Source organism: Pistacia vera, unplaced genomic scaffold, assembly GCF_008641045.1.
Source record: "Pistacia vera cultivar Batoury unplaced genomic scaffold, PisVer_v2 Contig21, whole genome shotgun sequence".
NCBI classification, from domain to species: Eukaryota; Viridiplantae; Streptophyta; class Magnoliopsida; order Sapindales; family Anacardiaceae; genus Pistacia; species Pistacia vera.
This window is the reverse complement of record NW_022196013.1, coordinates 808,371-880,459: the sequence shown is the minus strand read 5'-3', so window position 1 is coordinate 880,459 and position 72,089 is coordinate 808,371. Positions and strand designations below refer to the sequence as shown.

Sequence of the window (72,089 nt, the reverse complement as noted above, 5' to 3'; positions counted from 1 at the left end):
CAAGTGACTCATTGCCTAACACTACATCCTTCCTCCTATTGATGACATTCCATATTTTCGTTTGTTTTGGCTTAGAGGGCAAAGTCTACACCTTATTCTCTTTGGGGGCCGAGATGCAATCCTTAATGGCATGGCCTAAAGTTCTACACCTACGGCACGCTCTTGGTTTCCATGCATATTCGACACCAATATCAATAGACTCACCATTAGGAAGTGCAAATTCAATTTTCTCTAGGAAGGTTAAGGAGGTGTTTAATTCAACACACACCTTAGCAAAATCAAGTCTATCCCTCGCAAGCATGATACTCTCCATGTATGGGGGTCTCCTGTAACACCCACATTGAGGTACGTAGCTTAGTTATGCTTTAATGCCCTTAGTTTTGCTTCTTTCAAGGTGAAAGATTGAGAACTTAGAAATTGCAGACTTCGCCGCAACAAAGGATTTTTGCCGCCGCAACATTGTACACATTGCCCAAATCAAGTTCTTAGAATTGCAGTCTTTGCCGTGGCAATGTATGCTCTGGAATACTTCGCCAAGGCGAAGGAAAAATTTTGCCGGGGCAAAGAACTTGTTGACATTTTTGAGAAAATTCTAGAAAACTTTCTTAAGGGAAAAATGGTCATTCCACCCATAATTAGTTGAAAATATGGGGAGTGAAAAGTAGTAGAATTTCATGGAGAATGCAATGGAAATAAGGGTATTTTTGTAATTGACTAAAGGGTAGAGATGGAATTCATAGAAAGTACAAGAGCAAAATGGGAAATTATAAGTATTAATATGAGATATTAAGGGTTCAAGAATTGAAACCCTACCATTCTCTATCCCTCACATGCCACTTTCATCCCCAATTCTCTCAATTCTCTTCACCAAATTTTCAAGGAGGTTTAAAGGATTTTGGTTGTATTTTGGTAGAATTTCAATCCTAAGCATCGAAAGGTAAGAATTCTAGTAATAAGATGTGAGATGAATTTTTTAAAGTGTTGAATTCTTATAGTTTATATGCTTAGGGTTTAAGAAGAAGAGGAAGTCTACCAAAGAGAGAGGTTCTAGTGTGAACTACCCAAGATCAAGGTAAGTAAATCCAACCCTAGCCCTTGATTTGAGCAATACTTGAGTAGAGAATTTTCTTATATGTATTTATATGCTTGAGTATTGAGAATTGATGTTAGAATGGATGATGATTCATGGTTAGAATTCCACCATGAGGAGTGATGATTGTGTTTATAGAAATTGATGGAAGTTTGGATGAGTTAAGAAAGAATTTGAGTAGAGTTATGGAGTGTATTTTCCTAGCCAGGTTTTGAAGTTGTTTCTAGTGAGCTTTGCTCCAAAATTTTGGTGGTTAGAGATTGTTATGGAAGTGTAATCACCTTAGTACTTTAGTTGTGCATATAAAGTGTTTGATGAAATTCCATAGAGAAGTGCATGTATGAGTATGTTGATTTATTATTTTGATATGAGTTTGTAGATGGTAGAGAAAGTAGAGAATGACATGGTTACATGCCATATTGTATCCTTGCATTTAATCAAGAATTGAGAAAGAACAATAAGAAGAATCCATCTACATGCATATAAGTACACTAAAGAACAAAATGAAAGAAAGAAAAGTGCTAAAGAAAAGAAATTGAATATTAATTTCTAAAAGAAAGATAAGAGAAAAGAAGGTTGTTGCGATGGGGAACCTGTGAGTGACAAGAAAAAGAATATCCCCACATGCACATCACCTTCACTGAGCGGCCTAAGAATAAGAAGAAGAATTTGTACAGTTCGTAAGAGTGCATGTGGATAAGGGCTATACCCAGAAGAATATACATACATGCACGCCGCTAGACCTGGCAAAACGGGTGGGTAGGCCGGGTACGGGGCGGGCCAAACGGGTACAGGTCCAAAATATTGGACCTGTGCCCTACCCTATACGGGTACGGTAGACCTGCGGGTGGACCCGTTTTTTCTCTCTCCAGATTTTAGTTTTTACAGTTTCACCCCTAATAGTTTTCAATTATGACAATTACACCCCCTAAATCAACTACTCTAAATTCAATTCAATTAAGAATATAAACAAATAGGAACCAAAATAAACAAATAACACATAAACAAACAATAACATATAATACAAAACTACAAATACCAACCAAAATAAACAAATACAAAATCACTAATCACATTACACATAAACAAACAAAATAAATCAATAAAAATAAATACCAACTAAAATAAACAAATCATATCCAAATTCAACAAAAAAACTTCTAAGACAACAAATGTTCATCCCACAGTGGCGTGGAAGAGTCTCTTGATTCCACAGTTCAAGATTAGTTAATGGCACATATGATCATCATCCAAATCAGCATCACCTATCATCTACAAAAAAAATGGTCAACTACAAATATTAATAAAAAGTAAATAATAAATATAAGAAATATTATGTTAACAGTTACCTTCAAACTCATATCCAATCGCCATGTCAATGCTGAGATTACAAAAATATATATTATATTATATATATCTGTGTGTTGTGTATGTCTGTGTTGGGTGTGGGTGGGTGGGTGTGTGTGTGTGTATTAATTAGGTCTCTCACACACACTCAAAGGATAATACAATAAAACAAAGAAACAAACATCAGGACACCATAACCAGAATAAAATTATTTAAACTAAACTTCTGCTTTTCTATAAGCATATTTTTAGTAATTATATGATATATCATTCTATAAGCATACTTTAGTAATTATATGATAAATCTATACACAAGCATCCAAAATCCCTGCATCAATTTCAATGGTAATAGTTGACATAAGATTTCAAAGTAAAGCTCTCAAGAGTCTCAATAATCAATATCATTGTATTTACAGTTGCCAAAGAGTCTTATCATCCACAAAACACATGAATAAACAAGTAAGGGGAAGAAGATGGTGACAACAAGCACAAAATATAAGCAAACATCTTTGTATATACTAGAACATATGTATACACATGCAGGATTACAATAGCATGGAAGATTTCCCATCCTGTTCTAAAATTAGCTATATTAAAATTAGATTATAATTGGGTTTCTTATCTTGTCTATGCATTTTTCATTGACAAGTTTTTAAATACTTGAAATTTAGGTACAAAGGGTGGGATTATTCTATGCAACCAAAAAACATTGTTACACATAAATACAATTATATCTATTTTTAAGAACTTTCAAGTTTTTTATTGCCTACTTTTATGATTATTGTCTTGAAATTTAAGAATTAGAGTGAAAATCAATCTTTTGTCTTGAAATAATATGTGGTGTCGCATACTGCAAGTGCCAACTTTATCTATCATAATTTGCAGAACTGAACTGTGAATTAGATCAACAGGTAAAACTTTGAAAATAGATCGATGGAAGAGGAAAACATGATTGTTTTTGCTATCCCCATAAACCTTCTTTGATTTTAATTGCAGATTGAAACTGATTTGTGTTTGACGATGTAATAGAATGTTTAGAACGCATAAGTTCAATAAGATTATAAATTCAAGAAAAAAGAGGAGAAAAAATAATAAATGATAATAATAATAATAATAATATAAATATCTTTATTCCACCGTATAAACATAAATAGTATAGCAAATATATATAACAAAAATGAATGAATACAAACTCAAGAATGACCTCCTCAAATCTCAAAACAAACATCCCTCACTCGATCCACCCATTACAGATAATATAATATATATAACAAATAAGTGCTCATGCCTTTATCTTGAGATTTCAAAGCCCAGAACATGGTAGCAGAATGCCACTATACCACAATTAATAAACAAAAAAGAAAACAGAAAACAATAACACTACACATAACCAGAAATGATACATCTAGTTTAGTCTCTAAACTTAGAAATTGAACATTTTTACACAAGTACATATAACCTCAATGATGGAGTCTGCGACGGAGAGAGATAAGAGATAACGAGCCGACGCCCGACGACGACAGAGAGAGGAGATGACGAGTGACGAGGATGAAGACAGCGATCGGCGACGTGAACACAAAACGAGTGATGAGATGAGAGATTGAGAGAATGAGATGAGAGATTGAGAGAATGAGAGAATGAAACGTGAACACTGACAGTGATGAGAGATTCAGAGGTGGACGAGAGAGAAGAGAAAGTTTGTTTAGAGTGGGTGGTGTTAATGGGTTAGGGACTTAGGGTTTAGTTTGAAAAAAATGGTACCTACGGGTTTACCTGTGTACCGTCAAAAAACGGTTCGAGCTGGGTATGGGTAGAAATTAAACGGGTTCAAAATATTAAACCCATGCCCTATTTTTTACCTGGATACAGGCCAACCACGGGTCTAGACCCATTTTGCCAGGTCAACACGCCGCCTTTAGTGAGCGGCCTAAGAAGAAGAAGAATTTGTACAATTCGTGTAAGAGTGATGTAGATGAGGACTGTAATCACTACATGCCAGGTTTCCGAATCCATGCCTCAACTGAGTCCGATCGGCAAAGAATAAGAATAAAAAGAAGAGAAAAGAAAGAAAAGAAAGAATAAGAAAAGAAAGAAAGAAGAGATAAGAAAAGAAAGAGAATAGAAAATAAAATAAAAGAATAGAAAGAAAAGAAAGAAAGAATAGACAGAAAGAAGAAGGACAGAACAGAAAGAAGAAGAAGATAAGAAAGAAAGAAAAGAAATATAGAAAGAGAGAGAGAAACAGAGTAAGAAATAGAAAAGCAGAATGATAAAATGCATTCCTATGCTTTGTGCATTTGCATCATATCTATGCATGATACCATGCTATTGCATGAGTAATGGAAGTTAAAAATAAGGAAAGAACAGGGAGAACTAGAATAAAGAAAGAACAAAGAAAAGACGAGGATAATAGAAAGATGTGCTGTAGGAAAGAAATTTAGAATATGAACAACGGAGATAGAAGAATAGCATAGCAGATTTACTTACTGAGCAACTAGTGCTCACCCTATTGTTTTTTAAATGTTTTTGCAGGAAGATAGTAAGAAGCGGTCGGATGGAACATCGAGAAGTGGAGGGGAAATGTCACCGATGTCCACCGTATTTGAGATATGTATATGATCTTTGTTAATGTAAAGAAATTTTTTGGGCCCACATTTTGTACTAAATACAAATATTATCTATGATATATTCAGTGGTTCATATATATTTTCCAAAGTATACTAGCTAGAAAGAGTTATTACATTCCCTATGCATTAGCCACATAACTTAACCCCATGGAGTCCAATATTCAAGAGGAAAAACATAAAGTTTAATCCACACCAGCATTTGACAAATCCTTGGCCAACCATTTTTAAATTTTTACACCACTTCTTTAAGAAAAAGGGTTGCCTTGCAAGTTGCCATGAGCCTTCCTCCAAGGTTGCATCTTTCAACATGTCATTCTCAAATTTCAAAATGTAACCTCCTACCCTGTTAGATATCAATGACCTTACCAACCTTCTCTAATTAGAATCAAAAAAATCCTTACCACCATAAACGGCATCCTCTTGCCAAGAAAAAATCCAACCAATATTCCCCCATTTCTCCACACCTAAATCACCAACTTTAGCAAGTGGTGATACCTGAACTCTTTTTCTATATATAAAAATAGAGTGTAGTATCTATTGGGGCACTAGCTCTTGTAGAAGTAAAGAGTTTTTTCCAAGGCTCCTTGCTTTGGGGATATTGTAGGGGACCAGTGCTCATTGTCACAAACTTTGAACCTTTCATTCTTTATTAGGGAGTGGTGGATATCATTAGCAATCTATCAACCTTTGCAGCCACATTTTCATAAAGTCTCCCTTTCCATTAAGCAACTCCCTAGCTTCGAATTAAACTCACCATTAGACATAGGCGCAACATTCCCTATTCTTTTCCACTACAACTACCTACTTCTTATTTCCCATAACAACACCATTAACATTTGGGTCATTGCAAGAATGATGGAGAGAAGAACACTCAAACCGTAGCTATCCCACAAACCACAGCTCCATAGGAGCATAGAAAAGCCTGCATAGACCGAAGGTAGAGAGGATGGTAGCAACGGAACAAGATTTAACAAGAGAGATCAATTTCCTTATCAGTTTAATGTAACCTAAACATTATAACTCATCATCTATTCTTCCCTAATTCCTTTGCCTACCACCATAAGCTATCATACACTCCTACGTTAGATCGATGATTCTCTCTATTCATAACTTCACTTTTATTCAAGGCTCTAGACAACTCAACCCCACCCACTGTTGCTCCCTACAACCTTTGTTGTAGCACGCAAAGCCAACCAACCAACCATACCCTCCACTCTATTGCCCCCACTTCTTATAACTTACAACTTTTGTTCTACTCTTCCCAATTTTATTTGTTTAATATTTTTTTGCTCAAATTGACAAAGAGAAGCTTTTTTAGTTTTTCTCTTTGGATATGTATAATTATTTGGGGATAGTTGAAATTAATTTGATAAACTAATTAGATCTTTGAAATAGGGACAAGGTTGTTGGTTTTTGGTCAATTGAGGTTGGGGTGGATCGTGATTTAGTTATGGTGGTGGTGGTGCAAAGTGTTCGGGGTTGCATTGTCCTGAATGGAGATGGTGTGGTGTTGCTATAAGGGTAGGAGGTCCGAGTTCCACCCAAAATTAAGGAATCGAAACGACGACTCCTTCAATTTGGAACCAGAACCAGAACCAGCCATTTAGTTCCACAGTAGTAGGAACCATGAAGCTTGTAGGGCCTGGGTGTTTTTTGTTGCAAACTCAAAATTGTCAACCATAGTTGAGAGATCACATTCTGCAACTTCCCTCATCGATGATGATTACACACTTTGCCCTACGTTGTGACCTTGTGTGAAGATATTGTTGCGAAACCATGAGTCATTGCCACAATCTCCTATATTATTCTCCTAACAACAAACAATCCCCTGGTCACCATAGACGATCTCTCCCTTACTTGACTCCTTTTACTCTTCTTCTTGTCATAGGTGGGTTCTTCATCTTCTCCCCTTTTACAGAGTAATAACTTGTCTGTTCGAACAATAGTTGCAAAGTATCTTACCATGAACATTGTAACATGCTTACCCTTATAGCTCGCTTCACTACTGCTTCACTTTATCAAAGACTTAGGGTTCCCTTTTGAAATTTGCTTTCATTCTTTTCACTACAACAATATATCACATATGATACGAATATTAGCTACGAAAAGAAAAACTATAGCAATACATATTTTACTATAAAAGTCAATATTTATAGCTAATTGAAATAATTTTAGTGATAAGAATTTCTCCCTCGAAGCTAATATTCATCTATTGCTTTAACTTACTAAAATGTGGTAATAGCTATTCATTTAGCTACCATGTATTAGCTATGGTAAAACATTGTAGCTAATTAATGTATTTAGCTATAATATTTTATTTACTGGCATATAGTATCATTATTTGCTAGAGTTTAACTATATAACTATTATTGGCACTAGCTATAAAATATTGAGATTTGTAGCTAATTAATGTATTAGCTATAAACATTTTATGTACGTGGCATATAGTTCATTTTAGCTACAATTTTAATTTATAGCTATTATTTATACATTAGCTATAAAATATTAAAATTTGTAGCTCATTAAGGTATCTAGCTATACAAATTTTATTTTCATGGTAGTGACAACATTTTAGTATCATTGTTAGCTACTAGTTTCATATATAGCTAAATGTGTGTATTAGCTATAAATTATTTGAATTGTAGCAAATAAAAAATGTGAAAATTAATTTGCTACAATCCTTATAGCATGCAGCTATAGATATTCAAATTTATCTGTGAATTAAATAGTTATAGTCAAATATAGTGTTAACACACCACTAAGGTCCTAGTAAATAGAACCTTACCAATAGCTAACTTAAAGAACTCTTCAGCGAGCTAAGAGTTTGAGCTTTTGTAAAATAAAAAGTATTTTTTAAAGGATCTCTAAGGTTTTGTCGTCTTTCTATGATTTAATAACACTTTATAAATGTAAGTGATTTTAGGTATGAGATTGAGATATTTAAAAATTGATAATCTTAATATTTTATATAGAACTTGTGTATATTTTGGATGACGTGATGACAACGTTAATAAAACTATTTTAATTATTTATACGTTTAATAAAAGAATATTTGGTTGTATGGAAGATAAGTTTTATATAAAACTTGGTGATATATCAAAATAACCAAATCACCATTAATAATTCTCAAAACCTTAATCTACATAGTAATTTTTAAAAAGAATTGTTAATGATGGGCATCCATTAAAAATGAATGCTGTCCAATATTAAGGACAACGTCCATAACCTGTGAATGGCCGTCCCTAATTTTTATTAAAAAAAAATATTTCATTTACTGATTAGGGCATCCTTTAAATGGGGACGCCCATCTGTAATAAATGGAACCCGTCTATATATATGGACGGGATGTGTACGCCCCACTTGAGGTACGTACTTAAGATTTGCTGTTTTGCTTAAATGTTTATCATGATTCAGCTTTAATTGAGTTTGGGTGTTGCGTTGGTTGAGTGTTTGCCTTGATATGGTTGAGATAGAGGAATTTTGGAATTTCAGTCTTCGCGTGGGCGAAGAGTAGTCTTCGCCACGGCGAAGTTGGCTTTGAGTAAGGCGGTGTAGGCTTGTCTTTCTTGCCGGGGCAACGGAAGTTTCTTCGCCGCGGGCCGAGCCGACTAAAATGTTATTGAGAGTTCTAGATATTTTTCCAAGGGTTAAATGACCATTCTACCCTAATTAGCCGGAAAAGTGGGGGGAAAATGTAAGAAAATTTCTTGGAGAATGAGTTAGTATGGGGGTGTGAGTGTAATGAATCAAAGGATATAGATGGAATTTTCATAGAAGATCAAGGGCAAAGTTGGGAAGTGTTGATTTTCTCATGAACTAAAAAGGGCTAAGTGTAAAACCCTCATTTCCTTCTTCTTCACCGCATATCCATTCTCTCAATTCTCTCCTTTTTGCTTTCATGTTCCAAGATTTCTAAGGGTTTTAAGAGAGCCTTTGAATAATTTTGAGTAGAGATCATCTAAGCATCCTAAGGTAAGGATTTTGCTTTAGATGTGAGTTTTCTTAAAGTATATGAAGTCTATATGGTTTATGTGTTGTTGTTGTTGTTTGTTTTGGGTTGTAGAGAGAAGACACAGACAATAAGGGAAAGGAAAAGTGCTAGAGAAGTCACTTTTCACAGTAAGTAAATTCAACCAAGTTGAGATTTGATAAGTTTTGACTAGAAATTGAGTAGAGATATATGCAGTATGAGTTTGTTTTAGTTGTTAATGATTGTAAATGAGATGAGTATTATGTTGAATGTTGGAAGTATTTCCTTTATGAGAAGTGTTAAGATTTTATGATGTTGGGTGAGTTTTGATTGAGGTTGAGGAAGATTGTGAGTAAACTTATATGAAGTGTTTTCCTTGACAGGGATTTAGAATGTATGAGGAAGTTTTTCTCCATTTTGGTATGATAAAAGAAGAGAAAAGTTATAGTTTAAGTAGAGCTTATATGCACTGAATGTATGATGAATGCTCAGAGAGAAGATGATAAGAGTAGAAAGCCTTAATTTTTTCTACATAGCATAAAGCATTTCATAAGTGCATAATGAGCATGAGTCATCTATATGCATTAATCATGCAATAGTTATGCATTAGAAAAAGAGGGTAGAGAATTGAGTTTGAGATACTCTAAGAATAGAGAGAAAGAGAAATTGAGCAATAGAGAAAAGAGAAAGTAGTGTAGATAAGAGAATAGAGTAGGTTGTGCGATGGGGAACCCGTGGGAAATGGGTAGAGTATTCCGCATGTACGCGCATTGAGAGAGCGGCATGAGTATCAGAGAGAAGTGGTGTAGCCCGTGAGAGTGCATGCGGATGAGGGCTATACCCGAGTTTACCCGAGGAGAGAGATTATGTACTCAATGGCCAAGTGTTCAGAATCCATGCATAACCGAGTCAATCACTGGAAGAGTATAAGTCATGTAGAGTGAGAGTGAGTCCCAGCCGTGCCTCTGGTTAGATGGGGCCGTGACTTACTAAGAGAGTTAGTAGAAAAGAGTTACGAGAAAGATAAATCAGAAAGATTATAAAAGGGAGAGTAAACGAGACTTGTAAGGAAAGAATCAGAGAGAGAGTTACAAGGATAGATGAGTAGATGTTTTACTTACTGAGCCTTAGTTGTGCTCACCCCGATGTTTTCTATGTTTTGCAGGATCTAGGTGAGGACACGGTCGGATGGGTGTCGTTAAGCGAAGAGAAATGGCTACATTGTCCACCCTTCTTTTAATGTTTTTGTACATGATATAACTTTTTGTGTAAAGAATGTGTATGTTTAATAAAAGAAAAAATTTGGGCCCAACTATTTATGGTATTTTACATGTATTTTACTATGCATATTTTATGATAATACAAGTAGAAAACAGTTGTTACACGGGAGTCCATGTAAGTGAACGGTCGTCCATATTTGATAAACGTTCGTTCACTAGAAAAAAATGTAATAACGTGAAACGTGTCTGATTTGCTAGTGTAAATTACGGGACACGTAGGTCAGTATAAGATTTCGGTGTAAAATACCAGTGTCCGTAGCATTATTGAGTGATTTAATTGAGCAATAATGCTACGGACACTGGTATTTTTACACAGAAATCTTATACTGACCTACGTGTCCCGTAATTTACACTAGCAAATCAGACACGTTTCACGTTATTACATTTTTTTTCTAGTGAACGAACGTTTATCAAATATGGACGACCGTTCACTTACATGGACTCCCGTCCATATTATATAGACGGGGTTCCATTTATTACGGACGGGCGTCCCCATTCAATCAATAAAATGGAATAAAATTTTTTTTATAAAAATTAGGGACGGCCATTCACAGGTTATGGATGGTTGTCTTTAAATATTGGACGAGCGTTCATATTTTAATGGACGCCCATCCATTAACAATTCTTTTTAAAAAATTACTATGTTATAATTTATTTAGAATTTATTATAAAAAAAAAATTTATTCCATTTTACTGATGGACGCCCATCCTTTAAATGGAGACACTCGTCCGTAGTAAATGGAATCTCATTCATATAATATGGACAAGAGTTCATGTAAGTGAACGACCGTCCATATTTGATAAACGTTCGTTCACTAGAAAAAAATGTAATAACGTGAAATGTGTCTAAAGAAAGAAATATAGAAAAGAGAGAGAAAACAGAGTAAGAAATAGAAAAGCAGAATGATAAAATGCATTCCTATGCATTTGTGCATTTGCATCATATCTATGCATGATACCATGCCTATTGTCATGAGTAATGAGAAGTTAAAAATAAGGAAAGAACAGGGAGAACTAGAAATAAAGAAAGAACAAAGAAAGAATCGAGGAATAATAAAGATGTGCTGTAAGAAGAAATTTAGAATATGAACAACGGAGATAGAATAGCATAGCAGATTTACTTACTGAGCAACTAGTGCTCACCCTATTGTTTTCAAATGTTTTTGCAGGAAAAGGTAAGAAGCGGTCGGATGGAACATCGAGAAGTGGAGGGAAAGTCACCGATGTCCACCGTATTTTGAGATTATGTATATGATACTTTTGTTAATGTAAAGAAATTTTTTGGCCCACTATTTTGTACTTAAATACATATATATTATCTATGATATATTCAGTGGTTTCATATATTTTCCAAAGTATACTACTAGAAAGAGTTATTACATCTCCCTATAGCTTAGCCCACATAACTTAACCCCATAGGAGTCCAATATTCAAGAGGAAAAACATAAAGTTAATCCACCAGCTTTGACAAATTCCTTGGCCAACCATTTTTAAATTTTTACACCACTTCTTTAAGAAAAAGGGTTGCCTTGCAAGTTGCCATGAGCCTTCCTCCAAGGTTGCATCTTTCAACATGTCATTCTCAAATTTCAAAATGTAACCTCCTACCCTGTTAGATATCACATGGACCTTACCAAACCTTCTCTAATTAGAATCAAAAAATTCCTTACCACCATAAACGGCATCCTCTTGCCAAAAAAAATCCAACCAAATAGTTCCCCCATTTTCCCACACCTAAATCACCAACTTTAGCAAGTGGTGATACCTGAACTCTTTTTCTATCATATATAAAAATAGAAGTGTATTATTCTATTGGGGCACTAGCTCTTGTAGAAGTAAAGAGTTTTTTCAAGGCTCCTTGCTTTGGGATTATTAGGGGACAGCTTGCCATTGTCACTAAACTTTGAACCTTTCATCTCTTTATTAGGGAGTGGTGGATATTCATTAGCAATCTCATCAACCTTTGCAGCCACATTTTCATAAAGTCTCCCTTCCATTAAAGCAACTCCCTAGCTTCGAATTAAACTCACCATTAGACATAGGCGCAACATTCCCTATCTTCTTTTCCACTACAACTACCTACTCTTATTTCCCATAACAACACCATTACATTTGGGTCATTGCAAGAATGATGAGGAAGAATCACTCAAACCGTAGCTATCCCCACAAACCACAGCTCCATAGGATGCATAGAAACCAGCCCTGAAGGTAGAAGAGGATGGTAGCAACGGAACAAGATTTAACAAGAGAGATCAATTTCCTTATCAGTTTAATGTAACCTAACCTATTCCACTCATCCTTATCTTCTTCCCTAATTCCTTTGCCTACCACCTATAAGCTATCATACACTCCCTACGTTAGATCGATTGATTCTCTCTATTCATAACTTCACTTTTATTCAAGGCTCTAGACAACTCAACCCCACCCACTGTTGCTCCCTACACCCTTTGTTGCTAGCAGCAAAGCCCAACCACCCACCATACCCGTTCCCACTCTATTGCCCCCACTTCTTATAACTTACAACTTTTGTTCTACTCTTCCCAATTTTATTTGTTTTAATATTTTTTGCTCAAATTTGACAAAGAGAAGCTTTTTTAGTTTTTCTCTTTGGATATGTATAATTATTTGGTCGATAGTTGAATTAATTTGATAAACTATTATGATCTTTGAAATAGAGGACAAGGTGTTGTTTTTGTCAATTGAGGTTGGGGTGGATCGTGATTTCAGTTATGTGTGGTGGGTGCAAAAGTGTTCGGGGTTGCATTGTCCTGAATGGAGATGGTGTGGTTGCTATAAGGCTAGGCAGGTCCGAGTTCCCACCCAAAATTAAAGGAATCGGATCGATCGACTCCTCAATTTGGAACCAGAACCAGAACCAGCCAAGTTCCCAAGTAGCTGGAACCATGAAAGCTTAGGGCCTTGGGTGTTTTTTGCTCTGCAAACTCAACTTGTCAACCATAGTTGATGAGATCACATTCTCGCAACTTCCCCATCGATGATGATGTTACACACTTTGCCATACGTTGTGCACCTTGTGTGAAAGATATTGTTGCGAAACCATGAGTCATCTTCGCCCACAATCTCCATATTTAATGTTCTCCTAACAACCAAACATCCCTTGTCACCATAGACGATCTCTCCCTTACTTACTCCTTTACTCTTCTCTTTGTCATAGGTGGTTCTTATCTTCTTCCCCTTTTACCAGAGTAATAACTTGTCTGTTCGAACAATTAGTTGCAAAGTATCTGATACCATGACATTTGTAACATCGCTTACCCTTATAGCTCGCTTCACTCACTTGCTTACCTTTATCAACAGACTTAGATTCCCTTTTGAAATTTGCTTCTCATTCTTTTCACTACAACAATTACACTATAGCTACGAATATAGCTACGAAAAGAAAAACTATAGCAAATACATATTTAACCTATAAAAGTCAATATTTATAGCTAATTGAAATAATTTTAGTGATAAGAATTTCTCCCTCGAAGCTAATATTCATCTATTGCTTTAACTTACTAAAATTGTGGTAATAGCTATTCATTTAGCTACAATGTATTAGCTATGGTAAAACATTGTAGCTAATTAATGTATTTAGCTATAAATATTTCATTTACATGGCATATAGTATCATTATTTGCTATGAGTTTTAACTATATAACTATTATTTGTGCACTAGCTATAAATATTGAGATTTGTAGCTAATTAATGTATTTAGCTATAAACATTTTATGTACGTGGCATATAGTTATCATTATGCTACATTTTAATTTATAGCTATTATTTATACATTAGCTATAAAATATTAAAATTTGTAGCTCATTAAGGTATCTAGCTATACAAATTTTATTTCATGGTAGTGACAACATTTTAGTATCATTGTTAGCTACTAGTTTCAATATAGCTAATAGTGTGTATTAGCTATAATTATTTGAATTTGTAGCAAATAAAAAATGTGAAAATTAATTGCTACAACCTTATAGCATGCAGCTATAGATATTCAAATTTATCTTGTGAATTAAATAGTTATAGTCAAATTAGTGTTAATCACACCACTAAGGTCAATAGTAAATAGAACCTTAAACCAATAGCTAACTTAAAAGAACTCTTCAGCGGCTAAGAGTTTGAGCTTTTGTAAAATAAAAATGTATTTTAAAGGATCTCTAAGGTTTTTGCTTTTCTATGATTTAAAACTAACACTTTATAATGTAAGTGATTTTAGGTATGAGATATGAGATATATAAAAATTGATAATCTTACATATTTTATATATGAACTTGTATGTATATTTTGGATGACGATGTGACAACGTTAATAAAACATTTAAATTTTTATACGTTTAATAAAAAGAATATTTGGTTGTATGGAAGATAAGTTTTATAAAAACTTGGTGTATATATCAAAATAACCAAAATCACCATTAATATATTTCTCAAAACCTTAATCTACACAGTAATTTTTTAAAAAGAATTGTTAATGGATGGGCATCCATTAAATATGAATGCTCGTCCATATTAAGGCAACCGTCCATAACCTGTGAATGGCCGTCCCTAATTTTTATTAAAAAAAAATATTTCATTTTACTGATTAGGGCATCCTTTAAATGGGACGCCCATCTGTATAATGGAACCCGTCTATATAATTGGACGGATGTAACGCCCCACTTGAGTACGTACTTAAGATTGCGTTTTTTGCTTAAATGTTTATCGATTCAGCTTATATTTGAGTGTGTTGCGTTGGTTGAGTGTTGCCTTATATTGGTTGAGATTGAGGAATTTTGGAATTTCAGTCTTCGCTGGGGCAAGAGTAGTCTTCGCCACGGCGAAGTTGGCTTTGAGTAAGGCGGTGTAGGCTCTGTCTTTCTTCGCCGGGGCAACGGAAGTTTCTTCGCCGCGGCGACGACCGACTAAAATGTGTATTGAGTTCAGATATTTTTCCATAAGGGTTAAATGACCATTCTACCCCTAATTAGCGAAAAGTGGGGGGTAAATGTAAGAAAATTTCTTGGAGATGAGTTAGTATGGGGGTGTGAGTGTAATGAATCAAAGGATATAGATGGAATTTCATAGAAGATCAGGGCAAAGTTGGGAAGTGTTGATTTTCTCATGAACTAAAAAGGGCTAAGTGTAATAAACCCTTCATTTCCTTCTTCTTCACCGCCATATCCATTCTCTCAATTCTCTCCTTTTTGCTTTCAATTGTTCCAAGATTTCTAAGGGTTTTAAGAGAGCCTTTGAATAATTTTGAGTAGAGATATCATCTAAGCATCCTAAGGTAAGGATTCTTGCTTTAGATGTGAGTTTTCTAAAGTTATATGAAGTCTTATATGGTTTTTATTGTTGTTGTTGTTTTGTTTGTTGTTTTGGGTTGTAGAGAGAAGACAAGACAATAAGGGAAGAAAAGTGCTAGAGAAGTCACTTTTTCCACAGTAAGTAATTCAACCAAGTTGAGATTTGAATAGTTTTTGACTAGAAATTGAGTAGAGATATATGCATGTAGGTAGTTGTTTTATGCTTGTTATGATTGTAAATGAGATGAGTATTCATGTTGAATTGTTGGAAGTATTTTCCTTTATGAGAAGTGTTAAGATTTTATGATGTTGGGTGATTTTGATTGAGGTTGAAGGAAGATTTGAGTAAACTTTATAGAAGTGTTTTCCTTTGACAGGGATTTAGAATGATGAGGATTTTTCTCCCATTTTGGATGATTAAAAGAAGAGAAAAGTTATAGTTTAAGTAAGCTTTATATGCACTTGAATTGTATGATGAAATGCTCAAGAGAAGCATGAGTAAGAGTAGAAAGCCTTAATTTTTTCTACATAGCATAAATGCATTTCATAAGTGCATTAATGAGCATGAGTCACTATATGCATTAATCATGCAATAGTTAGCATTAGAAAAGAGGGTAGAGAAATTGAGTTTGAGATACTCTAAGAAGAGAAGAAGAGAAATTGAGCACTAGAGAATAAAGAGAAAGTAGTGGCTAGATAAGAGATAGAGTAGGTTGTGCGATGGGGAACCCGTGAGTAATGGGTAGAGTATCCTGCATGTACGCCGCATTGAGAGAGCGGCATGAGTATCAGAGAGATTGGTAGCCCGTGAGAGTGCATGCGGATGAGGCTATACCCGAGTTTACCCGAGAGAGAGATTATGTACTCCCATGGCCAAGTGTTCAAATCCATGCATAACCGATCAACAGCTAGACGCGTATAACTAAAATAAACAAATACATAATCCAATATTCAACAAAAAACATTCTTAAGACAACAAATGTTCATCCCACAGTGGGCGTGATAGAGTCTCTTGATTCCACAGTCTCAAGATTAGTTAATGGCACATTATGATCATCATCCAAATCAGCATTCACCTCATCATCTACAAAACAATGGTCAACTACAAATATTAATAAATGTAAATAATAAAATATAAGAAATATTATGTTAACATGTTACCTTCAAACTCATATCCAATCCGCCATGTCAATGCTTGAGATTACAAAAATATATATATATATATATATATATCTGTGTGTCTGTGTATGTCTGTGTGTGGGTGTGGGTGGGTGTGTGTGTGTGTATTATATTAGGTCTCTCACACACACTCAAAGGATAATACAATAAAACAAAGAAACAAACATCAAGGACACCATAACCAGAATAAAATTAATTTAAACTAACATTCTGCTTTTCTATAAGCATATTTTTAGTAATTATATGATATATCATTTCTATAAGCATACTTTTAGTAATTATATGATAAATCTATACACAAGCATCCAAAATCCCTGCATCAATTTCAATGGTAATAGTTGACATAAGATTTCAAAGTAAAGCTCTCAAGATGTCTCAATAATCAATATCATTGTATTTACAGTTGCCAAAGAGTCTTATCATCCACAAAACATCATGAATAAACAAGTAAGGGGGGAAGAAGATGGTGACAACAAGCACAAAATATAAGCAAACATCTTTGTATATACTAGAACATATGTATACACATGCAGGATTACAATAGCATGGAAGATTTCCCATCCATGTTCTAAAATTAGCTTATATAAAATTAGATTATAATTGGGTTTCTTATCTTTGTCTATGCATTTTTCATTGACAAGTTTTTAAATACTTGAAATTTAGGTACAAAGGGTGGGATTCTATTCTATGCACCCAAAATAACACTCTGTTACACATAAATACAATTTTATATCCTATTTTTAAGAACTTTTCAAGTTTTTTATTGCCTACTTTATTGATTATTGTCTTGAAATTATAAGAATTAAGAGTGAAAATCAATCTTTTGTCTTGAAATAATATGTGGTGTCCAGATTATACTGCAAGTGCCAACTTTATCTATCATTAATTTGCAGAACTGAACTGTGAATTAGATCAACAGGTAAAACTTTGAAAATAGATAGCATGGAAGAGGAAAACAATGAATTGTATTTGCTATCCCCATAAAAACCTTCTTTTGATTTTAAATTGTCAGATTGAAACAATGATTTGTGTTTGACGATGATAATAGAATGTTTTAGAACGCATAAGTTCAATAAGATTATAAATTCAAGAAAACAGAGGAGAAAAAATATAAATGATAATAATAATAATAATAATATAAATATCTTTTATTCCACCGTATAATAACAATAAATAGTATAGCAAATATATATAACAACAATGAATGAATACAAACTCAAGAAATGACTCTCTCAAATCTCAAAACAAACATCCCTCCATCGATCCACCCATTACAGATAATATAATATAATATAACAACTAAGTGTCCATGCCTTTTCATCTTGAGATTTCAAAGCCCAGAACCCATGGTAGCAGAATGCCACTATCACCACAATTAATAAAACAGAAAACAGAAAACAATAACACTACACCATAACCAGAAATGATACATCTAGTTTAGCTCTAAAACTTAGAAATTTGAACATTTTTACACAAGTACATACTACATACCCTCAATGATGGAGTCTTGCGACGGAGAGAGATAAGAGATAACGAGCCGACGCCCGACGACGACAGAGAGAGGAGATGACGAGTGACGAGGATGAATGACAGCGATCGGCGACGTGAACACTAAACAGAGTGATGAGATGAGAGATTGAGAGAATGAGATGAGAGATTGAGAGAATGAGAGAATGAAAACGTGAACACTGACAGTGATGAGAGATTCAGAGGTGCGAGAGAGAAGAGAAAGTTTGTTTTAGAGTTGGGTGGTGTTAATGGGTTAGGGACTTAGGGTTTAGCTTTGAAAAAAATGGGTACCTACGGGTTTACCTGTGTAACCCGTCAAAAAACGGTTCGAGCTGGGTATGGGTAGAAATTAAACGGGTTCAACATATTAAACCCATGCCCTATTTTTTACCTGGATACAGGCCAACCCACGGGTCTAGACCCATTTTGCCAGGTCAACACGCCGCCTTTAGTGAGCGGCCTAAGAAGAAGAAGAATTTGTACAATTCGTAAGAGTGCATGTAGATGAGGACTGTACTCACTTACATGCCAGGTTTCCGAATCCATGCCTCAACTGAGTCCGATCGGCAAAGAATAAGAATAAAAAGAAGAGAAAAAGAAAGAAAGAATAAGAAAGAAAAGAAGAGAATAAGAAAAGAAGAGAATAGAAAATAAAATAAAAGAATAGAAAGAAAAGAAAGAAAGAATAGACAGAAAGAAAGAAGGAACAGAACAGAAAGAAAGAAGCATAGAAAGAAAGAAATATAGAAAAGAGAGAGAAAACAGAGTAAGAAATAGAAAAGCAGAATGATAAAATGCATTCCTATGCATTTGTGCATTTGCATCATATCTATGCATGATACCATGCCTATTGTCATGAGTAATGAGAAGTTAAAAATAAGGAAAGAACAGGGAGAACTAGAAATAAAGAAAGAACAAAGAAAGAATCGAGGATAATAGAAAGATGTGCTGTAAGGAAAGAAATTTAGAATATGAACAACGGAGATAGAAGAATAGCATAGCAGATTTACTTACTGAGCAACTAGTGCTCACCCTATTGTTTTCAAATGTTTTTGCAGGAAATAGGTAAGAAGCGGTCGGATGGAACATCGAGAAGTGGAGGGGAAATGTCACCGATGTCCACCGTATTTTGAGATTATGTATATGATACTTTTGTTAATGTAAAGAAATTTTTTGGGCCCACTATTTTGTACTTAAATACATATATATTATCTATGATATATTCAGTGGTTTCATATTATATTTTCCAAAGTATACTAGCTAGAAAGAGTTATTACATCTCCCTATAGCATTAGCCACATAACTTAACCCCATAGGAGTCCAATATTCAAGAGGAAAAACATAAAGTTTAATCCACACCAGCATTTGACAAATTCCTTGGCCAACCATTTTTAAATTTTTACACCACTTCTTTAAGAAAAAGGGTTGCCTTGCAAGTTGCCATGAGCCTTCCTCCAAGGTTGCATCTTTCAACATGTCATTCTCAAATTTCAAAATGTAACCTCCTACCCTGTTAGATATCACATGGACCTTACCAAACCTTCTCTAATTAGAATCAAAAAAATTCCTTACCACCATAAACGGCATCCTCTTGCCAAGAAAAAATCCAACCAAATAGTTCCCCCATTTCTCCACACCTAAATCACCAACTTTAGCAAGTGGTGATACTTGAACTCTTTTTCCATCATCCAGAAAAATAGGAGCGTAGTATTCCATAGGGGCACTAGCTCTTGTAGAAGTAAAGAGTTTTTTTCAATGCTCCTTGCTTTGGGGATTATTGTAGGGGACAACTTGCTCATTGTCACTAAACTTTGAACCTTTCATCTCTTTATTAGGGAGTGTTGGATATTCATTAGCAATCTCATCAACCTTCGCAGCCACATTTTCATAAAGTCTCCTCTTTCCATTAGAGCAACTCCCTAGCTTTGGATTGAACTCACTATTAGACATAGGCGCAACATTCTCTATCTTCTTTTCCACTACAACTATCTTCTTCTTATTTCCCATAATAACACCATTAACATTTGGGTCTTTGCAAGAATGATGGAGAGAAGAATCACTCAAACTGTAGCTATCCCCACAAACCATAACCTCCATAGGATGCATAGAAACCAACCCCGAAGGTAGAAGAGGATGGTAGCAACGAAACAAGAGTTAACAAGAGAGATCAATTTCCTTATCAGTTTAATGTAACCTATAACCTATTATACCACTCATCCTTATCTTCTTCCCTAATTCCTTTGCCTACCACCTATAAGCTATCATACACTCCCTACGTTAGATCGATTGATTCTCTCTATTCATAACTTCACTTTTATTCAAGGCTCTAGACAACTCAACCCCACCCACTGTTGCTCCCTACACCCTTTTGTTGCTAGCAGCAAAGCCCAACCAACCAACCATACCCGTTCCCACTCTATTGCCCCCCACTTCTTATAACTTACAACTTTTGTTCTACTCTTCCCAATTTTATTTTGTTTTAATATTTTTTTGCTCAAATTTGACAAAGAGAAGCTTTTTTAGTTTTTCTCTTTGGATATGTATAATTATTTGGTCGATAGTTGAAATTAATTTGATAAACTAATTATGATTTTTGAAATAAAGGACGAGGTTGTTGGTTTTTGGTCAATTGAGGTTAGGGAGGATCGTGATTTCAGTTATGGTGGTGGTGGTGTAAAAGTGTTCGGGCTTGCATTGTCCTGAATGGAGATGGTTACGGTGTTGCTATTAGGGCTAGGCAGGTCGGAGTTCCCACCCAAAATTGAAGGAATCGGAATTGGCTGATTCCTTCAATTTGGAACCAGAACCTGAACCAGCCAGTTTTAGTTCCCAAGTAGTTGGAACCATGAAAGCTTGTAGGACCTTGGGTGTTTTTTGCTCTGCAAACTCAACTTGTCAACCATAGTTGATGAGATCACATTCTCTCAACTTCCCTCATCGATGATGATGTTACACACTTTACCATACGCTGTGCACCTTGTGTGAAAGATATTGTTGCGAAACCATGAGTCATCTTCGCCCACAGTCTCAACATTTAATGTTCTCCTAACAACCAAACATCCCTTGGTCCCATAGACGATCTCTCCCTTACTTATCTCCTTTACTCTTCTCTTTGTCATAGGTGGTTCTTACTCTTCTTCCCCTTTTACCAGAGTAATAACTTGTCTGTTCGAACAATTAGTTGCAAAGTATCTGATACCATGACATTTGTAACATCGCTTACCCTTATAGCTCGCTTCACTCACTTGCTTACCTTTATCAACAGACTTAGATTCCCTTTTGAAATTTGCTTCTCATTCTTTTCACTACAACAATTACACTATAGCTACGAATATTAGCTACGAAAGAAAAACTATAGCAAATACATATTTAACCTATAAAAGTCAATATTTATAGCTAATGAAATAATTTTAGTGATAAGAATTTCTCCCTCGAAGCTAATATTCATCTATTGCTTTAACTTACTAAAATTGTGGTAATAGCTATTCATTTAGCTACAATGTATTAGCTATGGTAAAACATTGTAGCTAATTAATGTATTTAGCTATAAATATTCATTTACATGGCATATAGTATCATTATTTGCTATGAGTTTTAACTATATAACTATTATTTGTGCACTAGCTATAAATATTGAGATTTGTAGCTAATTAATGTATTTAGCTATAAACATTTTATGTACGTGGCATATAGTTATCATTATGCTACATTTTAATTTATATGCTATTATTTATACATTAGCTATAAAATATTAAAATTTGTAGCTCATTAAGGTATCTAGCTATACAAATTTTATTTTCATGGTAGTGACAACATTTTAGTATCATTGTTAGCTACTAGTTTCAATATAGCTAATATGTGTGTATTAGCTATAATTATTTGAATTTGTAGCAAATAAAAAATGTGAAAATTAATTGCTACAACCTTATAGCATGCAGCTATAGATATTCAAATTTATCTTGTGATTAAATAGTTATAGTCAAATTAGTGTTAATCACACCACTAAGGTCAATAGTAAATAGAACCTTAAACCAATAGCTAACTTAAAAGAACTCTTCACGGCTAAGAGTTTGAGCTTTTGTAAAATAAAAATGTATTTTAAAGGATCTCTAAGGTTTTTGCTTTTCTATATTTAAAACTAACACTTTATAATGTAAGTGATTTTAGGTATGAGATATGAGATATATAAAAATTGATAATCTTACATATTTTATATATGAACTTGTATGTATATTTTGGATGACGATGTGACAACGTTAATAAAACATTTAAATTTTTATACGTTTAATAAAAAGATATTTGGTTGTATGGAAGATAAGTTTTATAAAAACTTGGTGTATATATCAAAATAACCAAAATCACCATTAATATATTTCTCAAAACCTTAATCTACACAGTAATTTTTTAAAAAGAATTGTTAATGGATGGGCATCCATTAAATATGAATGCTCGTCCATATTTAAGGACAACCGTCCATAACCTGTGAATGGCCGTCCCTAATTTTTATTAAAAAAAAATTATTTCATTTTACTGATTAGGGCATCCTTTAAATGGGACGCCCATCTGTAATAATGGAACCCGTCTATATAATTGGACGGATGTAACGCCCCACTTGAGTACGTACTTAAGATTGCGTTTTTGCTTAAATGTTTATCGATTCAGCTTTAATTTGAGTGTGTGTGCGTTGGTTGAGTGTTGCCTTGATATTGGTTGAGATTGAGGAATTTTGAATTTCAGTCTTCGCTGGGGCAAGAGTAGTCTTCGCCACGGCGAAGTTGGCTTTGAGTAAGGCGGTGTAGGCTCTGTCTTTCTTCGCCGGGGCAACGGAAGTTTCTTCGCCGCGGCGACGACCGACTAAAAGTGTATTGAGTTTCAGATATTTTTCCATAAGGGTTAAATGACCATTCTACCCCTAATTAGCGAAAAGTGGGGGGTAAATGTAAGAAAATTTCTTGGAGATGAGTTAGTATGGGGTGTGAGTGTAATGAATCAAAGGATATAGATGGAATTTCATAGAAGATCAGGGCAAAGTTGGGAAGTGTTGATTTTCTCATGAACTAAAAAGGGCTAAGTGTAATAAACCCTTCATTTCCTTCTTCTTCACCGCCATATCCATTCTCTCAATTCTCTCCTTTTTGCTTTCAATTGTTCCAAGATTTCTAAGGGTTTTAAGAGAGCCTTTGAATAATTTTGAGTAGAGTTCATCTAAAGCATCCTAAGGTAAGGATTCTTGCTTTAGATGTGAGTTTTCTAAAGTTATATGAAGTCTTATATGGTTTTTATTGTTGTTGTTGTTTTGTTTTGTTGTTTTGGGTTGTAGAGAGAAGACAAGACAATAAGGGAAGAAAAGTGCTAGAGAAGTCACTTTTTCCACAGTAAGTAATCAACCAAGTTGAGATTTGAATAGTTTTTGACTAGAAATTGAGTAGAGATATATGCATGTAGTAGTTGTTTTATGCTTGTTATGATTGTAAATGAGATGAGTATTCATGTTGAATTGTTGGAAGTATTTTCCTTTATGAGAAGTGTTAAGATTTTATGATGTTGGGTGAGTTTTGATTGAGGTTGAAGGAAGATTTGAGTAAACTTTATAGAAGTGTTTTCCTTTGACAGGGATTTAGAATGATGAGGAAGTTTTTCTCCCATTTTGGATGATTAAAAGAAGAGAAAAGTTATAGTTTAAGTAAGCTTTATATGCACTTGAATTGTATGATGAAATGCTCAAGAGAAGCATGAGTAAGAGTAGAAAGCCTTAATTTTTTCTACATAGCATAAATGCATTTCATAAGTGCATTAATGAGCATGAGTCACTATATGCATTAATCATGCAATAGTTAGCATTAGAAAAGAGGGTAGAGAAATTGAGTTTGAGATACTCTAAGAAGAGAAGAAGAGAATTGAGCACTAGAGAATAAAGAGAAAGTAGTGGCTAGATAAGAGATAGAGTAGGTTGTGCGATGGGGAACCCGTGAGTAATGGGTAGAGTATCCTGCATGTACGCCGCATTGAGAGAGCGGCATGAGTATCAGAGAGATTGGTAGCCCGTGAGAGTGCATGCGGATGAGGCTATACCCGAGTTTACCCGAGAGAGAGATTATGTACTCCATGGCCAAGTGTTCAAATCCATGCATAACCGAGTCAATCAGCTAGAACGAGTATAAGTCATGTAGAGTGAGAGTGAGTCCCAGCCTTGCCTCGTTAGATGGGGCCGTGACTTCTAAGAGAGTTAGTAGAAAAGAGTTACGAGAAAGATAAATCAGAAAGATTATAAAAGGGAGAGAAACGAGACTTGTAAGGAAAGAATCAGAGAGAGGTTACAAGGATAGATGAGTAGATGTTTTACTTACTGAGCCTTAGTTGTGCTCACCCCGATGTTTTCTATGTTTTGCAGGATCTAGGTGAGGACACGGTCGGATGGGTGTCGTTAAGCGAAGAGAAATGGCTACATTGTCCACCCTTCTTTTAATGTTTTTGTACATGATATAACTTTTTGTGTAAAGAATGTGTATGTTTAATAAAGAAAAATTTGGGCCCAACTATTTATGGTATTTTACATGTATTTTACTATGCATATTTTATGATAATCAAGTAGAAAACAGTTGTTACACGGGAGTCCATGTAAGTGAACGGTGTCCATATTTGATAAACGTTCGTTCCCTAGAAAAAAATGTAATAACGTGAAACGTGTCTGATTTGCTAGTGTAAATTACGGGACACGTAGGTCAGTATAAGATTTCGTGTAAAATACCAGTGTCCGTAGCATTATTGAGTGATTTAATTGAGCAATAATGCACGGACACTGGATTTTTACACAGAAATCTTATACTGACCTACGTGTCCCGTAATTTACACTAGCAAATCAGACACGTTTCACGTTATTACATTTTTTTTCTAGTGAACGAACGTTTATCAAATATGGACGACCGTTCATTACATGGACTCCCGTCCATATTATATGACGGGTTCCATTTATTACGGACGGGCGTCCCCATTCAATCAATAAAATGGATAAAATTTTTTTATAAAAATTAGGGACGGCCTTCACGTTATGGATGGTTGTCTTTAAATATTGACGAGCGTTCATATTTAATGGACGCCCATCCATTAACAATTCTTTTTAAAAATTACTATGTTATAATTTATTGAATTTAATAAAAAAAAATTTATTCCATTTACTGATGGACGCCCATCCTTTAAATGGAGACACTCGTCCGTAGTAAATGGAATCTCATTCATATAATATGGACAGAGTTCATGTAAGTGAACGACCGTCCATATTTGATAAACGTTCGTTCACTAGAAAAAAATGTAATAACGTGAATGTGTCTATTTGCTGGTGTAAATTAGGACACATAGGCCAGTATAGATTCGGTGTAAAATACATGTGTCCGTAGTATTATTGTTTAATTGAGATTATCGCAATTTAGAGGTGGCTGTATAAGAATTTAATAATAAATACAAAGTTTTTATTATTATTTATTTGACATAGTTATATAAAATAATTAAAAATAATAAAATAATTTACAATTAAATAGGATAAAGAGTAAATGTTTTCCCAAATTATAAAAGTAAAACTGGCGGCACTTTTATCCCTCTATCTTTTCAATGGCGCTTTTTTGGGGGTTTTATTTGAAGCTTTTTATTTTATCATAAACATGGGGTAATCAAGAACAAGGGGCGGCAATGATTACAACTATCAGAAGAGTTCCCAGACAATATTCAGCTTCAAAGGATAGTTTTCTTTTTGGAACCAATAAAACATCATTGAGGTTTTATTTTCTAGTATTCTGTGCATTTTTTTCTTTTGCAAATTGTTTTCTTGCAGTTTTCTTTCAAAGAATCAATTTCTTTGAAGGTCAGTTTTCTTCTGCAACTTGCTTTATTTTCTTCTGTGCATTATGTGTTTATATTGAGCCAAAATCTCACAACTTTTTAGGGTTTTTAGAAATACACTTATTTGATATTTATTAAATTTTTTTGGATGACACAATTATTGATAAAACACATAATCAAACACACATCAAACATATAATGTCAAATTTTGTAAAAATAATATTATACATCATATTAAAGTTAGCCATGCGTCACACATCAACCACAAAATGCCAAAATTTGAGAAAAATTTTATTTATATATAATATTAAATTGGCCATGCGTCAAACATATAAAGGAAGTTAAGAAAAAACTCATGAAAGCTCATGGCAATATTACTTTGATTCCATGTCTAATATCCTCTACAGAACCTCTATTAACATGTAGCTTGCTACTTTAGCTTTCGAGATTTTTCATGTCTTACAATAAATGTGTCATAAGAGTTTGCTAATATATATATATAGTATGTATTTTTTTTTTTTTTTTGACATTTTCGATCTTAGCTTCCTACTTTAGCTTTTGAGACTTTCCATGTCTGCTGTGTCATCAGACTTTGCTAATTTATATATATATATATATATAATATATATATATATATATATATATTATATATATATATATATATATTATATATATTATATATATATATATTTGGGACATTGTCGATCTTACATTATTTAATTAGCATTTTGCAACCAAGAAACCAATCTTAAGGCAAACTCCCCGAGGCACCCACTCTGCTTAAAAATACCATTACATAAATACATTTACAATGTATTCTTTTCATGACCCACTTTGCTCTCTTAGAAACCAATCTAAGGGAATGTATGTTAGCATGTTTACTCTCTTAGAAAAGGATGATAAGTGTCTTGCTATCCCGAAGAACATAATCTTGGAAATTTTTCGAGAGAAATCACTCGACATTTTCGGAGGAACACACATCAGATGTTGGAATTGAGGCATGGACATCAGGTTTTAATTTTAATTTTTTCCATTTTACTTTCATGCATTTTCATTTTCTAAATGTTGTACAGTTTCTAATTTTAATTAATAATTATTCATATGATTTTTAGGTCTAAACACGAAAAAAAGGAAAACAAGAGGTCCTACGCGCTGCATAAAAATCATTACTTAAAAAAAAAGAAAAAATTGCCTTAGAATTGATGAGGATCATCACTGTTGTGAAAACTCAACAGATTTTGTTGGTTTTTAGACAAAACGTTCGGAATATGTCATGTTGTCCTTTACAAATAAAGGAGTGGAAAGAACTTAGAACATGAAATTGACCATATGTGGACCATTATCAAGGTAGACGGATAAGAAATAATATTTATAATATTTTTTATTTTGTTTAATATATTAAAGTGTAGAATTTGAAACTTATTTATCTTTATGCTTTTCAGGAGAAGTTTGTATTTGAAGAATAGAAGGAGGAAATAAGCCATTTTTGGTCACATGAATGCCTATATAGGGATTACAGATACAAAATGAAGAAAAAATATTTTGATTCAAAACCAACTTACCAGTCGTTTTAAAAACAAGTTTGGATATGGACGATTGGAAGTATTTGGTTAATTATTGGAGTGAGGCAACCTTTCAGTAAGCATAGCTATTTAAGTTACATTTTAGCATAATTACTATGTAATTATAAGATATAAATATTATTGTTTTTTTATCATTACATAGGAAAGGAGTAACAAGAATAAGACAAATAGATCAAAGCGGTCTATGCCTCCTTACACAGGAACTAAAAGTTATGCTCGACTCAGACATCAAATGGTATAATTTGCTTTCAAATATGAATTAAGTTTATAATTCACATTCATTATTTTTAATCAATATGTTCATAACTTTTATTATGACAGCAAAAGAAATATGGATATGCCCTTCTTGTGTTGAAGTTTGGATAGAATCTCGCAAAAAGAAGAAAGATAAGCAAGTTGAATCCATTACAGAAGACATTAGTTAATAGCTTTGTATTCTCTTTAACTACTTCTATTTTTTATTACACACACACATCCAAGGTAATACCTAAATTTGTTTTGTAGTCACAGTTTGATCGATTAAAAAAGCAACAAGTAGAAGGACAAATCTTATTGAATGATGATGAAAATTTGAAGAGGTCCTTGGTCCAGAGAAGAATGGCTATTTGCGTGCTTATGGTCTAGGAAAAAGTATTACCGAATATTTTGGAAGTAGACCAACTAAAGCACAACTTATGAACAAGTACAAACAACTAGGAAGGAAGCAAATGAAAGGTGGAGGAGGCAAAGAGGGAAGCAAATGAGAAATTAGAAGATGTGAAAAAGCAAATGAAGGAGATGAATAGACGATGGGAAGAGAAGTTCATGACGATGCTTATACTCAAGGTCAACAATCTTCAATAAATAACCAAATCCCTTGGATGAAATTGTAAGTTATTTTTGAAAATTGCATATATACTATGAAAACCATTTTGCTTTTCATTAATCATAAAGTGATATGCAATGATTCATTAATCTATATGATTATCTAAGTTTTTTTTTTCAATCTGATATTGCAGTTGGTGGAAATTCTTAAATGGTCAGGAAGATTGCTATGGCATTGAGATTCATATTTGTAAAAAAAAATTAGTTGATAACATTTTAAATTACTAGGATGAAGGATTTTATGGTAGACAATTATTGATTGGAATGCTTTGTTAATGTATAACTTTTTATGTTAAAAATTTTCATATAACGTCATATTATCTATTTATAATAAAGAATTCTATAAATTTGTATTATTATTAAATTTGTTAATTATAGCAATATTTGTACAATTAATTTTAATTGAAGCAATAAATTATAAATTTTTTATATAATTATTTGTTCCATAGCAAATAATATAATATTTAGCTACAAATTAAAAGTATTTATGCAGTTTTTCAATATTTAGCTATGAACAAACTATGTCATAGCACTGAATTTCACATAGATATGACTTCAATATGTCCTAGCAATAATTATAATATTTAGCTACAAATCAAAAGTATTCATAGCAAGTAATTTCAATATTTAGCTATTAACACACTATGTCCATAACAATATCTTTTCAATACAGATACGACTTTCATATGTTTGTAACAAAAAAAAATTAAAATTTAGCTATGAATTCACTATATATGTGGCAAATGATATTTTTATTTAGTTACAATTTTAGCTGTCCAGTAGCCAAAAGTTAATATATTTGCTATGGATATTATTTTTGTAGCAGAAATTTTCAAGATTTAATTATAAATTATATTTTGTAGCTAAAATGCAAACATAGCTACACAGACTATTCTCCGTGGCTATAAAGGCAAAGTTTTTGCTACAAGCTTATTATTGTTATGGCAAAACATTTAAGTTTTTAGTTACATATTAATCTCACTTATAGCAAAATATATAAATTGTTAGCTACGTAACAAAAAGTTACACGGCTAAATCTTAGCTACGCACTTCTTGCTACGAATAGCTACAAAACATTGCATTTGTAGCTAAACCATTTAGCTACGTAAATTCATACTTTTAGCTACATGAACGCCATGGCTAGAAATGCAATATGTTGTAGTGTTTGCACATTCGAACTCTCATCTTCCACAAACTTCTTCAGATATGCGAAAGCTCACATTTTTGGCTTTTAACTGCTTTTCAACCCTCATCGCTAGATAACAAACATCATTGTATCCGTTTAAGGTTGTAGTACACCACATCAGATATTTTCTCATCGTAAACCTCCCAAAAACCTTGCGACCGTCTGTTCTCTTCCTCCATGACATTGCACCTCATTCTAAGGCGATTAAACTCAACGATGTATTCTTTTACTGACAAACTATCTTGTGATAGATTGTGATATTCGATATAAGCCTCCTACATGTAGTTCTTAAGCACAAATTTGCGCACTAAAAGTTTCTTCATTTTTCCCATGTCGCTACCTTAGACTTGCATCTCAAGCTCGTTGCTTCTTGACATGTTCCCACCAAATAAAGTCAGTTTTTCCTTTAAACAAATAGTGACTACCTTCACCTTCTGATCTTCCGCAAACTCCTTAATGTCAAAGACTCTTTTGACGTATGAAGCCAGTCTAAAAATCATTTGGGTGTGCTTCCCCATCAACTCTGGAATCTCCACCTTTATACCAACATTGATGATGTTTTTCTTCATCATTGCTCATTTTGTCGATCTCTTTCCACTTAGAGACTCCCAAATGGGTTATTGTATTCGTCATTTTCGTCTCCACTAATGGATGCCCAATTGGCACATTAATTTGATCCTCGTTAGCTGTCCAGTCGTAAACTCTCTATTGGAGTTGCTCATTTTGCAACTAGGTTTCTTGAAGCAACCTTCTCAACTCTTCAAACTTTATATCTCTTAACTCTCTCCAATTGCACAAGCCTTCTTTTGATTCTGAATTAGGGCCTCTTCCTTGACTAGCATTTTTCCCACGGCCACGGGACATTGCTTGTCTTGCCATTCTCACAACTCACTTTCTAAACTTTAGAATCGTACAAAAAAGCTTGTTCTAACCAAATCTTTCCCAGAAACCAGAACTTGCTCTGATACCAAACTAATGCAAGAAACTAGGGGTAACTTTTTTTTGCTTGAACGATGAGTCAACGAAATTGAAACGATTGTCAATGATGATAAATGCCCACACAGGACAGTGCAAGCCCACCAAAGACTCCCTAATAAATGCCCACTAGGACAACAAACCCACAAAGGATTATGATAAGTGACCCACAAAGGTTACTTGAAAATTTCTTTGTATTTTCTCCAAAAGTTGTGGTTACATTGTGAATAGTGCCCTTAAATAAGTAAAAAAAAAAAAAAAAAACACACTTGTCTCAATCTTAGCAGCCCTAATGACAAGTGTCCCTACTTTAATTCAACTATGACATGTCCTCTTCTAGAACATTAAAACAAAAGTAAAACGTTTACATTTATTTTCTAAGTCCCCTTAGCTCGACCCATATCTCCTTGCCCAGTCAAAGCACATTTATCTTTGTTCAAGCTTGCTTCCAATCTCGCTACCTTGCTCGCTTTGCTTGCTACCACTCGCCTTGCTTTCAGTCACGTCGATGATCTGTAGCGATGCTCCTACATCATTCTACTAATTATTAACCTGGCATAATGAATGAACATGAGGTTTAATTTAAAGGTTGGGTCTAGGTTTAGATCCACCAGGATAGCAATATCTACTTAGTTGACGTCAAATAATGAATACTACTTAGTTAGGTAACGAATGAGTTTGAGATTTATTTAAAGGCTTGGATCCACCAGGATAGCTGGGTGGGCACTTGTTAGTTTGAGTCGGGTTTTGACAAAAACCGATCGTCAAACTGAAAGTAATTCGGTTTTTTAATTATAAACCTATTTGAGAAGAGACCGAACTTAAACGACTATAATCGGGTTGGTTTTGTCCATTAAAAAAAAAATCAATTATATCCTTTACATACAATATTTTAACAGAGAAAGAGAAAGCAAAGTAAATCTAATAAACAAAATAAATCATTTAAGAAAAACTAAGAACAGACCCATTATCTTCAATCTTCCACACTCTATCAAAGCAAATCAATTGCTTATATGTACAAAAAAGAAAGAATAAAAGACATGAAGGAATTAAATACAAGAGATAAAGGTGACAGAATTGAATAGGTTCTGTGGGGTCAGGGGCGGCACTAGATGCTAGAGTTTTTGTGTTTGTATTGTTTAGTCTAGGTTTTCTTTCTTTTGTTTTAAAAGTAAATGTAAGATGTGATTGTGTGTGGGTGAGCACATTTTAAACTTTCAAGTCGTCCAATAAAACACAACATATATCATAGTTGAAAAAAAACGGATTAGGATATATAAGTTTGGTTAAGGGTTTATAATTTAGGGTTCGGATTGGTTTTTTTGGATCAGTTCAATTATGCGGGTATGTGCCTACCCCTAAGGATAGCAAGTGAGACTGGGATTGATTTAAAGACTTGGATCCACTAGATAGGGAATAAGTATGAGATTTAATTTAAATGCTTGGATCCGCCTAACTTAGTGGACACATTTTAGATGAATGACTTATTATAATTTAAAATTAATTGTTTACTCTAACAATCCTTTAAACCCCATTTTTTTGCACCTTCAGAGTGTTATAAGTTAAGGTAACCTCCTTTCTCGTTCTAAATATTCTTTTAGTAGATTTGGAGTTGAAAAAAAAAAAGTGCGCAAGATTTGGATAGTGGGAACCTCAAAGTCATGTCGATTGTATAGCAGCTAAGCAAATAAACACATCTTTGCTATACGTTGATTAAAGTCATCAAATTTCCTCTTTTTACTTCAAATGCTCTAAACTAATTCTTTCCGGCCGTGTTTGCTTCATGGTAATCAACATTGGAATAAGACTCTCATTCCTTATAAAAAGGGTGGAGTGACATCCATTTCTACTTACTGAAATGTCCACTTTATCCCTTTTTAAATTCTAATTTTTTATTTTATTAGTAATAAAATTAATTTAAAATTTGATTATTTTATAATTTAGTAATTGTTTTATTCAAATATTAATAATTAAAATGATCAAATATATTTATCGTTTATCATTGTAGATGGTGTTAATATCGTTGCCGACACAACCACTAACCATCGTCAAAATCCCTAGCCAACAAATTCCTTTATGTTGCCAACATCACTAGTTCACTACTAGTGCATGGAAGACCACTAGTAGACGATCTGTCGATATAGATAGATCCCAACCACCGAAAACCATCAGCATGATGTTATGTGTGGTGGGCTTCTATCACGGAATCTGCTTGTGTCATCATGATGTCGATTTTAGGCGATCGAGACTTATCTAGATCGGTAGATCGTCGACCGTTGCCCTCCACGCGCCGGTANATGGAAGACCACTAGTAGACGATCTGTCGATATAGATAGATCCCAACCACCGAAAACCATCAGCATGATGTTATGTGCTTGTGTCATCATGATGTCGATTTTAGGCGATCGAGATCTATCTAGATCAGTAGATCATCGCCCGTTGCCCTCCACACGTCGGTAGTGGTGCGAGAAAGTGAATACAAGTCACCGGTTGGCACCTTTGACCATAATTGACCAGTTTAAAGAATTATAAATTTTTGAAATTGTTTTAGATTTTTTAAATTTGGAAAAAATTTCAAACCTTTAAAATTTTGAAATTTTTATTTAAATAAAAACAATATTTATACTCATCAAATAAAATAAATTGGGGTATTTTCGTCCGAAAACAACAAATTTTATTCTATTCTGTTATGCCTAGGAAAATAGGGCTGACGTGACGCCCAATTAAGTGCGAAAGGTCAGACCTCGAGAAGAGTCCGCTGACATTCTGATGCAGCCGTGTTGTGTGATGATGCAAGCAGCACACTCCTGTCAGTACAGTGGGTGCGCGCCAAACTGAAGAAAGGCTAGAGGATGTCCACGTGTCCAATCCTTGCAGTAAATCGCGTGAATTACTCTAGAAGGTGGGCAATGTGACATAAAGAAGGATTTGCACAGATAATCCCACCAACTCACAGATTCAGTAATGATAACCTTAATCCATCCCACTATAAATTGGGAGCTCTCCTCTCATTTGAGGGATTAGCTACCCTCTCTCTAGAATATACAGCATTTGATACATTGTATTATCATTGTAAAGTCAGTCGGCTAAAGCGACCTGACCCTTATCATTAATACAAACATCAGTGGATGTAGGATTTGCTTCCTTAGCACCCGAACCACTTTAAAACTCCTTTCTCACTGCATTTGCTCTCGATTCTTTTGTTTTCACGTGTGTCTTCTGGGCCAGCTCAGCATCTCACACGTGCATTTCGTTGGTGTTAAAATCACGCATCAACAGTTTGGCGCTAGAAGGAGGGCCTGATTTGACATTCGTCCTTCATCAGAAGAATCTCTAACCTGTCGACCCTACAACAGCAAATGGCTCACCGATTTGAACCTAAGAAAAGCAACCAGAATACTGAGGGGATCCCTCAAATGCAGGAGGATACCTCCCCCAGGGTACCCTCGGCCTCGCAGACTACCGCAGGGAACATCCCATCAAGTTCACAACTTGATCCTGCCGTTCTAAGCTACCTGGAGAGGTTCAATAGTACTCTCCAAACGGTCAAGCGGAGATTGGACCGTTTGGACCAGGATGTACCGCCCAAGTCGAATGAGGCTATGCAACCGCCAAAAATACCTACAGGTCGCGTGAAAGCGCGGCAAAGGGTGATAGCCAGTGCCGCGAGCACTGCAACGCGTCGAAGAAAGGGTAAGCAAGTGGCGAATGGGCCTAAAAGCTCAAAAGGTCCCGCGAACGCCGACCACGCCCCTAGTAGAATACCTGTGGCATTGAGACTCGGTGAAAGGGTGCAGCCCGAGCCATCCCATGCCACGTCGCATGAAAACCCCCACAAAAGTGTTGGGTGGGGCAATTCTCATTACCGCCAGAACGATCCTGATCATTGCGCGGGAAGCTACCATACTCCGCGGGTTGGTTCGCACCACCGCAGAGGTCGCGAAAGTTCCCCGAATAATGCAACGCCATCACACGGCTCTAGCCAGTGTATGTCAAGATTGGCCAGGACTACTGGCAAGGGCGAGGGTGAATCCGACCTATGGTCATTCCTTAACCGTAACCGTGAGGGTCGTACCCACGTTGCAGAAAGTAATCCCTAGGTAGCGCCGCTACCTCAAATCGAAGAGCTGCAGCAAGCTCTTGATCAACTGAAAGCTCAGCAAAACAAGCAAGGATAGGTCACTTCAGCGTCTCCCTTTTCTCCGGTAGTATTAGCCACCCCACTACCATCGAGGTTTAGAATGCCCGACATGCAGGCGTTCGATGGAAATTCTGATCTGCAGGATCACTTATATGAATTCAATGACTTGATGGAGCTTTGCCAGGTCTCAGATTTGGCAAAATGTCGGTGTTTGGCAATGACGTTAACCTCTCATGCCAAACGGTGGCTCAGGTCGCTCCCAGCAAGATCAATCAGCTCGTGGCCTTAGATGAGCACGACGTTCCTGAGACACTTCCAAGCAAACAGAAAGTTCTCAATGCCTTTAAGCTACCCCAGCAACATAAGGCAAGAGAGGGATGAATCCCTCAAATCATATATAGACAGATTCCACAAAGAACTCAACAAAGTGGCTCACACTCCCGAGGAGTCTGTTCAGACTCTCATTATTGCAGGAGTTCGTCCACAAACCGACCTGTGGAAAGAGCTACAGGCTGAGGATGATGTTTCCCTCACCCGTTTTTACAATCTAGCGGAGAAGTATCTCCATATTGAAAGTTCTGTAGCGGCACTTCATCGCCGCGATCGCGGCACCTCAGGTAGTGCACCTGGTTGGGAAGAAAGAATGAGAGTTGATCACAGATGGGCTCCTGACGATCAACGAAAAGGGAAGAAGCCGCGCTATGAGCCCAAAAAGTCTTATGCCCTGGTTCCTCGTCGCGATCGCGATAAGAACCAATATACCCATTTGAACGCATCTGTATCGGCTATTCTTGACAAATCAGAAGAGGCTAGCCTGCTTGGAGAACCTGAGCCCATGAAAAATCCCCCATCGTCCAGGAACAGTAAAAAATATTGTCGCTATCATCGGGACAATGGGCACCATACCGATGAATACTAAGCTCTCAAGCAGGCGATCGAAAACCTCATCAAGCTGGGACATTTCAAGGAGTATATTGATGACTCTGTTCCCTCATAAGAGAAAAATCAGGGGGAGCCAAGTAAGAAGCGTCGTGATTAGAAAGGAGTGTGCACCCTCAATTTAATCTTCAAGGGACCGCACTTCGCGGGGAACTCCCGAGGTGCCCAAGAAAGGTATGCTCGCGAGGCACATCACGACCCCATCAGAACGATGAGCGTGGCACAACGACCACAAAAGGTTCACCGGGAGGAGGAAATTTCCTTCTCCGAAAAAGATGCGGCCTGGCTACATCATCCTCACGATGATACCCTTGTGATCACGCCCCTCATAGGGTGCCATAATGTCTAGAGAATGTTAGTGGATAACGGAAGTGCTATGAACATCTTGTTTGCTTCAAATTTCGAAAGAATGAATTTGGACGAGACCAACCTGAAGCCTGCCTCGTTCCCTTTATATGGCTTCACAGAGGACCACTTGCTCCCCAAGGGAACAATCTCACTCCCCGTCACGCTAGGTGACTTCGACGAGGTGACCAAGGTAATTGAGTTCTCGGTAGTGGATTGTCCATCCGCCTTTAATAGAATCTTGGGGCGGCCTTTGTTGAGACACTTCAAGGCAGTCACTTCAATATACCATCTGAAGATCAAGTTCCCTACCCCGACGGGGATTGGAAAAGTTAGCAAGTCTTAGCGCGTATCTCGCGACTGCTATGTGAAAGCAGTGCAGATGGCGTGCAAAGGCAAAGGCTATCAGCCGGATCAAGCCACAACTTGGCCCAGTCAAGGATAATATAGATCCTCGCATTCAGGACTGCCCTTCCAGTGGGCCAATTGAGGACTTGACTGAAGTACTGGTCGACCAGAACAAACCAAGCAGGGTGTTAAGGATCGGTAAAAATCTCAATCTTCAGCTCGCTACTGAACTGACCAGCTTCCTCAGGGAAAACATCGATGCGTTTGCATGGTCGCACGCAGATATGGTCGGGATTAGCCCGAATGTTGTTTGCCATGCATTAAACATCGACAGTGAAGCCAAGCCAGTTCGCCAAAAGAGGAGAGCGATGGATCCGAAGCGGTATGTTGCCTTGAAGCTTGAGGTGGATAACCTCCTCTGAAATGGATCCATCCGAGAAGCACTCTATCCGACCTGGGTTGCCAACTTAGTTCTAGTAAAGAAGCCTAACGGCAAATGGCGGACCTGCGTCGACTTCACCGACCTCAACAAAGCATGTCTGAAAGATAGTTTTCCCTTGCTAAGGATCAACCAGCTCGTGGATGCCATCTCAGGGCACGAGCTACTAAGTTTCATGGACGCGTACTCAGGATACAATCAAATTCTAATGTACACGCCCAACGAAGAGCATACATCTTTTGTTACAGACCGGGGACTATACTGCTACAAAGTTATGCCCTTTGGCCTCAAGAATGCTGGCACAACTTATCAGCGCCTGGTTAATCGAATGTTCTCCAAACAGATAGGCAGATCAATGGAGGTCTACGTAGACGACATGCTGGTCAAGTCGCATGTCGCTTCAGATCATGTAGCACATCTCGCTGAGATGTTTGACATCCTTCGGTAGTATCGAATGAAGTTGAACCCCCTCAAATGTTCATTAAGAATATCATCGGGAAAGTTCCTAGGGTACATGGTTAACTAGTGGGGAATTGAGATCAACCCCGAAAAAATCCAAACTCTCCTCGATATGAAGAGCCCGATCAACAAAAAATAGGTCATGAGCCTGAACGAGCGTATAGCGGCGCTAAGTCGCTTCATATCGAGGCTAACGGATTGCTGCTTGCCATTCTTCAATGTACTCAGGGCTAATAAGAAGTTCGAATGGACTCCCGAGTGCGAACAGACCTTCTAGAGAATAAAGGAACACCTCGGGAAGCCACCACTTCTGTCCAAACCTCTCCTACAAGAGATCCTCCTTTTGTACTTGTCCGTCTCGCAGTTCGCGGTCAGTGCAGCTTTAGTTCGGGAAGAGAACAGAATGCAATGGCCAGTATATTACACGAGCAAGCGTCTGTTGCAACCTTACTTCCATGCCCATACAGTTCATGTATTGACTAATTACCCGCTCAGGCAGGTCCTCCAAAAACTAGAGGCGTCGGGTAAATTGCTCAAATGGGCCATGGAACTCAGTGAGTTCGATCTCCATTACAAACCGAGAGCAACTATTAAAGGGCAGGTTGTTGCCAACTTCATATCAGAGTTCTCGCATCATCCAGCGAATGAGTCGGAACAGCCCAACGAAGTCATCTAGGAAACTGTTCAAAATCTCTCGACTTGAACCCTCTACGTTGATGGATCATCGAACAGAAAGAGGACCGGGGCGGGTCTTCTCTTGTTGAGTCTTGAAGGGGCTCGCATTCATGGCATTCTCCGGTTTGGTTTCAAAACAAACAATAATGAGGCTGAGTATGAAGTTCTGCTCACTGGACTGAGTTTGGCTAGGGAAATAGGTGCAACCGTGATCGGCATCCACAGTGACTCCATGTTGGTCGTTAACCAGATTTTGGGAGAGTACCAAGCCAAGGAAGATAACATGATCAATTATCTAAAGAAAGCTAAGGCCGCACTCGAGCCGTTCGAGCACTTCACGATCACTCAGATTCCTAGAGATAGTAATTCTGTGATGAACGCCTTGGCAAGAATAGCCTCATCATTGGACTCGGATGCACCGGAGAGCATTCCTGTTCGATTCATCGAGATCCCCAGTATCAGCCCAATCGAACAGGCCGTGAATGTAACGGATTCAGATTCATGGATGACCCCCATTATTCGGTATCTCAAAGATGGGACCTTACCTGACGACAAGGTCGAGGCAAGGATTCTGTGAACAAGATCTGCCCGTTACACCTTCATCGGAGATTAGTTGTATAGGCGAGGGTTCAACGCCCCTCTCCTCTGATGTGTAAATAACGAAGAGGCGGATTATATCATGAGGGAGATACATGAAGGGATCTGCGGTAATCACACCGCCGCACGATCTCTTGCCAACAAAGTTGTTCGCTAAGGGTACTATTGGCCCCTGATCCAGGACGACACCTACAACTTTGTCAAAAGGTGTGATAAGTGCAGCGGTTCACGAACATACCATGAGCTCCCTCTCTCCAACTGACGACTATGACTAGCCCTTGGCCGTTCTCTATGTGGGGGATCGATCTCATCGGCCCTATGCCGGCTGGTAAAGGGGGAGTGAAATATGTCGTGGTCGCGGTGGATTACTTCACCAAATGGGTCGAAGCCGAGGCATTAGCCGCAATCACGACTAGAAAGCTCAAGGACTTTGTCTTTAAGAACATCGTGTGCCGCTACGAGATTCCTCATACCCTCATCTCAGATAATGGTAAAGAGTTTGACAACGAGGAGTTCAAGCAGTTTTGCGACGAGCTAAGTATCCATAAAAAATTTGCCTCTGTCGCGAGACCGCAAGCAAATGGTCAAGTTGAAGCTGTCAACAATCAAGCACACTCTGAAGGCCAAACTTGGCGCGGCCAAGGGAAACTAGGCCGACGACCTTCCCGAAGTCCTGTGGGCGTACAGAACAACCTCGAGAACCTCTACATCGGAAACTCCCTTTTCGCTAGCATATGGTTGTGAAGCAACGATCCCTGTGGTGGTAGGAACCGATTCACTTCGGAGGGACCTTTACAATGAAGCAGACAACGAAGTGCTTATGCGCGCAAGTCTGGACCTTGTTGAAGAATGTCCTAGCAAGGCTTCGCTGAGAATAGCAGCCTATCAGCAAACCGTGAAAAGGTTCTTCAATTCTAAGGTCAAACGAAGAGACTTCCAGGTCAGTGACCTTGTATTGAAGGAAGTTCTTCTCGGTACTAGAGAACCAAGTGCCGGAGTTTTGGGACTAAACTAGGAGGGCCCATACCGCATTGCCAAAGTGATAAGACCGAGGACTTGCCACCTCAAAAGGTTGAATGGTTCTGTGGTACCGCGAGCTTGGAATGCTGAGCATTTACGACCTTACTATCAGTAATTCCGAACTCAGTTTCCTTATAAACTTTTATTTTTCGCAAGCTTTTGTAAATAGCGAATGTAATCCAGTTCTTTTTGTAATCGCTTTGTATATCCAATTTTGCTCACATAGAATGTATAATTATGTTCGCTTAGACTTATTCCAATGTAATTGTAAGCAACTACTATGTGATCTCATATGTAATAGAGGGTACTCAAAATTCCTATGCACGCTGAAAAATTACTCAAAGCGACTTTTATTCATCATAAAAGGGGCGGGGGGGAGGGGGGGTGGAGGTACATAAAGTAGGATAAAGGCTACAAGGACGAATCACTGATCCTCGTTCTCAAGCCTCGGAGGAGCGACCTCTATGATCCCAAGCTGGGTGCCGACTTCATGTTCCTCCTGTTCGGGCGAAACCATCTCAGGGACATACTTCGGATGATCTTCCGGATCAGGCCCCAGAGCCGTCTCCTCAGCCTCAGCCTCAGCCTGGGCTAAAGCAGCCAGTTGTCCCGGTACTCGTCGGGAAGATCGAACAGATTCATCTCAGGGTTCTTCACCGGAAGAGTGAAGATGGACCTGATCGTCCAGTCCGTAGCCTTGTTCTCCGTTTCCGCCTCCTGCCTTTCCATCTCTGCGGTTAGTGAGGCAACGCAGCCCTGAGCAAAGTGAAGCGCGGCCTCGAGCTCTGTTCACTGCCTTTCAGTAGCCTCCCATAGGTTGGCACTTTCCTGTTCAACCCGCATGGCTCGTTCAGAGGAATTCTGCAACGCTTGATCCTTCTCTCCAGCCTCCCTGGAAAGCCTAGCCACAATCCGCTAGAGCTCCTTTACCTTCTTGCCACGCTTGTCCAGTTCGGTCTTCTGAAAGTCCACGGTGCGGCGAGCAGCGTCCCTTTCAGACATGAATTGGTCTGCTTGAGCAATGGACGAATCTCTGTCAGCTCGTACGGCCTCCAAGTCCTGCACGAGCCAAGCATTCTCCCCCTGCAGCTCGACCAATTAATCAGCAGACCCCAGCTGGGGCTTCTGCTGAGACATGTGCAGGGAAAGCAAAGCCTGCATGATAAGATAAAGGGTTAGCATATTTCCCTTTAAGGAATGAAGGCCTCCGACCAGGACAGCTCGTTTACCTAGCTAAACAGTTGGAACGATGTGGACAGGAGTTCGACATAACTGGATGTCAGAAACTGCTTGAACGACTCCGTGAGCCCACATTCCAAGAGTGTTAGGACCACCGGCTGCAGATGGTCTGGGAGATGGGCCATTGACTCTACCATGGGCGTGCCGACGCCCTTCGCGGGTGGAGCCTGACCCGCGGGTTCTTTGCCTGGCCTCCTCCCGGGGACTGTGGCCGTAGGTTGAGATAGCTAACCGATGGAAATACCGGTCGCGCCCCTAGGCGGTCCTCCCGAGTCGAACGCTCGGTAAGGCTGTGACCTCTCGGGCTGAATGCCCACGCTTTCCCCCTCGGACTCCGTCTCCTCAGTCCGGATTTTTCGCTTCTTCTTAGGCCTCGAAGCCGTTGTCTTCTACTTCGGGCGAGCAGCGGGCGGAGGAACTTCAGCAGGTCGGGTCGGAGTACCCGCCTGTGCTCCAACTGAGGGACCGCTGGGATCAGCTCCAGCGGGTCCGGTGGTTCACCTCTGGGGAAAAGAAAACTGTCCTGCTCGCAGCGACTTGGACACTCGGGGAGGCATGGTCGCTGCGTGTGAACGTTGGTAAAACAGTTCGCTACAAAAAAAAAAAATGTACAAAGGATAGTCGAAACTTACTCGGTGGGGGCTCTAACGCTACGGACTCGTTGAAAAAGCCATACTTTCGTAAGTTCTCAGTTGTCACGAGCAACCTTGCATCGTGTCTCTCCCTGGGCAGAAAGCCAAATGCTACAATCCTATCCGGGTCCGCGAGCAGGTTTAGATTGGTCATCCTGTTAACTGTCAAGGAAAGCAAATGGCTCGTTAGCAAAAAGTAAAAATCGAACTGAGCTCAGAAGGAAGCAGAACCTACTCGGATCCTAGAAACGGTTGATGCCGTCATAACGAAAAAAGAAAAACTTTGTGTCGTATGCTCTTGCATTGCTTGGATAACTATGTATCCCAGCCTGTATTGTGTTTCATCTGGATAAGTACCAGGAATCCTTGTCCTTGCTCCTTTTCAAGACATACGAGCAACCGAGCTCAACTACGGCTAACTCGCCCAGTCCATTCTCCCAACACACAATGTACATGGCAATGGCGATTATGTATGCGTTCGGGGTGAGCTGCATCGGTGCGATCCCGAAATGATCGAGGACCGACCTGGTGAAAGGGTGGAAAGGAATCAATCCCCCACCCTTAAAGATATCTTCGGAGATCGCAGCGAACCCACATGGTGGATCCCGGGCAGTATATGCCACCTCGTGGAAGACATCACCCTGACAGCGAACTGGCTAACTACCTTTCGCAGCTTGTCAGCGGTAAGCGTTGAGTAAATCTCTCGAGGGGTGCTGCAAAAACACCTTCTACAGGCAAGTTAACCCCTTCCTCGGCTCTGGTCGTTGGGGGGTCCATTTTGCAATTTGCAGAAGCGACAAAAGGGTACCATTCAGTCTTTGTACATTTTCGTACGATGATGTGGGTAAAAAGTTTTCCTCCTTAAACCCATAAAAACCCTAACAAGTATACTTAGAGCTTTCAGCGGCTCCAACTCGACGGAGAACATTTCGTCTCCGATGAGCTACTGACGGACATCCATCACACAATGACTGTCAAAAGTTAAAAGACATTAAAGACAAAAAGGAAGTCATCTTTACCTCTGAAAATGAGAAGGATTGACTCTTCTATTCCTGATATCAAACGAACGCCGCTCTGAAAAGCAAGGAATCAAGATCGGCAAAGGTTTCTTGTTCTCTGAAAATGGAAATGATGTGGCTTCACCTGAGGAAGGTTTGAGGTTTTTATAATGGAGGAAGTGGCGCTTTGGTTTCCCGAAATCAAACGACGTTTGAGCAAAAAGTGCATCTGGCCATTGATCGCGACCATGTGTCACGAATAAATGAGGAAGAGTGACCGTCACACCTCAGGAAACCAGACCGTCACCCCCTCCCGTTGAAACGCTCAAGCAACGGCACGATTTCCCTTTTCCGCATTTAATGCGCCCACTGCCGCATTCAATTCATAGCTGGCACTTATTGTGCAAAGGACACGTCTGTCAGAACAAAGAGCATTTCATTTAATGCACTCACAACTAAAGGTGCAACAGATATCTGAAGAAGTCATTACCAGCAACATTTTTCGTCACCAGTCGCGAGGTGACGCGACTTTTCAAACCTCATCGGCCATGAAACGACCCGATTGTTCGACCATCTCGCAACGATCGCGAGGTGACCTGATTGTTCAGGTCGCAATGATCGCGAAGCGATGTGACGCCCGCTGCGAAGCAGCATGGCCATTCGTCCTAAAAAGTTACTAAGTGAGAATAGGTCAAGAATCTCTTCAGGTCGGGGTCACCTCTAGCATCAAGTACCCGAGGCCAGGTCGTTGGCCATAAGGTCGCAGATCCTCAACTACCTGAGAGTGTCCCGATCTCCTTTACAAACAGGTCAGACACCAAATCGAGGCATTTATAGTTTCCAAGGTTCGATTCTCAAACCTTAAAAACTAGGGGACTTCTGTTATGCTTGGGAAAATAGGGCTGACGTGGCGCCCAGTTAAGTGCGAAAGGTCAGACCTCGGGAAGAGTCCGCTGACATTCTGGCGCAGTCGTGTCGCTTGATGATGCAAGCAGCACACTCCTATCAATACAATGGGTGCATTCCAGACTGAAGAAAGGCTAGAGGATGTCCACGTGTCCAATCCCTGCAGCAAATCGTGTGAATTACTCTAGAAGGTGGGCAATGTGACATAAAGAAGAATTTGTACAGATAATCCCACCAACTCACAGATTCAGTAATGATAACCTTAATCCATCCAACTATAAATTGGGAGCTCTCCTCTCATTTGAGGGATTAACTACACTCTCTCTAGAATATACAGCATTTGATACCTTGTATTATCATTGTAAAGTCAGTCGACTAAAGCGACCTGACCCTTATCATTAATACAAACATTAGTGGACGTAGGACTTGCTTCCTTAGCATCCGGACCACTTTAAAACTCCTTTTTCACTGCATTTGCTCTCGATTCTTTTGCTTTCACGTGTGTCTTCTAAGCCAACTCAGCATCTCACACGTGCGTTTCGTTGGTGTCAAAATCACGCATCAACATATTCTATTATATTGCTTCCTAATATTTGCATTCTTATTAATACACATTTCCATTCCATTCGATGACAAACATGGCCTTAAATCATTAGAATTTTTGGGGATCTACCGTATGCATATAGGAAAAAGAATCCCTGTGAAAATTTGATAATTAATTAGTTTTAAATTGAATCAAAGAAACAATAATTGGGATCCCCAAATTGGAGAAGAATTGTGTGAAATTGACAGAATTAAGGATGTGACATTGCATGCATGTCTACGAGGACTAAGGAAATTTATATGGTTATGAGACCTAAAGTATTATACTAATGATGCGTTTGATTGTAATTTTTAAGATATGTTTTAGGATGAATAGTATTATTCTTATAATATTTATTCTATATATTAGATTTAAATAATATGATATTAGTTAATTAGTGTTAAGGAAACATATAGATGATAAATGATAATGAATATTATCAAATTGCTTAGGATATAGATATAATATTATATAGTTGTAACTTTGATTAATCGTCTTTTAATTTTTAAGTTATCAAATATGGACACCTCCAGAAGTGTGGCTAAGATTAATTAGAAAGAAAATTTATATAATGACTAAATATATAATGTGATAGTCTAATGTGTGTACCTCTGGATCCATGTGAAAGTTAAGAAAATAAGAAGAATAAGTTATGACACGTGTCAAGAGACAGTACACGTGTCGTGAACTAGAACACGTGTCGTGCAATTAGAGCAACACTTCTTACAGAGAAAGGATGGGGGTGACTTAAATAAATAGACACAAGTGATGACGTTAGTTCTCCACTACAAATCTCTTGTTTATTCCGCGATAATTGTTGTAATCTGTCTCCTTACTAGTTACACTCTTTTCTCTTTCTTTCTTTCTTTCTTCTTGTTTGTTGCTTGAATGTTGTAGTAATAATATTAGCAGCAGAAGAAGAGCAACAATGGTGGTTCCAGATCCCAAAACCATTTCCCAAGGCGAGGTTGAATCGCCATTACAATCAGACCAACAACACAAGAACCATCAATTATCGTCGCTTGGAAGACATTCATCCATTTACTCACTAACTCTGGATGAGTTTCAGCACACACTATGCGAGAGAGGCAAGAACTTCGGCTCCATGAACATGGACGAATTCCTCACCAGCATCTGGAACGCTGAAGAAAACCAAGCCATCAACTCCACCATTAATAATAACAACATTAACAACAATGTCATCAACAACCAGAAACAACTATCTTTAATAGACGCATCAAGCCATAAAGGTATAGCGAAGCAGCCGAGCTTGCCGAGACAAGGATCCCTCACTCTTCCCGCACCCTTGTGCAGGAAGACTGTGGAGGAAGTTTGGTCCGAGATACACAGAGGGCAACACGGGCAGCAGCACAATAATAATAATAATAATAATAGTAATGTACAGAATCCCGAGGCTGCCTCTCGGCAACCTACTTTTGGAGAGATGACATTGGAGGATTTCTTGATTAAAGCAGGGATAGTGAGGGAAACAACGTCACAGCATGCTCATCAGCAGCAACAACATTTTGGGTTTTACCAAACGAATAACAACCCAGTGATGAGTCCTGCAAGTTTTGGTGCAAGGCCTCTAATGGGAATGAATGCAATTAGTGGTGGAGGAAGCAACAGTGGAACCGTTGGTCCGTCGTATCAGCCGATGACAACGGGTCGTGGAGTGATGGCGGAGTCAGCAGTGTATAATGGAAATGAAAAGAGAAATGGTGGGTACCCAGCAGTGGCTCAGCAGCAGCAGCCGCCACCACAACAAGGTGTTTGTTATGGTGGAAGAGGAGGTGGGTTTGCGGCGGGGCAGGCGATTGGGGCAGTGAGTCCAGCGTCATCGGAAGTGTGTGCGAATCAAATGGATAGTTCAGGAAGTCAATTTGGGATGGAAATGAGTGGGTTGAGAGGAAAAAGGAGAATTATTGATGGACCGGTGGAGAAGGTTGTTGAGAGGAGGCAACGGAGGATGATAAAGAATAGGGAATCCGCAGCAAGGTCTAGAGCTAGAAAACAGGTAAATTATTTAATTTTCATTAATTTTTATAAGACATAAATGACTTCTATTTAATTATATAGTTTTCAAGAGAAAAAAAAATGCCGAGATCCATTTTGCAATGATACTTGCTTCACACACATTCCTTTTGCCAGTTGGAGTATTAAATGAGCAAAGTGATAAACTTTTCTTTCTAATTCAATCATTGTAGCTCGAAGTTAATGAATACATATAGTCGGTGATCTTTTTTCCATTGCTCTTCTAGTTGTATCTTACAAAGAGATGCAAAGCATCAGGTCCCATATTCTATTTGCAAAATATTATTTATATATTAGTTCATTTTTTCATTAAGGATTTAGAAGTAATAGTATGGGCTGGGCCAAATCAGACATTAGCAAAACCTATCTGATTCCGATGGCAGGCGCAGAAGCTAGATATCAATGCATTTGTAGGTCGAAAATCATTTTCGAGCCATAAGAATAAAGTTTGTATCTGTATCTTGTAATTAAGTTGGCTCATTGTAAGAATGGGACAATTATTATATTGGATAAGCAAATTGGAAATGTGGAACTTGACAACTGGTTGTATAATCTGAGAGCAGTTATATTACTCAAATATGGAAAACGTACATCCTTTGGCATGAAGTTGGCCGTACATGGATAAGATATGGTAGCAGACAGAGTCGGGGCAAATGGTATATGTTTAGCCTTCAAATATTACAGGAGCTGATAAGTGGGATTTACATTAATAAAATGCAGCCATTTCTCTGTGGATTGATAGTGCTTAATATGAAGCTGAAGAAAAAAACAAGATTGAGAGCTTTGCAGTGAATGGTCTATCAAATATATTGTTGATGACGAGTAGCCAAAAAGATTTGGTTGTATCGTCGTAGGTTTTGAATGGTGAATAACATTTTTTAAGTATTCAAAGTTATACGAAGGAGGTCGATTGAGGTTTCTACATTATGAAGAGAAGGAGGTGTAGCTGTTGGAAATAGAGTATACTTCTGAAAAAGTACTAAAAGGACACTATATCTGCAATGAAACTTGTGATACTTGAGATGAAGATAAATGTAATTAGTAGTTTGCAATTGTGTTTAACTTCGCTTGATGAATTATCAACAACAATTTTCGTGAGCAATAGAATTTTAGTTATTAAACAAAATGGATAAAATTTTACATACCATGACAAATCATAACATTTTCTTTTACAGGCCTACACAGTTGAACTAGAAGCAGAATTGAACCAATTAAAAGAAGAGAATGCTCATCTCAAGCAGGCCCTGGTAATATTTCATACACAATAATCTCACTTTGTATTATTCAAAATGTTATTCTAGTCATTGATTTAGCTTTAAGTAATGGCTGAAATTGACAAAAGTTTTACTTTTGTTATCTCTTACCCGGGACAGGCCGATCTCGAGAGGAAAAGAAAACAACAGGTATTTTTCATAATAATTATTATTTGTTGTTTCATTAAACCTAATGATCTGTATTCTATTATTTTGCATAAAATTTCTGAATACATTTTTTGTCTTTTCTTTTTTTTTTTTGTTTTTTTTTGTTTTTTTTTGTTTTTTTGTGGTGCAGTATTTTGAGGAATTAAAACAGAAAGCGTATACCAAGGCCCAAAAGGCTAAAGAAAAATTGAGAATAATGAGGCGGAACTTGAGTTGTCCCTTGTAGAGCAAGGAGATGGTGAGATTATTTGCATTTAAAACCCAATCATTAATTGTATTTTGTTTTATTTTTTCTTATTTTTCTCTGCTGAATAAATTCTGCAGCACCTTGTTGAATTTGGAAGCTCTTTCAAAGGTCTAAACAAAAGCTTAAGAGAATTCGAGCGTTACTTGTACTTGTGCATATTTTTTTTTTTTTTTTTTTTTTTAAATAACAGTAAGGATGATGAAACGTTTTTGTTGCAAGAGACGAAGAAACCAGACACGGGGCTCTATTATTTATATTACACAGGTTTGTGTTTGCCCAAGTAGCTACAGCCTACAGGATCGATGTTTGTTCTAATGGCCATAAATTTCTTTGACGAATTTGTGAAAATCTTATGTCTCTTGCTAATTTTGTTTTTAAATGATGTGATTCACTGATTCTTGTCCCATAAGATATCTGCTTTAATTTCTTCCTGGTTGAAACAACTTTGGATAAGAAAATTTATAGACGTGATTTGACACTCAGTTGGACTCCATCAATAACAATGAATTTAATTGGATCAAGATTCTACTTAGCGATTTACCCGTGCATGTTAATGGTACTCCCAAAATTGTTTAACATATTTGGACCTTCCAATTTTTGAAGACAACCCTTCTCCATTTTTTCTTCAATCCATTGCAGATTTATAAGAAACTGATAGAGTAAATGACATGTTCCCACCTAAGGTAAGTTATCATCCTTGGTTTCATAAATTTCAGATTTCTACCCTTAAATTAACAATTTTTTTTTTTTTTTTTAATGTAACGATCAAATGGTAAAGTGGTTATTTGCACTATATTAAATCTGAAATAAAAATAAAAATTTCAAAATAACTCTTCACATCTTAAATTTCTCTCACAAACATCTTGAGATCCGACTTTTTCTTGGTCGTACGACTCTTGTCTTAGGCCAGATTTGGCTTGATTCCAATGCCATTAGCCTCCCTCGACACCACCACTAGTATCCTCATCCTCCCTACACCCAAACCCTCATGATTTCCATCTGATTTCTTCCACTAATCGGCAGTCGCCGCTAGGTTTAGGGTTTTACCTTTTCAAGCCTGATTTCGATGGCCAAAATCCTACATGTCACCACCCTTAACATCATTGATGCTTGCTTATCAAAACCCTCATCATCCTAGTGTCTGATAGTTCACCGAATGCCTTCCGCCACGTGTAACTCTAGAGTGCGACATTGCGGCCCACATACTTGGAAGGTGTCGTTGTGCAGCTTCTTCATTTCCCCACCTTATTCATGTCACCTACCACTCCCAGTCTGCTTCTCATCGCTATTGTCATTGGCTTTGTGGTGCCGGTTGTGATAGCTAGGGTTTGCCCAGCTCGTAGGGGTGCGATGGACATGCTTCCATCTTCCAAGGAGGTTTATGATATTTATCGCCATAATCAATAATAAAAGGTTCGAGGCAGTTTGGTAATAGCACCTTTATACTGTGTCAAAAACCAAAAATCACTAACGCTATTAATTTAAGGGTTAGAATATGGAATTTATGAAACCAGGGATGAGAACTTGCCATTTCGCAAAACCTTGGGTGGGAACATGTCGTTTTCTCTTTCAGTTTCCTATAAATCTACAATGGATTGAAGAAAAAAAATCTAGAAGGGTTGTCTTTGAAAATTGGAATGTCTAAATATGTTAAACATTTTTGGGAGTACCATTAGACGTTTTTCTTAAAAACCCTAGCCTCCATTTTTTCAAAATTTACAAAGATTTCTATACAAACTGATGTGACAGAAAATGAATGAAAAAGTGAATATGATAAATTTGACTTTTTGTATTTACTAGTTCTTTCATTTCTTGCCACATTCGTTTGTTTATAAATATTTGTAAGATTCGTTTGTACGTTGAACATTATTTTCTAATCTTTCATAAAATTCTAAATATTCTTGAATGCTATAAACATTGCCCGGATTAAAAAAAAAAAAATTGCAATATTATCAATTACTTGATAAGATGAGAGATTGAAATATTTGATTTAATTGACTTTTTTGTGTGTGTGTGTGTGGAATTCCATAGATTTCTATGAAGCTAACTGAAAAAAGTTATTCAGAGAATATAAAGAAAAGGCTAATTTTGTAATATGATTATTTATATACTTATATTGATTAATTTTTATTTAGTAAGGTTAGGGGCCTAGAAGAGATTTAATCGGGCTCAAATAACATCCCTCAAACAAAATTTAGGAAATGATTTTTAGGCCCCAACAAATTTATCAATATCCCTCACTTTTAATTTTTTTTTTTTATATACAATTTTATTCTTAATAAAATTTACTAAAACTGACATAATAATTTCTATATACACTCATACCCTATTTTATATTTTTGTTTCAATATGACTTTTAATTCTTATATAAACCTTGACCCTAAATCTTCTAAATAATTGAAATTTTTTCTTTATTTTAAATATTTCTTTATTTGATGAAAATATATTGCTAAAACTTTGAAAAAAAGTAATCACACAACAACATGAATCTGAATTTAAAAAAGAAAATGTAAAAAAAACCCTAATTAAGTTTGAAATTGTGGAAAATAGGTGTAAATAAAAACCCTAATTAATTTTGAAATTGTGGAAAATAGGTGTAAATAAAAACCCTAATTAAATCTAATTAAGTAGGGTTATTTTAGTATTAAATGGGGTTTAAAGATTTTCTTTTTAAAAGTATAACTTACAAACATATTATATTTCATTTTAGGATTACCCTTTCTTATACTTTCTTCCAAAATCTCTTCATAAACCTAACATTTATGTTTTTTTTTTTTTTTTTTTTTTTTACAACGGACCAAAAGATCAAACAAAATGAATTTTGAATAAAAAATAATTAAAATTTACTTTTTCATCCATTGAACGAAATCATCTTCCATCCCTTCAAATACTTTTAATCTTAAAAACATAATTCAAAACTTATAAAGAAAGTTTAGGGTTTTAAGAGTTTTCTTAATAGTTGAAGTACACTAAAATTAAATCAAGAAACATGAGACTCTTCTCTATTGGGCAGGGGATGATTAGGCCCAAACCCATTGAGGCCAGTTGAAAATAGGGGTTTAACGGCTTTCAAGGCCAATCACTTTAAACCCTGATTGTGTGACAGTTACCAGTTTGGATGGAGCCCCACACTCCATTTACTTTCAAAAGGAAAACTAATTGCTTGTTTATTATCACAAGATTTTTGTTTCTTTCTCCAAAGATTTATCAACAAAACCCTCCCTTTTCCACTCTAATGCTACAACCCACTTCCGTATTTCTCTTCTTTTCCATTCCGCTAACTCTCTCAGGTCTTCCCATTCTCTCTCTCTCTCTCTTTATTTTGTTCAGAATTTCTTGTTCTTGTACTTCATTGTTGCTGCTTTTCTTTACTGTTTGCTTGTCTGCATTTTATTGAATTATTGTTGGATTTAGTTTTAAGATTTTGAATATTGTCTTAGTAACTCAATTGCTGCTAGGCTACACAATTTTTGGGATTTTGTAGTTTTAGTTAGGCATAAGCATCTTGGTCAGTTGTGTGTTTTAAAGTTTTTGGCCTACTGTGGAGTGGATTTGAATGCTGATTTAGTAATTATTTTAATAATTTCTGAGTTTTATAGTCTTTTTGATTAACAGGTGCTGGAACTGGAAATTTAAGCCATTTGGAAATCTAGTTTATTGGTATATAAAATTGAACTTACCTTTGATATTTGACTATTACCAGTATAAGATTAAGATGGCGACTTTTATCACGCCTTCTGATACCAGAGTAATAGGCGTTTTGACTGGTTTTGGAGCGAGAGTATCTGTGGACAATCACTTGGGAAGAGTTAATTGTTTGAAGCTGTCTGATAACAGGAATGGATTTCGCCATAAATCAAGTTTGTCTCAGTTTAAATGTTCAGCAAACTCACAAAATGTCAGTTCATATCACAGTAAAGACCCTTTTCTTAATCTACACCCAGAAGTTTCAATGCTTAGAGGAGAGGGGAACAATACAATAAGCAACCCGAGGCAGGATAATTCTAGTGGAAGTGTCCCTGAGACCCTTGGAAACGCTTCTTGTCCAAGTAATTTTAATGAAGCTAAGATCAAAGTTATTGGGGTTGGTGGTGGTGGATCAAATGCAGTTAATCGCATGATAGAGAGTGCAATGAAGGGTGTGGAGTTCTGGATTGTCAACACTGATGTCCAGGCCATGCGGATGTCACCTGTTTTTCCTGAGAACCGCTTACAAATTGGTCAAGAGTTAACAAGGGGTCTTGGAGCCGGTGGAAACCCGGAGATTGGTATGAATGCTGCCAAAGAAAGCAAAGAATCTGTAGAAGAGGCACTTTATGGTTCTGACATGGTCTTTGTTACGGTAAGTATGTCATGTTTAAGACATTCTGTCTTCCAGGATACTAGTTGTTCACTCTCATATTTTAATTTTTTTTTCAAGATGGTTTTGTGGTTAAAAAAAAAAAAATTATCTTTGTTCTGATTCTTACTTTCTCTTATTTATTTTTGAAATAATTTTGCTTGTAAAAAGGAGAAAACTGTGTGCTACGAGAAAATTCTTGATTAACGTTCTGTTCATTTACTTAGTGAACTATCATGAGGAACTCGGTGAAAAATTGTCAAATCAAAGGAAGCCTTTCGAGCTTCAATTGCTGATGTGTGTGGGCTATGCTTTTGTGTTGGAAATCTTTCATTTGGAAGCTAAAATGTGACTTCTTTGTTCGTGAGACCAATTATTTAGCCAATTGGCAATTAATCAACTAATTTGTTTCAGCTGAACGATAGCTTATGAGGAATTTGATTTGGTATAAGATATTGGTTCTAAGCACAATATGCATTTTTTTAGCATTTTTCACAGAACCTTGTCGTTCTTCTGAATTTCTCATGAATATGTTTTATTGTAATTTGTGCTCGTGTAAGGTATGTACAGTAGTTGACGGTGTATGCACCTGTAGGTCAAATAAGTCAATATATTTCATGATTTGAGATTACCATAATTTTTTTAAATATTGAATCATGATAGATATAAAAATTGTTAAAGTTGATGTGAGGGCGAAGCTGTTATACTTCTGTTTCTTAAGTTTATAGAAAACATAAAAGCTTATTATTAACAGAATAATAATTGTGGGTGTATACACCTGTAGATTAAATAAGTCAATTTTTTGCATGTCTAGAAATAACCATATTTTGGTTAAACATTGAATAATGATTGATATAATGATTGCTAAAGTTGATGTCAGGGTGAAGCTTTTATAAACTTGTTTCTTTGGTTCATTAAAAATATAAAAGCCTCTTATGAAACAGAAGTCTTTAATGAATGAAATAAAATAGAATACAATATAGAAATGGGATATAATAGTAGTTCCTAATTTCAAACTCAGAGAATACACTTGGGGATTTTGTACTATCAAGAAAAAGAACAATTTTTTAGGGAACTCTGTTTTTTTGGCTATCATATAACATGTAAGATAGCATCCATAAGATACTATAAAATTTTAATTAGAGTTTGAATTTTGTCTGGGAAGCTCTCATATACAAAATTAGCATGGATTAATGAATCTTTCTTGCATAGAAGATTCTTGTTCTTTATCTGTTGAGGGTTTCAACTTTTTGCTTTGCATGACTTCGTTTTTGAGTAATATTTGCTACCTATAACCTAATTTGTCTGACCTGCAATAAAGAGCTTGTGCTAGTTGACTTCTAGCTTATATAAGGGTGCAGAAGTTTTCTTTTTTCTTATGAACCTTGAGTTTGGTTCAAGTGGATTGTTGTGTCTTGCATAGACCTCTACTTGCTCAACCAACGGACCTGAGTTTTTTGTCACCAAATATTTCAAAAAAGGACCTCACCTGAGACTTTTAAGTTTCTATTTGCAGGCAGGAATGGGTGGAGGAACTGGTACTGGTGGGGCTCCTGTGATTGCAGGAGTTGCAAAGTCAATGGGTATATTGACTGTCGGTATTGTTACAACCCCTTTTTCTTTTGAGGGAAGAAGAAGGGCAGTTCAAGCCCAGGAAGGAATTGCAGCTCTGAGAGATAATGTTGACACACTTATTGTCATTCCAAATGACAAGTTATTAACTGCAGTTTCCCCGTCTACACCAGTAACTGAGGCATTTAATTTGGCTGATGATATTCTTCGACAAGGGGTTCGTGGTATCTCAGATATAATCACAGTATGGTTTGCTTAAAGAACTTTTTTATGGAATTCTCATAATCTTTTTGCTCTTTTCATGATTAATTTGTTCATTTTTAAAAAATAAAGCCTTGACATTTTACTTTGTTTTATTCTTGCATAGCTTACATATTACATGAAACAGTGTTTTTTTTTAATAAGAAACTATAAACTGCGTATTAAGTAAAAGGATGAGTAGATACAATTATGATCAAAATGTTTGCAAAGAATCAAAAACCCAATGGGAAACTAATCTATACATACCATAGAGTACAACCATCCGTCCCTTGAACCAAATCCCCAAAAAACAACGAAATCAATCCAAAACCTCTTCCTACTTGTGATAAATAAAGAAAAATGTTGATTCATGAAATTCCTTACCAATTGAAGCCCAGAGGAAGCAAAATGTGAACTCTATCCCATGATTCACTATTGCTTTCTCCTCTTTTCTCAATTAAAAGACAATTTTTTTTTTTTTTTCTATTCAGAATAGTTTAAACAATGAATCCTCCAAAGAGTTCTAGCTTTATGTCCTCTCCCGAAGATGACAACAATCTCCATTAAATATGCATCACAAGAGCCTGAAATAGCTCAAGAAATCTTAGCTTTTCTACAACTCTTGCCCAAAAGTTTGAGCCGCACCACAATTAATGAAAAGATGATTATTTCACTCTTCACTTCTTTTACACATTAGATACCAAGGAGAGAGGCTCATCATAGGGTACTTTCTTTGAAACATTTGTTTTTATTTTGCCTTGAACCGGATCCCACAGAAAGATTTGGATTTTAGGACGGGTTTTAGCCTTCCTAATCATATTGAAAGGCTTGAAACTATCAATGGAGGGATCATCAATCAACCGATTAAGATAAAAGTAACAAGAAAATTACCCAAGGGGTCAAGCTTCCACAATCTTCCATCTTTCTTCATTTTATCAATTTTTTACATTTTCAATCACCTTCAAAAGTCTTATGCATTCTTGAATTTCTTGCTGATTCAAGTTACTTTTGAAATTGACATTCTAATTCCAACTTTGAGTAAGAGGAAAGAAAAACACGCTATCAAAAAATAAAAATATTTTTAGTATTGAGTCTAAGGATGAGGAAATGTTTGATGTGGATATGTCACCTGTCCTTTTGTCCTCCAAAATTTGATATCCTTTGTGTCCCCTATGAATAAGTGTGCATTACAAAAGGGTAGTATTCCTTACCTATAGCTTTCTAAAGGTATTCAGAAGAACCATTGTTAACCACATTAGAGTCCCACCCAGTTGAATTGTGGCCACATTTACTATTTAATCATCACATGCCCTAAGCCTAGACACAATGTCCCAACTAAGAAGATGAGAACTTTTACTCCATCATACCCTTCCCATAAGAACTCCAATATCATTCTTTCTATTCTTTTTCTTTTTCCCTAATCCTATTACAAATCATTAACCAAAAAAAAAAGTTGGATGAATTTACAAGATGGATTGAATAAGGGTGAGTCTACTGCTTTAAATAATCCTCTTTACCACCACCATAGTCTATTTTTCCATTGTCTCCATTATTTGATCCCTGAAGTAAGATTCAAATGCTTGAGTGCCTAGCTGCCTACTGATGATCCAAATTGATCTGTCAGACAATTATACCCTTGGCCAAATTAACTTTAAGGTCACAAATGTGATTGGAAGTTCCAAGAACTTTTAGATTGTCTTCAAGGTTTTAGTGACCGCTTGGTGAAAAGAGTATCATTGGCAAAATGTGAATGAGAAACTTAAGTATTTCTTTAGTCTTTACCTACCGTAATACCCTCCGCCAAATTTACCTCTAATGCCGTATTCATCAATCCACTCACACCATCTGCAATTGAGGTGAAAAGGAAAAGGGATAGAGGATCTCCTTTTCATATCCCTTTAGAGGGTCTAAAACGTCCTCTGGGCTGACCTTAAATGAGAATCGAGAAATTCATTGAATGAAGACAACCTGATAATTCATATTCTTTTCCTTTCTGGTCAAATCCCTTGGCTTGACGGTCAAAGTCCAAGAAATTTCAATCCACATTTTTGTAAGCTTGCTCAAAGTCAATTTTCATTAACGTTTCTTCTCTCTTGTTCTTCCTACATTCTTTCACCACTTTATATGCTATTGATTTCATTGATTATAATTGAACATTTTTTGTTTCTTACCATATAAAGATAATATCGTATGAATGATATATTTTTTTCTGTGAATACACTTAAATCAAATGGTTAGAGCCTTTTTTCTTTTTTATAATCCTATGGGACATTATTATTGTTTGATTAAAAATTCTGTTAAAATCTATTATTTTCTGAAGCCAAATTTTTGTCTTCAATTTGACTTTCAAAATTTCAAGTTGTTTAAACAGTTTGACTTTCAAAATATATCCTTTTTACAAAACACAAAATAAAAGGAAACTATCAAATTAGGAATACTTTTGGAAAGTCTTGGAATAGAGTGCTGTGACTTTTTTCAGTTGATAAAATATTTGGGATGTCCCAACTAGGAAAGGTGCACAAATCTTTTGGGGAAAGAAGGAGTACCTTATTAGATATAAAGAATGAACTAGTAGTTTGATCATGTAGTTCTTATTGTGATTAAATGCTTTTAGAGCACAAAATTGATGATTTTCTTATTCAAAATCATCTACTGGTTTTAGGCAGCTGTATTCCATGCACTCTAATTGGTGGCGGGTTCTTAATTGCAGATTCCAGGGCTAGTAAATGTGGATTTTGCCGATGTACGAGCTATAATGGCAAATGCAGGTTCTTCATTGATGGGGATAGGAACTGCAACTGGTAATTTTAATCTACTTCTCACAATAACGTAGAATGTGGTGTTATAGCAGAGGCTTCATGTAACCCAAGGGTTGGGCTTCATGGTTTGGGATGTATATACCCTGGCCGGGTTAGTATTGCCCGGGGTGCATTGGAAAAATGCTAGCCTGGGCCCTGGAAATAGCCCGGGTTTTTAATACCTGGGCCAGGCTTACCTGGGCTTTAAGATGGGTTTGGTTGAAATAATAAGGGTCTTTTTAAAATTTTATTTGATGTATGTGGCCTGGATGTATTTTTTCAGGGTGTTATTTGTAACTTTACTAATAGAAGGTGTGTGGATAGTTTTTAGTGGGTTATCTGTGATTTAACAGGGGTTTTACCTGTAAGTTTTAAAAATTTCATGTAATATACTTGGGCCTGGGCCTGGCCTATCAAACCTGGCCCAGATAAAATTATGTTTGGCCCAGACCAGGCTGGGTTTTTCTTGCATCCCTACTCAAGATAAAACCTTTCAGTTTTAACAGAAAGGTCAAGGGTTCAAATCCCCTAAAGGCCACCTATGTTGGATGTTATGTCCTACAAGCCCCTGACTACCAGGGTTATTGTGTCTAGAGTATCATCAGTCTAGAACTCAGTGAACATGTAAGAAAGGTTGACTAATTTCTATCTAAGATTGCAATCAATCACCATTCTCTCGTTTTTTTTCACACAAGAGAAAGAAGAAGAAAAATGGTAGAAGCTTTAATCTAAGTTTACAATAGACCTGGTATAAGATGTGAAACAGGTGATTTGTGGCAATCCTGCAATGCCATGATATGGGATGCATCACCGGTGGTCTGCATCTCTTTTTTAAGACTGCTAACAAGTATAGGTGTTAATTTCTTTATAACCAAGTGTGAAAAAGTAAATGTGGCAACCCGACCCACCAGTTGGTAGCTTATTTATTTCATGTTTGTCGTACAACTAGATATGACATTGAGTAGATACTAGGTGTTCTATGCATACCTATGCATAACTTTTCATGATAGTTTTAGTAAGATGTTTAATGGAGTTGATAACCATCAGGACAAGTGAAGCATATGAGTACCCAAACTGCTGGTGCACTCCTTAAATAGCTGAGTTTTCGTTGAAGTCCTCTGTATAGGTTGTACATGTAGTTGATTGATATGGGCATTCATACACTCACTGTTGATTTTGATACGTTTAATGCTAAATTTGATCTTTCATTGAGTTGATGATTGCATGGAAACCTTTAATGATTGGGCAATACTGGAAGGAAACAGTTAATACCCATTTCATAAAATGGTGTACAAGGATTCTTCATCATTTTCTCATCTATTGAGAGCTGTGGCCTTCATCACATTGCTTGGATATCGATGCCATGATTCATTTACTTTCTGCTACCTGTTGACTTCCGGGCTACTTTGATTCAGAATTGATAATCATCTTTAATCAAGGTTTCAAACATAATATTTAAAAAATTGCTTTTTGGTGCTTGCTTTTGTATAGGGAAGACGCGAGCTAGAGATGCTGCATTAAATGCCATTCAATCGCCTTTGCTAGATATTGGTATAGAAAGGGCTACTGGAATTGTGTGGAACATTACTGGTGGAAGTGATTTGACCTTGTTTGAGGTATCTCTTTCTCCCTCTCTCTTTACTGGTTTGTGTTTGTGGAGATTTGGATTGTACCTGTAGTCATATCTCCCTCTAAACTTCTTTTTGCATCTGTTGACACAGTCCAAAAACATACACTTAAAGCTGATTTCTTTGACATCTTTTACATAAAGCTGAAGTTTTGTAGGCAATACACATGGAAAATGTGCTCAGGGTTGTCCGGTCACCATATCTGGGACAGAGTGTATATACTTTTATGGGGGACACTGCAACCAATTTGCTTGTAGAATTCTTTCAACCACCATGTGATGGTGCTATCTATTTTGTTATTTTGTTGAATATGGTCATCTCATTAAATCTGAATTCTTTCCTAAATCTAAATTGATGGAGTCATACCCAATCTGCATGGTTTTATCATATCTGCTTAGTCAGTCAGACATTTAATAGTACACTGAGTAGAAGACAACACAGATGGCCTTTATGGGCCTCGAAACTGTCTTGACATTTGTTCTCTGTAGAAAAGTTGTATTTTAGACCTCCAATTTGTCTTTTATGTCTTGTTTATTTGCAGCTGTCCTAGCTCCAAAGCTTGCAACAACCATAATTTGTTACATTATAAACATGAATTTTTATATTGAACTTGTGCAGGTAAATGCTGCAGCTGAGGTTATTTATGACCTTGTGGATCCAACTGCCAATTTGATATTTGGAGCAGTGATAGATCCTTCACTCAGTGGTCAAGTAAGTTATTTTTATTCCAAATAAGTATAATGAGCATAGCGGTCTGCAAATTGATGTCTAGTTTCAAACGCATTTATTGTTGATGCATTATGCAATGCTATCATTTTCACTGAAGTCAATTCATGTCTTTTGTCTGTTTCTTGTTATAGTCTTTGCCATCACAAGAGGTGAGGCGTTTTTTCCTCCTCTAATGAGGCGGGTATTCTAATTGCAAGTCTTCATCATGGAGATCATTCTGTATTTTTCTATTTGAATATCATCTACTACCGAAAAATTTTGCAAGTCTTCATCAGGGAGATCATTCTGTACCTTTCTATCTGAATATCATCTACTACCGAAAAATTATAAGTGCCATGTCATATTCCTTGAGGCTTGCCTTGTAATTGAAATACGACTGCCTTAATGTTGACTTGAAGGTAATCAGCATAAGGCTTTATTTTTTATTTTATTTATTAATTTTTTTTCCAGGTAAGTATAACTTTAATTGCTACCGGTTTCAAACGCCAAGAAGAAAGTGAAGGGAGGCCTCTCCAGGTATTACTCCTCTCTCTCTCTCTCTCTCTCTCTCTCTCATAGAATACCAATTTTTGTGCGGGTTCTTGTTAAGATGCAGGCAAGTCAGCTAGCACAGGGAGATGTCCCCTTTGGAATAAATAGGCGACCTTCATCTTTTGCTGAAGGTGGTTCTGTGGAGATCCCCGAGTTCCTGAAAAGGAAAGGGCGGTCACGCTATCCAAGGGCTTGAATCCTTTTGTTTCATATATATATATATATATATATATATATCCGCGATGGTCTGCCCTTTTTAGTATAACACACTAGTCTCTGAGTAGTTTATAGCTCTCAGATAGCTTGTCCAGTTGTTTGCAGTATAGCATTTGGTGCTAGGTTCTTTTTATTCGCTTTATATAACTAACCACTATAAAAATCTTTGTTATATTCCTTCCCTAATATTTCAATAAGTTTGAGAAATTTTCAAGTTGTCGAATAAGTTGCTGAGCTTGTACATATGCAGCTGAAGAAGAGATAAAACTCGCGTGCTTGAAGCATTCATGTTTGAACTTTGAAGATGAATTTTTTAGAGAGATGTTTTTTATACCAATTCCTTATACATGATATGATTATGAACATAACTTATATTCATTTTTACACAATGTCACGCATATTCTTTAAAATTAAGTTCAAAACGAGGGGATGAATTCCATTTAAATGCAGTTTGGTGGTTAAAATTGTAACTAATACTATATCAATAATCCTATTTCATAAATTCTCTCACAACTTTGACGTAGTAGTTTGTAATTGACCAGTTTACAATGAGTTTTACATGAGTTCTATATGAGTCTCACTAATTAATTACAAGCTGATCAATTATAATTGCAAACTGATCAATTATAATTGCAAACTGATCAATTATAAGTTGTCACATCAAGATTGTGTAAGAAAGTTTATGAAAAAGAGTTGTTAGTATAGTATTACTCTAAAATTGTATAAAGCCCACCAAAATAAACCAAGATTGAAGATATTTCTTGAACATATTCAAGGCGTTTGCCAGTGACCACCTCTATATATTTTCCACCGGCTACGGCTAGAGTTTGTGTTGAAGCTCGGAAAATCACGAAGAACAAGACTAATATAAATAAATAACCTACTCCCAAGTTCATACTAAGTTGTAATATTTACCTTCAAACACTGTCGCTCATCATCTCTGTATTTTCTCCAGTTTAAAATGGCACATCATCACGGTAGGTTCAAACACTCACAGGTAGCAGCCACCCAGTGATCTTTTTCTCAACTTCAAGTAAGCCTTTAAGGTTTAAACCATCACCAATAATCTCCACAGGAACATGATCCATCTACGAAATGGTGAAACCTACTATTATCCCTGACAATAATCTTTCTTCCACCCACCTTAGAGATGTACTTGATTGCAGAGTGGCAATCTGAGCACACCCTTAAATTTTTCTTCACAATTATTGGCTTCCAAATTGGCATACTTATTAGTGCAAATGCTATAGCTATTCTCTCACTGTGACGATGAAGAAGCTTTTCCTTCGTTTTGTCATCCATTTCCAGCGGAATTGATTGCGTGGAAGGAATATAGCCTGCTTCCTTTATCTGATCTAAGAGACTGTCGAGCTTCTCATAAATTTCTTTCTTTTGGGGATGAGACCAATCTTCAGCTCCAAATATATGTGTTTTGTTTCCAACATCAACCCAACTATAACCAGGTAATTTTTTAACATTGCCATCTTTCATCATCTTCCTCAAATTCCTAACATCTTCCCACTGTTTTTCTTTTGCATAAATATTTGAAAGCAAAACATGAGCCCCGCTGTTTTCAGGTTCAAGCAGCATCAGCTTTTCTGCAGCAACTTCAGCCCTCTTCTTATCAACATGAATCCTGCAGGCCCCAAGAAAAGAACACCATCCAAAGGAATTTGGCTCAAATGGCATGTTATTAATAAATTCTTCAGCTTCTTTGAGCCTTCCAGATCGACCAAGTAAATCTATGATGCAAGAGTAATGTTCTTCTCTCGGCACTACCCCGTAAGTCTTTTCCATAGAATAAAAGATGTTTAAACCTTCATCTATTAATCCAGCATGGCTACATCCCGTTAAAAGACTAACAAATGTTACTGCATTTGGTCTCACTCCTCTATGCATCATCCTGTCTAGACTTTCCAAGGCATCTTTACCTAAACCATGCTGACCAAACACATTTATCAACGAATTCCATGCAATGTCATTCGGACTTTCGATCTCACTAAAAACTCGGATTGAATAATCAAGCAATCCACATTTTCCATACATATCTACAAGAATTGAAGAAACAAAAGCGTTCCTCTCAACATTGAATTTAATCACTTGAGCGTGAAGTTGGGTCCCTTGGTCAATTACAGCATCGTTAGCACAAGCCTTGATTAAACTAGAAAAAGTAAACTCATTAGGTTCAATCCCTTGCCTCCGCAGCACAACAAAAACACTCAAAGCCTTCTCCATTTGATTCAATTGAGCATACCCATCAATCAAAGAACTATAAGACACGATGTTCCGACACGAAGAATCAACCACAATCTGAGCACTTTCCATATCTCCCACTTTCGAGTACATATCTGTAAGGGCGTTTCCTACTGAAATATGCAATTCATATCCCACTTTAACTACAACGGAATGAAGACACATTCCAGAATTACAAAACTTAAGTGCTCCACAAGCACTTAAAGTACTGCAAAAAACATAGTGATCCATCACAATCCCCTCATTAACCATCCTCTTATAAGCCAATAACGCCCCCTCAAAATCACCGTTCTTGGCGTACCCATCAATCATAGCAGTCCACAACACTTCATCTTTATATTCCATTTCCTCAAAAATCTTACAAGCATCTCCAATCACACCAAATTTGGAATACATATCCGCCAAATTACTACCAACAAATAATTCACCACCAAACCCGCATTTCAAAGCAAGGCAATGCACTTGTCTCCCAAACTCAATGAATCCAAGAGGTACACAGGCTTGAATAACACTAGAAAGTGCAAACTGGGTCGGGCTTTCTTGGGCAATTCTCATTTCACAAAACGTTTTCGTAGCTTCTGTAAATTTGTGATTTTGAGAAAACCCAGTGATCATTGCGGTCCAAGAAACAAGGTTTCTTAGAGGCATTTTGTCGAACAGTTTCACAGCATAATCTAATTCTCCGCATTTGGAGTACATATTGATGAGATGATTGATTAAAAATGTGCATAGTGGATAGCCAGAAGTGATTAACTCAGAATGAAGCTGTTTTGCTTTGGCTAATCGATTGGTTTTAGCGTAGGTTTGGATTAGTTGAGCCAAGGTTGCAGAGTCCTTGAGCTTGACCTTGCTAAGACTACAAAGAGTTTGAATTATCATGAAAAGGAAATGCAAGAAAATACTTTAAAAATAAAAATTTGACAACTTTTGGACTAAATTTTGGGGGATATTGTGAGCTATTTTACAATTGGATAAAATTTATGAAAGCTTATTTTAATTTTTTCATGCTAAATCTTTATACAAATTGATGTTGCAAATCACATCACCTGCCACATCACCACTTTCTTAAATATTTAATAATTAATTAATCATATTAATTAAATTATTTCAATTAACCTAAATTCAGAAAAAAATTTGATTATGCTAAATCAAAAGTTCGTTCTCATCCTTCATCTTCTTGCTCTTTCCTTCTTCACTTCTCCTCTTCCTCTCTAATTTATTTTTTCCCCAATCTCAACCGCACCACCGCGGTCTATCCTCTTCCACCACCACCCGCAACTGCATCGCCACTATTCACAAGGCACTGTCAAAGTGCAACCAACCACCAATCCTTGCCTCCTGCGACATTGCTAGCTACACCACATGTGGCCACGGTTTCGCCAACCACTAGGCCACCTGAGGCCAAGGTGCGGCCAACCACCAATCCCTTGTCTTCCTCTTCCTCTTCCTAACATTTTAGTTTTTTCTTCTGTTTTCTTTTTTTCTTACTCTTAATCAAAAATACATTATAAAACATAATTAATTTAAACCCTTCAATATCCAAATTCATCGAATCCAATTTCTTAAGAAAAATTAATAATAAACTAAAGAAATAAAAAAATTGAGCCAACCACCAAATCTGGGCTGTGGTGGCCAAAAATCAAATCTGGGCAGTGGTGGCAAGATTTAGCCACCGCCCAAGTGGAATTAGAGGAAGATGGAGAAAGAGAATGAGAAATAAGGAGGAGATGGAGAAAGAGAATGAGAAATAAGGAGGAGATGGAGAAGAAAGGAAGTAGAGGAGAGAGAAAAAAACAGATAAGAAAGGAAGAGGAGGAGAAGAGAAGAAGGAGAGAGGAAGAAGATGAAGGATGAGAAAGAACAATGGAAGGTTAGGGTCTGAATAATAGTAAGGGAATTGGGGATTTTTTATTTAATAGAATCAATTTTTTTTTTTTTTTTTTTTTTTTGAATTTGGATTAATTAATATAATTAATTAAATATTTAATATTTAAGAAAATGCTAATATGGAAAGTGGTGACAACAGATGATGTGACTTGCCATTTTAGATGTCTCAAAAACTTTTTATAAATCTAACATTTTTCTATTAGCATAAATTGATCCATTTTGGTTGAGAAATTATTAAAACACTTTTATCAGAAGGTTTTTCATAATTTTGTAGAAGGGTGTTGATTATTTTAAAAGGGTTTTTTGATATTTTTAAGGAAGAGTTTTGATAACTATCAGAGTGTTTTTAAAACTTTCTTAACAAAATTGATGAGTTTAATATTGAACGATTTTACAGAGAAAAAAGAAAATAATATAATCAAATAACTTTATGTACTTGTTCTTGAGAATTAATATAACGATTTTGTATTATAATAATAAAAAATGAAGTAAATAAATAAATTACAAAAGTTATAATATGTAATTTAAAAAATTTGTAATTAAAAAAAAAAGGGTACAAAAAGTAGATTTTTGAATGAAAATATTCTTACAATTTGCAATTTTATATAGCGTTCAATATAGTGTAAAAACTCAAAAGAACATCTTTGGTGAGTGGGCATAAATCCTCCTTTAGGTGTGCTACAATTATACCTAACCTGCACATTAAAAATTTAATTTTAGATTGAAAGGTTTTAAAAAGTGATATTTGCCTTCCACTTTACAGTCAATATTCGTTACTCAAAATATAAACATAAAGAAGCAAAGCAAGTATTTTACTCAAACAATAATGATTTGTTTACAATTGAGTCATACAAACAGACAAAAATTATACAAAATTTATGTAAAATGACTATTTTATCCTTTGTTTTTTATCTGTTTGTATGACTCATTTGTAAGCATAACATTGCTCTTACTTAAAAATCATAATTAATCTCTTCCCATTGTTGCCCCTTTTTCTTTTTTATATTAAAAATAAATGTGAATCATGGAAAAATATTAATTACAAATAAAATATGAAAAAAAAAAATTCTAATTCAATGGCCAAAGAGCAATGTTATGTTTACAACTGAGTTGTACAATTGAATCATACAAACAGACAAAAAACAAATGTCAGAGTAGTCATTTTACATAAATTTTCTGTAATTTTTATCTGTTTGTATGACTTAGTTGCAAGCAAAACATTATCGATGGACAAATGCGGCCTACTTTTGGAGTCTCGGGACGTACACTTGTTGTTTTACTTCTTTTCCTGACCATAATTGTAAGTGGTCAATGAGTTAACATGTGACATTCTTGTCAAGTATCACCTTTTCTTGACCATAATTGTAAGTCAACAATGAGTTAACCTATGACATTCTTGTCAAGTATCACCTTAAAGGGTGTTTGGTTGGGGGTATCTCCCACTATTAAGGTAATGTCATTTTATATTACTTAAATTACCATATTTGATTATCAAATAATATAAGATTTCGGTAATTTTTTAAAACCAATATCAATTACTATTGGTTATATAGGTGGTAATATAAATACTTTTATTTTCTTAGGTATTTTAAAATTACTTAGTAATCTTAATTTTGTTATAATTTTTCCCTTAATCATTAAAATTTTTGGACAATAATGCCCTTATTTTGAAATTAATTTACGTGAACTTGCCATTACAATTTTACCCCTAATTAAGTTTTTGGATAGTAATACTTTTATATTTAAAACAAATTGCAAGCCACCTAGAACCACACCACCTGCCAGCCACTACCACTAGCCATTGTTAGCTGACGTCGTCGAAAAAGCACACGATCGGTCGGATTTGGCTAGCTGTGTGTCAATCTAGCCATTTTCTACCAGATCAATTGCCAGAAACGGCTAGATCTATACTACTCGATATCGAAATTAATGGCCAAATCTGTGGCTATTAACGACCACAAATCTGGCTGTTAACTACCATTGATCTGGTCGGAAATGGTTAGAATAGATCTAATCATTTCCGGCTAGCTTGACACACAACTGGCTAAATTCGATCTGTTCTGCATCGTTACGGCCATTGCCAGTGGTGGTGGCCGACAATCATTAGCGGGCCTAGTGGCTTGGGGTGGATGGGGGTGATTTTGTTAGAAATTAAACTTTTATGTGGCTGGGGTGTTTTAGTAAAATCTCAAATGTAGAGGGTTAAAAGAAATGATTAATAATATTATATTAATATTTAAAAAAGACGGCAATTTAGTAATCTAGATAGCATACTCACAAATTTATTCATCCCAATCAAACATATCAATATAACATACCCACTAATTTATCCCAAAATAACCAAACACATTTCCCTAAACATTTTCAGTAATCTTCAAGATAATCTATCTTTCCATTAATATAACATTCTTAATAATAAAACATTTCTTGAATCAAACGCATCCTAAGAAGTGTCATGTTATGGTCATGCACCACTACTATGAATGAAAAAAGACCGAAGCAATACTTGGAAATTGGTTTAACTAAGGGAGAACAATATCCAAGATGTCTGTGAAAGGATGTGTTCAAAACAATCAAGGCAGTAAATAATGTAGGGAATTGAAGCCAAAATGAAATGAACATCAAAGAAAAACCGAAAGCAAATTACAAAAGAAATTTTTAAACAAGGCAGTTGAGTTGCCAAACATAGGCTATGAGTGTGTTTTGGGATTGTGTTCATTCTTAAGCTACAACCATAAAAGAGTTTGGTAACCAGGTTTTAAAATTGATTTAGTTTTAAGCTGATTATAATATAATCAGTTTCATAAAAGGATTTCAAAAGCTAATAGGACTATAGCTTTTAAAAATCAAATTATTTCTAAACTTGATTTTACATTGTAAAATGACATATATACCCATACATAATTCTTCGACTTACAAAATAAACTTAAATGAACATTTAATTCACTAAATAAAAATTTTAAAAAGCAGTGGTTGTTGGCATTATTAATCGATGGTTAATGTCGGCCAAAACACCATTGACTGATGATCATCGCTTGTCAAATGCGTCACCTTTAATTTCTTTGGGATCGGAATCTCCCGCTCAACAAGAATCCAACGGAATCACAAGCAACAAAAAAAATAAAAAATAAAAAATCTTTTGAAAAAGTCATTATATGATATGAAAATAAGTATAAAAAGCTTTAGAAACATAAAAAAGTCGAAACTCTCCCAAAATAGTAAATTAAAATCATAAGAAAGGGCAAAAACAAGATGGTTTCAAGTAAAAAAAAATGCAATAAAAATGATATGGCTATTGTGGGGCTAAAAAATCAACCATAGTCATAAAAGAACATGTGTTCTGACCTATTCTAGACTCTCTCACATTTTATGAATGATTAGAACACGGGATGAACGTTGATTGATGTACAACAATGAAAACTAATATTGAGGGTGCAAGATGAAAAAGTGACATTCAATGTTTTTGAAGCTACGAAGTTTCCATCCGAAGTAGATTGTTGCTTTCAAATTGATGTTCGGGAAAAGTTGGTGGCCGAATCTTTCAGCGACAAAAATCCTAAGCTACCACTTGAAGCATGCATAACCAAGTCAAAAACTAGTAAGGATGAAGATCCTGCCGTGACAGAGTGTGCAAGATATTTAGAAGCATTACAACCGATCACTTCACCTCGCCAACAAGGATTTGAAGTTTTGCAATGATGCTTATAAGAGTGGCCGAATCTATAAAGAAAGAACAAAGAGGTGGCATGTGAAAGTTAAACACTCCACAAAGGGTACTCTCAAGGTGAATCATCAATGATTGAAGCCTTGTGTAAATGGTGGAGTTGAAGATGAGCGAGTTGCGGTTTTCCTTGACAATCCAGACTGAATGAGAATTGCTGAAAGTCTAGCTAAAGACTATAACTTAAAGCGCTTCTTGGGAGGCAACCCAAGTCCTTATTTAAGTATTTTCTCATGTCTTTAAGTTTTCTTTATTTTGTATATTACTTTTATATTTTTCTGGTGTAGGATTACATAAGTTTGGTGGTTGATTCAAGCACTTCAAGGTTCTTACGTCAAATTTCAGCCTTTCACTCAAATCTAGAGAGTTTTTCTTATACCTTTTGCATTTTTTTTATATTGAGGACAATGTTGGTTTTAAGTTTGGGGGTAGTAAGGAAAACTTTTTGGAAGTTTTTTGAAAATTTATGCAATTTAAGGTAGTTTTAGGTGTTATATGCTTAGGACATTTTGAAAAACTTTGAATTTTTTTTTAGTTAGCTTGATCCACATAAGTCTATGATGAGAATATGATTGCCATGAATTTTATTTCTAGAAAATGTTTAATATTGCTTAAAGTTTGAGTCTGGTTGACTTATTTTGCTAGAGGCTCCTTGGGTAGTATAACCGTGACGATCATTCTTTTGACTGCTTAGAGACATTTTTTGTGAATTTTGTAACTTCTTGATGGTTTCAAAAAGTTACTAGAACCTATTTGAGAATTGCTTGAGGTGAAATCCTAGATTAGACATTGTTGAGGAAATGATCTAGGCTTTCTTTGGACCGTTTGAGCATTTCTAGCTAATCTTTACATATTTACCACTAGTCACCCCTTTGAGCCTTTTTGATATAATAAAAGCCATATTTTCTTGTGTAACCAAATATATGTGACCTTATAAGCCTAAACACTTTATCTTTACCCTTTAAGAGGACTACGTGACATAGACATAGCTTAAAAAGCAATGAAGGTGTATGTACAAGTGGTTGATCAATACAAATTCAATCAACCAAGGATATAAAAATGATAAGTTTGGGGTTTGTGGAAGGGTAGCAAAAGGGAAACATCTTTAGATGTAAGAAAAAAAAAATGGAGAAAAAAAATTTTGAATAAGGAAAGTGTTTGCCCAAAATAGAAAGGTTGAGCAGGAGTAAGAAGTTTAAAGGAAGAAAGGTGTTTAGAGGCTCTTTGTGTTTACATTGGTATCAGTGCAAGTTCTCTTACTTTGTATATCCTATTTCTCTGGAGCCTACCACTTGAGTCTAACGTTACAAGCTATATAAAGACCTTTTGATCTTTAGCAATATTTTAGTCTACATTAGTGGAGAATAATTTGAAAAGTAGGCATATGGAGTAATTTGAAAAGTAGTCTACATAGAGATCTAAGAGATTTTTGCTGGTTTGCATAAAACAATCTGAAAAGTTGAACGATTATTTGAAATGGGGATTATATACTTTGGGAGCTGATAGAGAAACATAGTTAATTTGTGAACTTTGAACTCTTTGTAATATGTAGTCTTTTCCTAAAATAAAGTTGCAATCTTTGAGACGTGAATTCTGATTCAAGCTGGTATCTTTTTGTCTTTGGATTTATATTCCTTTTGCTCAAGGACTAGCAAATCCTAAGTTTGGGGGGATTTGATAATCCTATTTTTAGTTATGTTTTTTCATTGATTTTTAATATGATTTATGATACTTTTCATTCATTTTGGTTTGGATATGCTATTTAATGTAATGGCTGTGCTTTGTAGGTCTAAATGTCAGTTTTGAGCGTAAATATGGTAACTTGAGCTCTACAACTTGCAATGACTTGAATCCAAAAGCTACGGAAAGCTAAAAGGTAGATCTACAACATTGGCGGACATGGCCTAATTCTATTGGGAAGATGGTGAAACTTGATAGGATGTTTCAGGCAGAAAAATGAAAGTTGACCAGAATGGGAAAAGTCTGCCATGGCGGAGGAAAAAATCCTGCCGCTGGAGTTGCTTTTGGAATTTGGAGGACAAATACTATTGCGGCAAGAAAAAAACACTGCCGCGGCAAGAAAAAAACACTGCCGCGGCATAATTATGACAGAAAAAAAGATTAATGCGAAGTTGTGCTGACGTGGAAGGTTTTTGTGTCTTTCATCCAGGGGACTATAAATTAAAGATGGAAAGAAAATTTTAGGGTTTTGAAATTCGTTTTTGGAAGCAGCTACTTGGGAGAGCAAGTCAAACAACATGATTGGAGAAGTTTTCCTGTTTTTTTTTTTTTTTTTTTTTTTTTTTTTTTTTTTTTTTTTTTTTTTTTCAATATGTTTTCAGATTCTATGATGTTTGTTAATTTCTACATCATGACCTAGATTATTTTGCTAGGGCTATGATGTAGCCTATGTTATAAAGATGAAATTTATGTGATTTGATTTATTCTATACTAGTTGAAAGCCCGCGTGTTGCGTAGGTTGTTTATGATATTGTTTTTGACACCATATTTGTTTGAATAATTGGATGTTTTAATTGGTTGGTATCTACTATTGAGGTATATACATTGTATAGGTCTATCAAATTAAAGATTTTAATTATATATAGTTTTACATTATGATTATATTGTGTGGTGTCGTTTTTAAGCGTCAAAATGTCTAACATTTTAAAATGATGCCAATTCATACATTGTTTTAAATAACTTGTCATTTCTTTTAAGTGTGGCTCGACCACAATTGGAAGGGTCTACAATTATCCAAATTGATCGTATAATATATCAAATTAAAACACTATCTATCTAGTTTTCAAATATTCAAATCACTCATCAATTGGATTTTTATCGAGTAAGTTATGGTTAATTTACTACTAACTATTCAGTTGAAACTGAGAAAGGGGGGAAACCGAAATGTTTGTGATGATAAAATGAATGGTTCTACTATGGGTCTAAAATTATCCAAATTCAACATATATTATATAAAATTAAAGCCCTGTCTGTCTAGTTCTCAAATATTTAAACCGTTCATCAATTAGATTTTTATAAAGCAAGTTATGGTCAATTTATTACAGACTATTCAGTGGAAATCAAGAAACAGGGGAAACCAAAATGTGTGTGATGATAAAATGAATGGTTTGGAAGTGGGTCCACAGTTATTCAAATTAGCCATATAATATACCAAATAAAAGCCCTCTCTGTCTAGTTTTCAAATATTCAAACCGTTCTTCAATTAGATTTTTATTGAGCAAGTTATAGCAGATTTACTACTAACTATTCAAAGGAAACCGAGAAACAGGGGAAACCGGAATGTGTGTGTAACTGAATGGTTTGGCAATAGGTCTAAAGTTATCGAAATTCAACTCTGTCTAGTTTCCAAATATTCAAACTGTTCATCAATGAGATTTTTATTGAGCAAGTTATGCGCAATTTACTATTGACTGTTTAGAAAAAAATCGAGAAATGGGGGAAACATAAATGTGCGTGATGATAAAATGAATGGTTTGGAAATGGGTATACAATTATCCAAATTCAGTTCATAATATCTCAAATTAAAGTTCTATCTGTCTAGTTTCCAAATATGCAAACCGTTTGTCAATTGAAGTTTTATTGAGCAAGTTATGGTCAATTCACTATTGACTGTTTAGTGGAAACCGAGAAACGGGAGAAACCAAAATGTGTGATGATAAAATGACTGGTTCGACTGTGGGTATACAGTTATCCAAATTTAGTGTAGAATTGTAATGACTCTTTCTAGCTAGTATACCTGAAAAATATAATATGATAAAAACACATAAACATACAAGTAAAAGATAATGGGCCCAAAAATTTCTTTACTTTACATTAATAAAAATCTCATGTACATAAGCTCAAAAATAGTAGACAGTAGTGCTATTTCCCTTCGCTTCTCGACGTCCATCAGACCGCTTCTCACTTATTCCCTGCAAAAACATTTAGAAACAACGGGGTGAGCACTAGTTGCTCAGTAAGTAAATCCACTACTCTATTTTTCTATCTCTGTTGTTCATATTCTGAATTCTTTCCTTACTTTACTCTTTTTCTTCTTCTTCATTCTCTCTTTGTTCTTTCTCTTTTAATTCACCATTTCTAGTTCTTACTGCATTTTTTTTTTCTTTTTTTGTGCTAACTTTCTTTGTTCTTTCTATTAAATTCTCTCCGTTCTTTCTTTCTTCTAATCTCTCACTACCCATGATAGGAAACATGGAATCATGCATAAATAAGATGCAAATGCACAAATGCATAGAGATGCATTTTCTTTCTTCTTTTCTATTTCTTATTCTGTTTTCTTTTTCTTTTCTATTTCTTTCTTTCTTTCTATTCTTTCTATTCTTTCTTTTTTTTTTTTCCTTTTTTTTTTCTTCTTTTCTTTTCTTTTTTTTCTTTTTTGCTTGCTTATTCTTTCATATTC

At 36.1% G+C, this 72,089-nt stretch overlaps 3 protein-coding genes across 5 annotated transcripts; 2 read left to right on the top strand and 1 right to left on the bottom strand.

The window, feature by feature from the left end:
- The first annotated feature begins 44,981 nt into the window (after positions 1–44,981).
- On the top strand, positions 44,982–47,734 carry LOC116129221 (protein ABSCISIC ACID-INSENSITIVE 5). Its single transcript, XM_031414970.1, has 4 exons — positions 44,982–46,070; positions 47,263–47,334; positions 47,461–47,490; positions 47,639–47,734. Exons 1-4 carry the CDS (start codon positions 44,982–44,984, stop codon positions 47,732–47,734), a joined length of 1,287 nt encoding a protein of 428 aa, XP_031270830.1.
- A 3,159-nt stretch (positions 47,735–50,893) lies between these two features.
- LOC116129220 (cell division protein FtsZ homolog 2-1, chloroplastic) lies at positions 50,894–60,173 on the top strand. 3 transcript variants are annotated; one of them, XM_031414968.1, is made up of 8 exons: positions 50,894–51,045; positions 51,459–52,097; positions 53,611–53,910; positions 56,617–56,707; positions 58,196–58,320; positions 58,951–59,043; positions 59,512–59,577; positions 59,651–60,173. In XM_031414968.1, the coding sequence occupies exons 2-8, from the start codon at positions 51,471–51,473 to the stop codon at positions 59,786–59,788; spliced, it is 1,440 nt and encodes a 479-aa protein (XP_031270828.1). In that variant the 5' UTR covers positions 50,894–51,045; positions 51,459–51,470; the 3' UTR covers positions 59,789–60,173. The 3 variants fall into 3 exon arrangements, with proteins under 3 accessions (XP_031270828.1, XP_031270829.1, XP_031270827.1); XM_031414969.1 differs by having other exon boundaries at positions 50,907–51,045; positions 51,371–52,097; positions 59,657–60,173; XM_031414967.1 differs by having other exon boundaries at positions 50,908–51,045; positions 51,371–52,097.
- Positions 60,174–60,516: 343 nt separating this feature from the next.
- On the bottom strand, positions 60,517–63,084 carry LOC116129240 (pentatricopeptide repeat-containing protein At3g24000, mitochondrial-like). The gene has a single exon (XM_031414991.1). The coding sequence runs from the start codon at positions 62,938–62,940 to the stop codon at positions 60,865–60,867; it is 2,076 nt and encodes a 691-aa protein (XP_031270851.1). The 5' UTR covers positions 62,941–63,084; the 3' UTR covers positions 60,517–60,864.
- Positions 63,085–72,089: the final 9,005 nt, after the last annotated feature.

What these genes read in the sequence shown, in the direction of transcription:
- LOC116129221 (XM_031414970.1), top strand. Translation starts at nt 44,982, where the DNA reads ATGGTGGTTCCAGATCCCAAAACCATTTCCCAAGGCGAGGTTGAATCG. An exon ending in GGTCTAGAGCTAGAAAACAG is followed by an intron (nt 46,071 to 47,262) that starts GTAAATTATTTA and finishes TTTCTTTTACAG; the next exon opens with GCCTACACAGTTGAACTAGA. An exon ending in CTCATCTCAAGCAGGCCCTG is followed by an intron (nt 47,335 to 47,460) that starts GTAATATTTCAT and finishes TACCCGGGACAG; the next exon opens with GCCGATCTCGAGAGGAAAAG.
- LOC116129220 (XM_031414968.1), top strand. Translation starts at nt 51,471, where the DNA reads ATGGCGACTTTTATCACGCCTTCTGATACCAGAGTAATAGGCGTTTTG. An exon ending in GTGATTTGACCTTGTTTGAG is followed by an intron (nt 58,321 to 58,950) that starts GTATCTCTTTCT and finishes GAACTTGTGCAG; the next exon opens with GTAAATGCTGCAGCTGAGGT. An exon ending in ATCCTTCACTCAGTGGTCAA is followed by an intron (nt 59,044 to 59,511) that starts GTAAGTTATTTT and finishes TTTTTTTTCCAG; the next exon opens with GTAAGTATAACTTTAATTGC.
- LOC116129240 (XM_031414991.1), bottom strand. Translation starts at nt 62,940, where the DNA reads ATGATAATTCAAACTCTTTGTAGTCTTAGCAAGGTCAAGCTCAAGGAC.